Source organism: Ischnura elegans, chromosome X (genome assembly GCF_921293095.1).
Source record: "Ischnura elegans chromosome X, ioIscEleg1.1, whole genome shotgun sequence".
Lineage (NCBI taxonomy): Eukaryota > Metazoa > Arthropoda > Insecta > Odonata > Coenagrionidae > Ischnura > Ischnura elegans.
In genome coordinates, this window is record NC_060259.1 from 107,135,434 (window position 1) to 107,207,522 (window position 72,089).

General features: G+C 38.1%; 1 protein-coding gene across 1 annotated transcript; it reads right to left on the bottom strand.

Annotated features, from left to right (window-relative positions):
- Positions 1–16,563: 16,563 nt before the first annotated feature.
- LOC124171242 lies at positions 16,564–33,906 on the bottom strand. The gene is made up of 11 exons (XM_046550385.1): positions 33,604–33,906; positions 33,073–33,324; positions 32,725–32,916; positions 32,402–32,548; positions 29,668–29,844; positions 29,343–29,519; positions 29,018–29,194; positions 28,693–28,869; positions 28,368–28,544; positions 28,025–28,210; positions 16,564–16,894 (listed from the first exon to the last, which is right to left on the bottom strand). The coding sequence occupies exons 1-11, from the start codon at positions 33,870–33,872 to the stop codon at positions 16,564–16,566; spliced, it is 2,262 nt and encodes a 753-aa protein (XP_046406341.1). The 5' UTR covers positions 33,873–33,906.
- Between the last annotated feature and the right edge of the window lie 38,183 nt (positions 33,907–72,089).

The window sequence follows — 72,089 nt, forward strand, 5'->3', positions numbered from 1 at the left end:
TGTTTTTTAAGAAGTTAACGCTACATTTCTGATTGGTCGTCTTTGCTGAAATATGTGACGTTTTAAAATTCTTTTTTATGAATCATATTTTATGTCCTGAAATCACTCGATATATTCATGTATACAGGAATCGAGCATCTGTCAAATCGGCCAAAGCAATAGATGAGCTATCGCAAAACCGAATTAAAATGCAGATACACCTTTATTAGGCCATTTTTAGGCCAGGAGTTTATTGAAAAATAACCAACTATTTTACCACGTGCCAGCCTAATGTTGAGCCTAAAGAGTGTCATTCATTTCGTGAATGAAGCCTTACGGCAAGAAGGAAGCCTTACCTTAGCCACAAATCGATGGCGGCCTTAGCCGAGCGTGGCGGTCACGGTAGTTCATTTTTTTGGAAACATATTCCATCACATATTGGAAAATATTGTTATTGCTTTGTTTTTTTGTATGTATGGGATAGCTTGGGGAATAAGGCTCTCTCTCTGACTGGACTTGGGACAAAACGGACGTGCTCACTGAGAGCGGCCATCGGGTGATAATAAACGTCTGATTAAGATGTAGGCCTTTTCATTCCACCTTCCGGACCCAACACAAATGATGAAAGAAAAATATGCATTCACAAGGATTCCGTGAGCCTACCGCCTACTGGCACCCTTCAACTTTTGCCCACCTCCAATCGAAATATGTATTCCTGTTGTGTCCTGGGATAGTCTTGATGCTCCTAGAAAACAAAATGAAAACTCTCACTAACTCTTTCATAATTAACTTTTATTCAAATGCATAATTGAATAGCATAATCTTCATTGCATTTTACATAAATGTGGGATAGAGAGACATGTACATACTTAGCTTGGTTTCGTGGTACCTTACGCTCATACATTTCAATTAATTGTCATGCATAATCTTTTTACTGGATTTTTACGATGGAATTGTTTGAATTCATATGTGAAAATGTTTGTTTTTACTCTTAGAGTGTGGGAACGTATAATGTATATGTTTTGCATGCTGACTGCAGAATTTACCCAAATTTTTTATTGCTATTTGGATATTTTGCACTTGGGCACTTTCCCTCACCATAAGGATCGCCAAGGCGCTTAACTCTACCAGACCAACCCACTGTGGCAAGGAGTACCTCCTGCACAGGGGGTCTGGCTGGCAGCTAAAATTGTGAACTTCCGCAGCCTAAGGGTTAAAGCTGATTATGAATGTGAAGGCAATAAGGCCCTCTAATTTTCAAGAAAATATTACTGGAATAAGAAAAGCTGGTATTTCTTGGGTTTTGCCTTTCCAGAGTGATATTACTGATGCATGTACACTATACATATTATCCTGCTTGATTCAAATGCACATTATTTAATTATTCGTTTATTATTAAATGTACAACTTTCGTGGGTACTCGTCATGTTAGATATAAACTTTTGGACAATGTCGCCGCGTCAATTTTTGGGTGGCCCCAACGTTTCCTGACCGATGCTGGTCGCTTTCTCAAGGGATTCTGAAGAGGTGGGAATTTAAATTCATATATATAGGTATCCATGTCAGGGGGGTTGGAGGAGTGGGTTCTTGATAGTTTTTCCAGATTACGGATTGCCAAGTGCGACTTATTGTAAGGCCGGTGTCCCTTTTAAAATTATTCTTCTCCTCTTTAGTTATTTCTATGGCCTCTCTGACTAGTCTCTTTTTGACACCTTTCACTTTGGCAACAATTTTTTCTTCCTTAACCCTGTAAGGTCCATAAGGATTGCAGCCATTAAATTGCATAACAAAATACATTTTTCGGCTAATGTTGATGCTGATCCAAAAACATTTAAATAAAAGTCATATCTCTAATAGTTTCTGGGATATAGTGTGGGACAAATATGTCCCTATGGACGGTAAGGGTAAAATTCATTCAGAATAAGAAAATCATACGTGCTGATTATGATGTGTTTTATTACTATCTATTTGCTCAATGGAAATTGTCTAAAGGTCTTTCTTAAATCTTATAATTCCATGTATTGCATATAATTATATGTAATGTAATGTATGGCATGTCCATAAATTAATAATAATAATGAAACAAATATAATAGAAAAAATTTCAATTTTTTCAGAGCATCCATCAATGTCGATCACAATAAAATTTTACTGTATATTGTTTCAACTACTATTATTAAGAAACATATTTTATCCATTAAAAATAAATGATATAATACTACATCAAAAAATGCAAGATACAGCATGTAATTCTTTTCGTGTGACTTAAGTCCTACGGATGGTAATAGCAAAGGGTAATGTTGTGAAACACAAATAAACCTGGTATATTCCACACATATTAGTTATTCAGTTTTCAATTTCATTTTATTCAGATTCAGCGAATCTCTTTCATCTAGGCATTTTCAGTAACTTCTGTTCAGGCTATAGTGCTGCTCCTATTTACTTATTCTGCTCCTAATACTACGGACAGGACCAGCTAAAACACCTCTCTTCATATTGGGATAGTTTCCGATAAGGAACCTTGCTAAGATTGGAGAGGAAAAATGGCATTATGCTCAGAATCCATGTAGCTTTGTGCATAAATAGCGTTATTTACAGTAATACCCAACGTATAAAAAAATATTCGCAAGTAAAAAATATTCTTAGCCTTTCTGTAAATTTTATGTGATTTTTTTTTGGTCCATTACATTGACCTTACGTATGGACTTGCTACTGGCTATTATTATCTCTAGACAAAGAATTTGTATCTTTTCTGCATTTTTTCCTCCTGGACACAGTGTGCTGCTGAAATCAGAGGCCAAACCTGGAAAGCTTGGTCATAATCGAGCAGATTTCTGGGAAGCATTTTTTTATTATTTTCAACGTGCAAAGCATTCCTGGGGATTTCAAAATGTCTTCCAGTTCTTATATTGTCAATTATTGTCAATATACAACACTTGCTGGTCAGAATCAGAAGACCAATAGACCGTAAAACTGCAAACCAAATGATTTGGTAACTCATCACATAATTCTTCCCCAAATACAGAATGCAAAAAAGCATTCTATCATCGGCATTCTTTTCAGTTGGAATTCAGCCATTGAAACAAAGCAGTTGAGAAGCATTTTAGCACCAACACTCATTCTAACATTTTTGTCAACTCAACACGTTTTGAAAATGATAAATAAATACTTGTAGGGCTAGAGTGCTGCAGAAGGGTTTTACCATGGAGGATAGTTGGGGTCAGCGGCGTCCAGTCAGTTTAGCATGTGTAAATTTTCCCATGGGGCAGTGTCTAGTAAATCTATCTACACCAAGAGATAACACATGGCATACAAAACATAACAGCATTTTTCCTTCTGCCAGGGAACTTGATGCCGAGAGCAGGTTATAATACTGCATGCAAATGTCAGCCAGAATAATGGGAACAATACCTCTAAGTTGGGACACAGCAAGCAATATATTACTTCCAACCTTCCATTTCCAGAACAGTCACAAAGCAAAAATTAAAACCCATCTCCATGTGGGGTAGGTGTTGCATTCAACTTCAGTTACCATTTCTGCGGTGCTAATATCGGTTGCCATTCAATTACGAGTCAATTTACGTGAAAGAATACCAATTATCACTCCTTTGTGGTCCATATTTGTCCCATGGTCATAAAAACACTAATTTTGTCAAAACTAAAGCACATCTACAAAGTTTTTTGCACTTTCTCCATAGGCTAGATACAAATAAAGGATATACCGAAGATTCCATTATAATTGACCTCCTCATTGATTTGTAATAAAATATCAAATTCTCGCTTCGTAAACAGCATTTCAAGTGAAAGTTCTTAACTATGTGGAAAAAGCAATATCAAAAGGATATTGCAAAAAGAATTTAAAACTAGAATCCAAAAGCCTATTCTTCAATAGAACCGATTCTTACAGTCATAGACCCTCTCATTTAATTTTGATAAATTTTCAAAAATTTTGGGCATAGGTATATGTCCCAAATTTTCAAAAATTTTGGACATAGGTATATGGACATTAAGAGGTTAAGACTAAGTCGCTCCTAGTTGCGTCCTGAAATTTTTTCTTTCTTTCCTCTGACATAGGCATTTCCTTTGTGAGTGATTGCACCATGAAGTTAAATTCATGATCTTCTGGCACAAATTCCTCAGTAAATGCCCTAGACAGAGTGTCAGCTACCTGGTACTTAATTCACTACTAAGCCATACTTTAATACTTTTAATAACATACGCTGCATTCTAGATTCTTTAAAAACTTCCTTTTTAATACGTTCCGTGCTGATGACGTAGCGTCTATGTCATGGCAGCCACTACCCAGTGACTGATGACGTAGACGCTACGTCATGATTCCCTTTTGCGTTATATTCCACCCTGAGCGCCAGCCACCGCTGTTAGGGTATGGGAGAGGGTCAGTCACCACTCTTCGCCTGTTTGCCGTGCGGAAAGTTTCGAAAAAAATTTTTTTTCGATTTTTTCTGTGTTTTTCTATTTTACCTGGTTTTGCTCTGCAAGGACGTCTTTGGGGGTGGCTTTTTACGATGTATTTTTTTATTACTTTCATTTTATAATGCAGAAAACAGTTGTATATTCTCACAATTGTTCTTATACCTTAAAAAAAAACTTTTACAAATATTCAAAGCGAAATAATAAAAAGGTACTTTGCATTTGACGAGGATAGGTAATTACTTTATTACAAGGTATTTTATCTTTCTTTATGATTTTTAACGCAATGATTAGATTGTGTTTATTTAATTGGTTTTTACAAGAAGGGATAAAAATATTTTTCCCTTGTTGTTATTTTTATTTTTAACGTCAATTAACGCTATCGTGGTAAATTGCTTAGCTGGTTGCCTAATTTCGGACATACTCCAGGTATGTGTATTTTTATCCTTACGATAATAATAAATGCTTCCGTTCTTATACTTTTAAAGTTTCCGAGTGAATTTTATTTGCTATGATTTCATTATAGCAAAATTTGTTGTTATCCCTATGTTTATTTGCTGCTATGCATGAAATAATAAGTATATTTGCATAAATTTTACAACAACTTCAGTAAAGTCCTGGTTCCACATAGCAATTTATTTTTACTATTTACATTTCATGCACAATAGCTATACTTCCCCATCCTTATGCTCACTAGCATTTGAATTAGAGACTCATTACTTTATTTTTTCCATAATATCCGAAATACTTAAAAGCATTCTATTTGGCATCCTCCCCAACAAAAAAATGCCTAAGAGAACAATTTCCACTAACCCAGTCACATGCCGCCGAACTCGGAGAAACTGATCCAGCCCGAGGATATATACATTCGAGGATATAAAATGGGCAATACGTGTCCAGAAGGAAATTTACTAGATGGAAATATTTAACCATAGAAGAATTTCCCCACTTTTTCAAAGATTCAAATTCAAAGTTAGCCCCTATAGACACATTCAAGGAATCAATGGAAAAAGTAGTGACCCTCTCACGTGACCTAAGTTTGGAACAGTCTATGGGTCCATGGAGAGCTAGGCTGGGATACAGTGAATATATGAGGGGAAAGCGCTACAGAAACGCAATAAAGTTGTATATGTTGACGGAAGCAAAGGGTTTGGCGCTGCAGGTCCTCCAACTCAGAAGTGTCTGGAAAAGGGCATTTGGAGAAGATGGTAAACAAATGATGGAGGATCATTTAGACTGAGGCCAATCCTTTTATATGGATAACTTTTATAACAGTGTAGCCAGTTCTAGATTCCATCCAAATGGGAAACCTAACTTGACGGAGACTGTGAGGAGAGGCAAGAAAGTTATTCCTCTTTTGGTGCTCTGCTATGAATTAAAGAAAGGTGAGGTGGTGGAGGCCTTTCATGAGTATAAAATCGGTATCCTAAGGTGGACGGATAAGAGGGAAGTGCGGATGATCATCGCTGAATTCAGTGCAAAAAATGAACGAATCTACGAAAAAATGAGGTTGCACGCTGAGAAAGCCACATGCCGTGGTTGAACATAGCAATTACAATTGTGGCCTCGATCATTGGGATCAAATGATGTCTGACTTTCCCATTGAAAGAAAATTCCTCAAATGGTACCAAAAGTTGGGAATCCACCTACTGAAATCACTGTTGCTGAAACGTAATTTTTATTCAAAGAAAATTTTTGAAAAATTCCTCTCATCGACTTTCTAATTCCAGTTATAGAATCTCTTATGACAATATCTGTACCTTCGATCCCTTTGAGGAGATAGTCATCATAGCCTGCCTCAACCAAAACCAAGGGCTTATTAGGACATTTCCCCGATTATATGAAAAGCACGATAGACAGAAAAGACGAAAACAGAAGAGATGTAGGCAGTGCTTCAAGAAGAATGTCCTCCAGGATACATCATATTATAGCCCCACCTGCCTATCTGATCCTCGATTGTGTCTTGACTGTTTCCAGAAGTATCACAAGAATTTGTGATGCAGAAAATTATTTACCCAGCGGGAAAAAATTATTTTTTAATGTTTACCTTTTATATTTTCTATTTCAATATTTATTTAAAAAGATATTATTTTATGCGAAGTATTATTCTAAAAATGCTGGTCAATTTTTCATTTGTAAAACAATATTTCATTGCAACAATTCTTCGTTTATACAAATTTTCCCTTTCATTTATAAACCAATGTATATCATTATAAAATCTTATTCAGAGGATATCATATCGTTCATAATAATTTTTCCACCATAGGGAGCAACACTTTTGCTGGAAATATTGGTAATACTCGCAATATTTTCTTTTGAGCAATAAAACATTTAATATCGTATTTGAATGTATGATTTCCAGATTAAAAAAGATAATGTTTGCTGCATTACTATTTCCATTAGTTTTTTCCAGAAAGTGATAAAGTCTGAACGGGTTTTCGCTACAGTACTGACAAAGAGCAAAGAAATGTGGGAAACATGTAGGTGTGTTGCGGGAAGGTATCAAAAGTTTGACAGGATACTTAGAAAATTTAAATTTCAAATTTTTAACAAACGAAGGGTTATTTTAAAAAAAAAAGTGCGAAAACATGTAGCAGGAATCACAAATCATAAGATCACGTCGTTAAAATAATAGTAAAAAAATACAAATTTTTGCCAAAAAGTCAGCCACAGGGCATGTTCTTCAAAAAACGGTCAGCACGGAATGTGTTAACTAAAGCTTCTACGGTCTTATGGTCACTTTCTACAGTTACTTTATTGCCATAAATAAATTATGAAACTTAGTGCATCCATACACAATCACTATGAGCTCTTTTTCTATTAGCACACAAGAGTTCTCACTCTTAGTCAAACTACTAGATGCATATGCAATGGGATGACGATTTTGCATTGAGCAGGATCCCAAACCATCCTTATTCCTATCAACTGGCAGTGTCATTTCTTTTGATGGATCATAAATTGACAGCACAGGGGCACTCATTAGTTTACCTTTTAATTCTTTAAAAGCCCTTTCCTGTTCACTTTCCCAATGCTAAACTGAATCATTTTTCAGCAACTTTCTCAATGGTGGTGACAAATGTGGGTACATAATTTGGAATATATTTAGGGACAAAGTTACACGTTCCCAAAAACCGAAATACCTACATCTTTTTTCTTTTCAGGTACTTTCATTTCTACAATTGCCTTAGCATGACCAGGGTCAGGTCTTATACCACACTTTGAGATAATCTGTCCTGCATACTGGACTTTGCATACCTTGAACTGAACTTCAGCCCTATTAAACTTTACATTATTCTTCCGAGTATTTTGGAAAACTCTTTCTAATATTGCATCATGTTCTTCAACAGTGGGTGCTGCTATAATAAGGTCATCAAAGTACATATAGCACCCCTCTATGTGTGAGATTATCTATGATCCTTTTCTGCAAACCTCAGGTGCTGAACATAGCCCATAAGGAAGATGATTGAAGCAGTATCTGCCAAAAGGTGTATTAAAAGTACACATTTCAGCACTGTGTTGATCCAAATCAATTTACCAAAACCCTTCTTGCAAATCACCACAGTGTGTACAGCCTTGTTACTCAATTTAGTTACGACCTCTTCAATCGTTGGTATCACGTAATGCTCTCTTTTCACGGCTACATTCAAATCTCTTGGGTCTAGATGCAACCTTAAATCTCCATTACTTTTCTCAAAAGTAACCAGATTGTTTACCAATCAGTTGGCTTCTCAATTTTAGAAACAACCCCTTTTTCCTCAAGTTCATCTAAGGTTCTTTTCAGCTTAGGACTCAAACTCTAGGGAACCCTTCTTGGGCCATGCAACTTAGGAATAATGTGTGATGCCCCCTTTAGCGTAATGTGATGCTTACCAGCCAATTTCCCCAGACCACTAAATACATCACCTGTATGATGACATCACATCATCATCATCATAAATGTAGGAAAGAGAGATATGTACATTAGGGTGGTTCTTATTTTTAAAGTTTTCAAGTTTCTTTTGGGACGCTCCTCAGTTTCGTTAAATTTGGTAGTTAAATAAAGTTTATATTGACAGAGTTTAAAGTTTATCTAAAGAATTTTATGCTTTTACAATGAGTAAGAATGATGATGACAAATATTGAGAGTATGCAAACTGCGTGCCACCCAAATTGTCTGACTGGCGTGGCGTGCGCTCACTCTCGCTGCGATATCCCGAGAAACAAAGGGCAGAAAAGAAAGATATTTGAGGTGATACACTGCAAATGCCTAATGAGTCATTGCAGAAGACAAAAAAGTGATAGAATAATCCGAGAATGACATCATCTACAGTTGTCTGAAAAATACCAAAATTTCAAAACATAAAGTGCGATGCGGCACTTTTTGCAGAATCCGGTTGCAAAAATAATTTTCATGATTTATTTTCTCACCAAATTTAACAAAACGGGGGAGTATACTCCTAGTTTTGTTAAATTATTTGTTTTTGTTAAATTTGTATACATCCCAAAAGAAATTCGAAAACTCTAGAAAAAGGACCACCATAATGTACATATGTAGCTTGGTTTTGAGGTACTTTGGGCTCATATATTTTAATTAATCGTCATGGATAACCCTTTTACAGGATTATTATGATGAAATTGATCTATTCATATGCAGAAATGTTAGTTTTAATTGCTGATAGTGAATATAAGATTGTAAGGCCCTCTTAACCCTAATATGTACAGGCAACATATTTTTCTGGCTTAATTGGGCAAGGTCAGTCTATACTCTTACAATTTATTCTTTTCATTTAAACTATTTTGCACTGAAAGATGTTAGTTTTAACATCACCTAGTATTTATTGTACACTAAAGTATTTTGCATTAAAATTATTATTTTTTTATAAACAATAATTTAGATTGCATATTAATTTCCCATATAGTTGAATATTGAGTCTGGTAGGCTGTTTTAACTTATTATTTGTGTTTATGCAACATAAAAGTGCAAAATATTTTTCGTCACGTGGTCTTTGTGTTTTTTAAAGAAATTGAGACTTTTATCCAAGTATTTGTTAATTACACATTACTTTTACATTTCCTGCTAAGACCACTTTTTCTTCTGTCCACAAACAGGCCTACAGCATGTATGAGGGAATTGTAATCACAGTTACCTAAACAGTATAGTGTATCGTATTATATCTTTAGCTGCTGGATACATGAACCATCCCTTCTTTTTCTATGGTTTTTCAGGGGTTGAATTATTTTCTGCCGCAGCATGAAAAATGGCAATTGCCCTTTGCGTTGGTCGCTGAAGACCTTGTACTGAGTGAGATTGTATTTGTGCTTTTATCCAGCCTTCTGCTAGGCTAAGGATGAATATCTGCCTCTTATTCAGCTACTTTTATCCCAATCCAGAATGAGCGAGCATCAGAAAAATAATGATTCTTGAAATGTAGTTCTGCCAGAAGAGGTGAGGGAAAAATAAGCGCAGAGGAAAGTAAGAAGCATCATGAGTTCCATGCACTCACCTGGATTCAAGGCAGTTATGAAAAAAAATATTTCTAGGTTATTTTAGTTCTGAAAGTAGTTTAAATGACTGTATTTTATAGGAAATATATAGTAGGAATAAATGAAAATTTTACACCTCTCTGACATTTCAATTACAAAATATGATGAAAAAAATTGATACAATGAGTGCGAGAGACTCACCTTGCCCGTATTAGGGTTAATGCATAACATTGAATTACAATATTGGAAATTTACAAAATCCTTGGCATCCTCTCTCCATCTTTGGATTGGTTCATTTTCATGGTTAGTATTGTACATCTAGTACCATTCAAAAGCCAAGATATGATTTTTAATTGGTAATGGTTGCATTTTCAGACTGAATATACAATAGAAGCAAGTCTCCATTGGTCCCGGGCAAGATTTAAAATTATAAGGACATTAAAAGAAATTGGAAGCCTAACTGACCCTTTTCATTGATTTTTGAAAATTGCTTCTGTAACAGTTAATTTCAAGAGAGTGGGAGGGTACTCTTAGCATACTCATTACGTTTTTATGTTCATGTACAACTAAAACAAATTTTCATTTACTCTCATTACTATTTGAAAAAAATTACTTTGTCAATTTTTAATGATAAAACAATTGAAACATAATCATATATAAAATAAATAAGTAAAAAATAAACTATGTCTCAATATTTTACAGAAGGAAATGTCATCTGACAATTTATAATTCTCAATACACTTTACCTATTGAGAACAAATTTGCATACATTCGTAATTTAGCTCACTATAACGAATTTCAAAAATTATTAGAGTGCATTTGGACATGGAATATTCTAACTACTCAGGTAAAAACTTTTGACTTATATACTTTTGTTGTATTTTTTTAAAATCATCTTTTTTCACATCTCTCCAGGACTGTGAACTAAGTCATTGAAACGGCTCAATAGCACAAAGGCATATACAACTAAAATAAATTTTCATTTACATTCATTACTAATCGAAAAAAAATTAATTTGTAAATTTTTTATGATACAAAACAATTGAAGCATAACCATACATAAATAAATAAAACAGAAACTGTATCTCAATATTATACAGAAGGAAATGTCATCTGACAATTTATAATTCTCAATACACTTTACCCATTGAGAACAAATTTGCATACATTCGTAATTTAGCTCACTATAACGAATTTCAAAAATTATTAGAGTGCATTTGGACATGGAATATTCTAACTACTCAGGTAAAAACTTTTGACTTATATACTTTTGTTGTATTTTTTTAAAATCATCTTTTTTCACATCTCTCCAGGACTGTGAACTAAGTCATTGAAACGGCTCAATAGCACAAAGGCATATACAACTAAAATAAATTTTCATTTACATTCATTACTAATCGAAAAAAAATTAATTTGTAAATTTTTTATGATACAAAACAATTGAAGCATAACCATACATAAATAAATAAAACAGAAACTGTATCTCAATATTATACAGAAGGAAATGTCATCTGACAATTTATAATTCTCAATACACTTTACCCATTGAGAACAAATTTGCATACATTCGTAATTTAGCTCACTATAACGAATTTCAAAAATTATTAGAGTGCATTTGGACATGGAATATTCTAACTACTCAGGTAAAAACTTTTGACTTATATACTTTTGTTGTATTTTTTTGCTATTACTGCGACCTAAGTCATTGAAACAGCTTAAAAGCACAAAGGTCATATACCTTACCTGCAAATCCCTGAATAACTCTTAAATGTCAAATTATCACCAGACAATTGTGCGTACACGTATTGTCCCAAAATAAATGCTACAATATCAAACATATGTGAGCAACTCTAAAACTGGAAAACTTAGAGCTTTAGGTAAGTGATATCAGATGCATATCACCATTATGATCTCATGAACTAAAGGCCTCCACTTGAGAATATCTACCAGCATAATGTATGAATGCCAATATGATGGCAAATCCACCTCTTGAAAATTTTGATGCTCATAAAAATTGGCCTAAGTGATTCCACTGATTAACCTATGTCAAAATTATCATGATCACCTTGCTGTTACCTCTTGTAATTGGAATCAAGCACAATTTTTTCTGCCAGGTATAATGCTGTCGGCTGCATGTCACTTCACAGTCCTAATTAAAGCAAATTCCTTTTTCTTGTAGAATGTTCCAGGATGTTCTGTTTTCAAAGTTAGGTCCTAAGAATTAGAGAAGCGGATGTGAAAATACATATTACCATTTGACCTTTACAAAAAGATTCCACTGCTATTTTTAATGTTGCCTGGCATTCTATAACCACCCAGACACCTTGAAATCCCCTTTTATTTTAAGTTTTATTGGAGAGTGACCACTGTATATAATGTGTAGATTAGATAATATGCATCTTTACAAGCAATAAAATATTATGGAGTGAAGTACATCATCATCGTCAAGTCAACAATCCTAAGATAAGATTGAAGCAATTCTCCATTCTGCCCCCTTATATGATAGCCTTTTAATAGTAATGTATTTCTTCCCTATTACATCCTTACCCTTTCGCACTGGATATTGGGTGGAGATGACAGGCATTTTCATACGGAGAAGACATGACATCCGGTATAGCTGCCGCAGATTTTTCAACACAAAAGATTGGACGTTGGCTCTGGTCGACACAAGGGAAGGGGAGTGACTGCTTAGGTAGCAATAGTCGGATGGGGCATTTCATCTCAAATCAGGCAGAGGGGTGTCCACCAAAGTTTTCTCTGAAAGCTCTACATATATGTATGTGAAATCATTATCCTTATGATGAATTATGATCTCTTTATCTCAGCTCAGAACTGAACCTTTATAAAGTAACTATCCTTTGAACATTGCTGAGTAAGGCCTCGGAGTAAAAAATGAAAAATCACATAAATGCTTATTACTAAGGAACCATAGCTCATAGAGCAGTGGTTATTGTTTCATTTTGAAGAAAATGCATCTGTGCACGTTGTGACATAACTTTCAAGTAATTTGAAATAATAATAAACAAATAGGATTTGTTTAAACAATAAAAATTAGTCATTCTTTAACAATTTATTACTAAATAAGGCTACCTTATATTTTCTTTAAAATTTCTTAGTCGTTAGTTTAAATGTTCTGCTATCAATTAAAAAAGTAGTATTTTTATACTTTTTTGTTTTAAGGTAGGTATGTCAGAGCTAGGCATATTTTCGACCCACTGCACTCCTCTTGTACATGAAGATTGCATACCTTCGAGGGGGAAAATGAAGACTCATTCTACTTAGCATGTATAATGGATAAAAAGTTCATATTTGAATGATCGTTTACATGCATTAACTGAATTCAAGTTCAATCTTGTGTACTTCCATGGCACCCAATGTGTGCCAACACCCACTGTTACTGAATGGAAACAGAGAATTAGTCCCAATTTGCAGAGTATTTTTCAATGGCACTTCACACTTGTCTTCTACTTTGGGCTATGTGGAACAATTCGATGGACCATGTGGATGCATAAACGAGATACTAATGTCATTGGCACAACACACTGCAGTGATTTTAGGAATCCATCAGGTTTTTCGGAAATACCCAATGAAGCCATTCATGGCGTGATCTTGAATACTGTTTGTAGTCCAGGAAATGAAGCATTTTGGCAAGCAATTTTCTCAAATTGAATGGATTTTCTTTAAATTTTCACAATAAGTACAAAATATACCAATGAATCAAAATCTATATCATGCCAACAGGCGCATTTACCCTGGGGGTGGTTTCCACCCCATCTCAGGGGTGGAAAATTTTAATTTAATTTTGACCAGAGGAATCGATAGAAAAATAAATTCTAAGAATAAAATTTTCCTTCCATATTTTGCGTCAAATTAATATTTTTCGAGTAATTCGCGGTTGAAAGTAAGTTTTTTTGAGGAAAAAATCAATGATTTTAATCGGTTATAGGCAAATAACTTGAAAAGTATTAATTTTATTAGGAAATTGTCAGTTATAAAACTGTACCTTGTAAAAAATTAAATAAAAATCTTATTTAATACTCCCTTTATGACCAATTTGCACCGAGCTACAACTTTTTGATGGTTATCTTTTGTTTATCATACGCTAAATCTGAAATATTCAATACCAAATAGTGGGAAAAATATATTTTTCGAGGAAAACTTATGCAATCTGTTTAAAATTATTTAAAAAACTATCTTAAGATGAGAAAAAAAATTTAAAATGAAATTTGAGCGAGTTATGATTAAAAATAAGATCAGTCCCTACTTTTTTCTACGAAAAAATCAGTGAAAACAACTCCTTATTACCACACTAGTCAAAATTGATCAATGCCCTTCAGAATTTCTCTTTATTTAAGTATTGTTAATTGATCCTAGAAGTTTGTTTAATTTACAATTCTAAATTTTGAAAAAATTTGAGTTAAAATTGAAAACCTATTTTCTACAATTTCGTTAAAAATGCTATTTTTTTCAAAATAACTCCAAAAAAACTGGAGATATGAAAAAAATGCAGAGTAATAAATTGTAGCTTCTTTATTTTCAAATATTTTGGTGTGTTTAAATTTTCTATACAAGAAATATTTGGTGAGATATTGATAATTAAAACCTCTATTTACAAGGGAGCTCCACCTTATTTAAACCCTTAAATCCCTCCCCTTTCAAAATTAAGGACTCAAAAAAAAGATATCGGAAAGTCTATCGGTAACCATGTTAAAATTTTAGCTCTCTTTTCCACAAATTGTTCCAAACAGCATAATATGGCTGCTGTTCCATGTTCCACCGAATATACAATTGACAAATCACGCAGAGCTAAAAAAACAATGAGGAATATGGGCCAATGCTGTTTTATGCTGTGGGTATCCTTTTCCTGTTGAGCAAGTGTGGTTTGATAGCCAGCTCTCATTTAGGTGGGTCTAGACCAAACTGTATGCGATGCCTTAAAGAATCTAGGATTCATATAGAGAATCTGTCAAAAATTTAACAATGTTCATGCTTTAAGGACTATATATATAGCTCTGGTATGCTCAAAATTAGAATACTCTGTTATTAACTGGTCACCTTATTATAATACAGACTCAATCTGGCTTGAGCGTGTCCAAAATAAATTTCTCAAATTTATTATAATTACAAATTAGGAATATCACAGTCTGATTACAATACTTCATATCTTCTATTCCTTTTAAATCTGAAACCCTTATCTGACAGACGTTCTTCCATCGTGCCCTATTCCTCTACGAAATTATTAATTCTTATATTGATTGTTCCTTCCTTCTTTCTTTAGTAAATTTTAATGCACCACCCCCCCCCCATATAGTTCTAGAAAGCCACACCCATTTGTTGTTAATTACCACAGAACTAATTATGCCTTTAACTCCCCACTATCCAGAATGATGAGGATTTTTAATAAACTCGGCCAAAGTTTTGGTTTCTCTGTCTCTATCTAGATTTCAAAGTCACTTGTGGCAAAGATGAACTCTATTTAAAAATTCTACTACGAGAACATGTTTATACCTTAAATTTTATATTATTGTATCTACGTACATATTTTATACATTGATGTGCAATTCTGTATAGATTTATTAATGCATTTATTTATTTTTTAATCGGTTTATTGTATGTGTGCTCATTATTTTCCATGGCCTATGATCTATGAAATTAGTTAAATGAAGTTAATGGGTTATCCCATAAGTAAATGAAATGAGATCAACATGAATCTTCATTTTCCCCCTCAAAGGTATGCAATCTTTGTGTACAAGAGGAGTGCATTGGGTCGAAAAAATGCCTAACTCTGACATAATTTGAAACAAAAAGTATAAAAATACTAACATTCCTATTTTTTTAATTGGTAGCAGAACATTTACACTACCCTAGGAGAAATTTTAATAATAATTTGTTAAAGAATGACAAATTTTTATTGTTTAAACAAGTCCTATTTGTTTATTATTACTTCAAATTACTTGAAAGGTGTGTCAGAATGTGCACAGATGCATTTTCTTCAAAATGAAACAATAACCACTGCTCTATGAGCTCAACAAGCGATGGTTCCTTAGTAATCAGCATTTATGTGATTTTTCATTTATTACTCCGAGGCCTGACTCAGCAATGTTCAAAGGATAATAACTTTATAATGGTCCATTTCTGAGCTGAGATAAAGTGATTATTATTCATCATGAGGATACTGCTTTCACAAATGTAGTTTTCAAAGAAATTGGTGATGGTCACCTGACACCCCTCTGCCTGATTTGTGATGAAATCCCCCAACTGCGATTGCTGGATGAGTATGCAATATTCGTGTGTGTTAATTTTCACTAGTTGCGATAGTGAAAATGACTTCTCAATCATGAGGCCCATTTTTAAATCCATCCGGTCTTGACACATGCATCAGATTCAGGGGTTTATTAATTATTTTGCTGAATTCCCATCCCAAGGGAAGAGCTGAGAGGGCCCATAGTGATCTTAAACTCTAATCTCCAGATGTCACAAAAACCCTCTCACTTCGCCCTCATCTGTTCCTGCAATCAGTCCACATTTATTACAACTAGCATTTTTTTGTCCATCCTTTTCCTTACAATTAGGCAATGATCAGCAGTACTCCTCTTCATCTCCTGTTTTTTCTAAAAATGCAACCAGCCTGTTATTCCAACGGCGAGGTGCCTGTGCTTAGTCCATACATGCTTAAATTCAAACAACAAACTTAGTTTGTTCCATCCTCATACCCCTGAGGTTGCTGCATGTATACTTCTTCATCAAGTTTGCCATAAAGAAAAGCTGTTTTAACATCAAATTGTTGAAGTTTTAATTTTTCCACAGCAGCCACACTAAGAACTGAATGCATAGTCTCCAATCTAGCCACTGGACTAAAAGTTTCTTCATAGTCGATACCTAGCTCTGATAACTCTGCTACCATGACATAGTCCTTCAGATATGCAGGGTGCTTTACTTGTCTTTTGGGACGCAGCTGGAGCATCTCTTCATCTTCAAATGGTGCTTCCTCTACTTCTGGATCCTCCTTGGATTCAAGATCTCTGTCCTCCAGAAGATCGTGGGCTTTAACATTATTCTCATTCACATTTCTACTGAGTGCTCCACATTAATAGGACCTCTTTTCAGCCTTACTTCTAGAGGGGATTTTCCATCTACCTTTGTAGGACCAGTACGATATCATACAAAGCATGCTATATTCACTGCTTCCCCCATAGTCCTTTAGGATGTTTTTGTAATATCTTAACCCTCTCGCTGTGGCCCACCCTTCTGAAACCTACCTGTCACATGCAGTGAGAGAACTGAATGCATGACACGGAGGATGTAAAGGTACGTTCACAGCAGTCCGCCATGCGAATGTACCGAGTACGTTCACAGCAGCGAAAGGGTTAATATTTTTCTTTTGAAGGATTTTTCTAACACGTGCATTGTTAAATTCAAGCCCACCATCATTCATGAAAGTTTTTATCTTGTTACCTTCATTGTCCGCCTCATTCAAAAATATTTCCTGGTAATGACGAACTATATCTTTTTTCTTAAAAAAAAATGCTCGGCCACAACTGGAAAAATCAACCTTCAGCAGTAAAAAGTACCTACAGTAAACTCTTGATTATACGAAGCAAGATATTACGAAATTTTAAATAATACAAAGTGAAATTGTGGTCCCGGCAAAAAGCCTATGGTAAATAAAATTCACTAACTCAATAACTAATTCACTAATTCAGTAACTGTTTATATCCAGGAGAAAACCTATGGTAAATGCTATTCGATAATACAAACTTTTGATAATACGAAATATTTTGAAATTACGAACATCAGGCTTGGTCCCCAGGAGCAAATGGAATTCGCTTATATAAACTAAGCAAAATATTTGTCAACAAAACTAGTTAATCCGGCAACAGCAGCAAAAAAATCAGTGCTTCTGACTGTGGTACATCAAAGTATGAAATCGTAAATGATAGTGCAACTTTGGAAAGAAGCATTTGCCTAAAAATTTATCATAGGAATGGAGAAGTAGGAGTTCAGTAAAAATATTGTGGCTGACACAATTTCCTGTTTACATGCATACTCATAAGCATCTGGTGGAAAATACTTTGTAGTTTAACATGTTTAACTTGGGATTTTTCTTACAATCCCACTTAGACCCTACATAATTGAATCTTAGAAAGAAAATGCTGCTTATCCATAAAACTGCTCAAATTTCAACATTCTTACTGGTAAATATGCAACCTCGTGACACACTTTTCAAATCAACAGTTGGATGAATGGGGAAGGAAAATAATTAATCTACTCATTGATGGAAGAAATATTTTTCATTTTTAAGTTTCATTTTAGAGACAACATTACATTTTGGAGGGGGGGAAAGGTCAGGGAAAATACTGCGGTCGTCAATGACTAGGTGGGGAGGTGTAGTAAGAATATCACAGATAATATAATACTTCACAGACGAGCCCATATTGAGGGTAGAATGGCTCCTCTATTGCCAATTTGAATGGGGATTTGACAATTCTGTGCAATAAGTTTTTGCGTTAATTACCTTGCTATCTATCCACGAGGGACGCGGTATCTGGCTGTCTTTCATCCTGGAAGCACTGAATCATAAGGTATGGGCTTGAAGTAAATTCATGAGAGAATGTGTGAAGGGCTTCAGTCGGTGCCTTGCAAGTGTCTAAGCTGCAAACATTGAAGAAGAAGCAGCGACGAGGACTAGACATGATAGCAGTGATAACGAAGATGAAAGTGGGGAGGAGTATCTTAAATATCGGGCTCTTTTTACCACCAATTTATTTTGCAGGCCACGCATAATAAAGAGGCACTTCCAGCTCTAACCATGAACTTTCTTACAGCACTCCTACGTGTTCCCCCATTCCGAGAGATATATATCTTTCCAAAACCTTTATTTACTCTCTCCTACAGCCTTTTGCTGATCTTCCTGGCACCCAACTTACACAACCCAAATCCCCCACCACAAGCATTTCTCCCCTTCCCTAGCATTTCCCACCCCTCTCCGGTGACTAAGCTTTGTGTGCATCGTAAAAAAACGCAGCCCCCAAACGTAGTCTCAGGCAAGGCTGAAGGCCCACCCCTCTTCCTACCACCTGCTGCTGCACCACCTCCACAGCACCTCTCTCTCTTTATCCTCTCCCCACTTCCTCAACCACCCATCCCATCTCTCATTTACTCCACCCACTTCAAATGTTCTCTGTGAAGAGGTGCATCGTCCATCTCTCCCGGCAACGAGGGGGGTAAGTCTCTAACTGTGGAGAGGCTGGAGAATAAAATTTTTCATTATCGGGAAAATGAAGAGGAAAACTTTGTTATCCACATTCATTTTATTGGATTTGACACGTGTTTCGTCATTTCATGACATAGCTTTAGTCTGTCCTTGCTCCCGTGAGACAAGAGGCAGATTAGCATCCCCTCCCACTCCTTTCACGCAAAGATATGGCTGGGCTACCTGCCTCCCCAATTCCATAACTGACCCAAATCATTTTATCCTCGTTGCGTGTAGGGGAAAAGGAATTAGTTTCCTCCAATATGCGACTTGTGAAATGAAACTCAAAGGAAACCCTAACTTTTTAAAACCAATTATTTTATGTTCAAGGGATTAAAAAATTAGCAATCTGCTTAACACTTGAAAAGATTGAACCAAAACCTATGGCCTACTATAAGCTTATTTTTCCTTTTGTCTTCTACCCACTTTAAACATGAACAACAAACTTAAATGATGCCACAAATACGCCATGTTTTGGGCTGATTCTTTTCTAAATATTGTGTAGATTTAAAATTATGCTTTGTTGGTTTAGTTTCATGAACTCTTGAAAATTATACCTCAATATGTTGCCCTTCTTTAGTTTTCTTCTTAGTATTCTTCAGCATATTTAAAATGACTCTAGAAATAGGCGTGCCATGAGCAGAAATACGTATCAGCATGGAAGGGGGGAAGAAAAATACTAAATAATGATCAAATTAAATTCTTCTCTGGTTTCTGTACAGGTAAGGTGCTCCTCCATCTACCTCTCAGCTGATGATTCAATCAAAGTTTTCTCCTTCATCATAAGGATGCCGTGAGTGAGGTGCCATGTTTATATCACAAATCTCTCTTCTTTTATACTGACAGGAGCAAGATTCCTACTGGAGATAAGCTGGAGAAGCATCTTCCATTATACCGTTGATACCTACCGGGTGTGAGGTACTGCTATTATAAAATTTTCTCTCTTCTTCTCTGCAGACTTTCAAAAGAAATTAGTTATTTGCTTTGTCCTTCCCACGTTACTACTTATTTTACGATAGTGAGGCTACTTATTTTTAGTGCTAACATAAAAAAATCTTTTCTCTATATTAATGATACTATGCATAATTTTCAATACAATGGAGAAAGACACACAGAAACTAAATGAGGTTAAGGCACATGTTTTGGGGTATCATTTATGGGAATTCACGCAAGTGAACCAATACTTCACCTAAATATGTTGAGAAATGATAACACATATGTTTTGGGAAAAAAATGAATGTGGACAATAACGTTTCTCTCTTTACTTTACTGATAATGGAAGATGCTTCTCCAGCTAATCTCCAGTAGGAATCTTGCTCCTGTCAGTACAAAGAAGAGAGACTTATTATATTAACATGGCAACTGAGTACCGGCATCAATGGCCTTGATGACGAATAAAATGTCTCCCATTTTAATGTCCGCAAATATGATGGAGCACGGCAGCTGGACAGAGAGCCCGAAAAGAATTTACTTCAAATATCTGCCAGTAGAAAATCATATCCTACGTAATTTATGATTGTAACTGAATCATAATGAAAATAACTAATTAAAAAATCGCACATTCACCTGACCTTACGGAAGGAACTATTTACAAATATTAACCCACGAAGGTTAATTTGTAAAGGGGCAATGACCTTTGTTTTTCTTTTTTTCTCGTCACTGAGCATTAGAGGGCATGGCTGTTAGGTGGGCTGCTGTTAAAATTTCGTAGGTTTTGGAAACAAAAGTCTCTCTTATGTTTAGACAATACATATATATATGGTTGCTATATTTGCTACCTACCACAAAAAAATCTTAGTTTAAATTCTGGTACAAAAATTTTCAACATGTTATTTGATTACATTTTCTAAAATGGACGGGAATTTCTTCAGCGCAAAGATTGTTGATATTTAACTATACAGAATGGGAAGTTTAGGGTCGTGTGATTTTTAACGATCTTTCACATCATAAAATCATTAAGAAAGAGCATTTTTTAAAATCTTACCTTAAATAGCCACCGAAAAAGATACTGAAAAGAAGGCCACTAAAGATAGAAAAAGGGCAGTGGGAAGGAAAGCAAACATTTTTCACGACTTATTAAAAAGGTTTGAAATTACGAAACTCGATATTACGAAGTGCCTAATTTCCAGTCCTGCTGGCTTCATGTGATCGAGAGTTTACTGTATTTCCTCTGAACAATGTGGTCTCCATTGGCCCACAAAGATCAGCATGGATGATCTCACCAACTGTATCAGGTCTGCAGTGTAGAGTTTTATAACTATCACAGTACTGCTTTCCCATCACACACCCAAAGCAGAAATCTTCATGCATATCCCTACTTTTCAGTACCTTCTTCACTTGCTGTTTACTTTGATGGTGGAACCTTTCATGCCATAATTAAAGAGTAGCATCAACTGCTGTAGCATTGACTTCAGTACAGTCCTTTGGTAGCTGAATAGTCATTTTCAATTCGTACAGCCCAGTCTCTGTCTTGACTTCCACAAGTTTCACTTGGCCATTTCTTTTGAAGTTGCACTTCCTTGCATATGCTCTACACTGAAATCCCTTTTCTACAGTCCTTCCCACAGACAGTAAATTCCTCCCCTATTCTGGAACATACCAAACATCTCTAATACAACATGAAACACACTTTTTATCATTCACACTTACTGTCCCACAGTATGCACCTTAATTACTTCACCATTTCCTACCGTGATATTCACAGGCTGTGAAGGAGTGAAGTCTGTGAAGTAATTCTTATTATTAGACATATACTGAGAGGCACCAGTTTCTGCGAACCATGCTTTACTAGCCTTACTATTACCCTCAACTAAGGAAGATAAAAAACTTTTGCCCTTGCCTGAAAAATGTTTGTTCCTATTTTTACCTTGTTCAGGGTCCTTGTTTGCTAGATGACTACGCTGATGACATTTAAAATATTTCCTTGTCTCTTCTTTACCTTTCTTTGATTCCACTTTCACAGCAAAAGTAGATGAGTCAATTTTCTCTCTGGAAGCCTCATCTCAATTAATTAATGTCTCTCAAACAGAAGATTGATAGAACCATCAGGAATGGACATTCTCTCCCACACACTTTTTAAATCAAAGTATTCCCTGGTCAAAGTTGACATAATTTTGCTCATCAAAAGCAATTCCGGAAGCTCAGTATTGGTCCGTCACTTCAGCTTATCATTCAGGTCCATGACGTCCTTCTGCATATGAGCAACATGGGCTACAATGCCTTCAGATTCCTTTTTCTCCGACGAGAAAAATTTCTCCATCAACTGATCCTCTCTTTGGCCTGAACATTGCTCATATACTTACAGCAGCTTCTTCCAAATTTCTTCAGCTCTGATCTCAGTCAATTCAACTTCAGCATCACTCATGCTACTTACGAGTATAATCTGTGTGAGAGAGTCTGCTCTTGCACAGCAAGTCTATGAGCATAAATTTCACCTTCAGACGCAGTAGCAGCAAACTCCGTGAACAACATTGGCTACTTTGTGCTGCCACGAGAATAATTCTATTTGCCGTTTCCATCTACTCCAATTTACCACGTCCTTCAGCTTTTGAATATTTGCTTGGAAATCCATTTTCTGTTCTTGCAGGAATGCATAACTGAAGAACAAATTGCCAAAACTAAAGTTGTGAATGGAGTTCACAAAAAGTCAGTGGTTTATTAATTATTATAGTTTAGGTGCCCCTTATGGAATTGTTATGTTTCTTAAAACAGATATTTCAGTAGTAACTGTTTTTCTATCATGTTGTGACCTCTGTTTGCTGAAGTTTGATTGGAAACTCAAATGTGGAAGGCTTAACTCCTTGTTGCTTTCACTCACACGTACCTGAGTGGATATTTCTCCTCTCTTGGTGTGGGTGCATTGAAAGTGCTTTGGGTCCATTCTCACAAAAGCCACCACAATTAAGTTATTAAAAACAGTTTCAGCCATGATGCAGGACATCATACAAGCCACATGTAGAAATCTCATCATTAGAGAGAAGGGGGACAAGAAAATAATATCGTATTTAGAACCATAATATACCAACAAATTCTGCAAAAATTGATCTTTGCTGAGATGCATACGAGGCACCATATTACCTTCTATTATCTGCCCTCATCCCTGAAGATTTGACTCTTGACTACAGAGTCGACATTGCAATTACAGTCAACGGTTCTACTCTGTCCAACACTGGATAAAACTACCGATTATTTTTTGTAAATTCCCTCCACTCATCGTGAATAGTATTTCACACTCACTTACCAGTGAAGCCATTTATAGGCATTTGAGAAGCACATATCGTGAAAGTCTTCCTTTGTCACTCAGCTGACGTATTACCAGGGTAGGAAGGGCACAACATGACTAATACATGTGACAAATAATTATAACTATTGTTTTAAACATTGTCTGTGCACTCAATGCAATGCATTATCAAATTACTGTTCGTGATCTCAACAATTTCATGCATTATCCTCTGCATTTACCTACAGTCTTAAAATTCCATTATCTACAGTAATATTTGAAAAAATATTTGCTGAACACAAAGTAAATTTTGATAGCATCCTACCTCCCTTAGCATATTGTCAACGTACATAAATTTTAATCACAGTTCTAGTGTTATTATTATGTAATTGATCATATGCCAATTAATTTTTATATCACTGAAGAAGCTCTTTTTTTCATTTCATGCCTGGTATTATAGTAATCATTAATGGTCACTGGGAAACTAGGTTTGAGAACAAATGTAGCGAAGAACTCAGGCCCAAGAAATAAACATGAACTTTGCACAGAAGCCTCTACAAGACTGTTAATATTTAAGGGTTTTCCAAGTGCTGGAGGGCTTAGTATGTTTATCCAACATTTTGGTGATCAAAACTTGTTGCAATGCATGTGATGAAGCTAATATGTGAAAAAAGCAATGACAAGTGCCATTCATTGCAATAACAAATAGAAGTGTGGTTCAAGACCACTTAATGAAATTATTGTTTACTTATAATTTGAATTTGCATTGTTGTGTTTTTTACCTCAATATTGATGCTACAGGGCTCCCACTCAATCTTGAAAACCTTAAAACTGTGGATTTTGTCATAAAACCTTAAAAATCCCTTGAACTTGATTTTAGACCTACGATTGACAAATCAAAAGAAAAATCGATATGTTGATCATATTTCAGGGTCAGTCATACACAGACACTGTCCATGCATTTATCTGCACACGTACATTCGAAGCACAACTCTTGGTCCATGTGCCATGACAACACATTGACCTTAAGACTGTGCCAAAGCCGGAAGACCGGAACCAAAGTGTCCATTAACCCTGGCGAAAATTCAGACACTTCTTAACGTCCCTGCCACCCTGCTTCCTCCATTTTACCACTCACAGCCTTAAGCCGGCCCTCAATTTTGCTAACAATAAGTGACGTCATAAGAGATATTTTAGGCATCATATTAGATGCTTTTATTGCTGCATATGCATTCATGGCGTTGGTCAAGTTCATTAAGTTTTTAGTTAACGTGCAGCTGGTGATTGCTATGTGATCAATATTTATGCCTAAATTGGCTCAGCAACAGGCTGTGAATTTGATGATATTAAGACCGCGAAAACAAGGAAAAAACCGTGAATGATAATTTTGTTAGAAAGGGAACCCTGTGTTAGGGTTGCATTCAAAATATTTAAATGGTTGATAACTTTAAATGAATGCATTTCTGCTTGTTATATCTCTGGAGCTATTATAAAGTAAAATTTCAAGGTAAACCATTAATTCATTAATGGCTGACTGGGGACGCGGGCCCTCATGGTGGCTCTTCATGAGAAAATTGAAAACTCATTGGCAGTGGAGAGGTTTGGGAACACCACTCTGAGTCAGTTTCCATGGTGGCAGAAAGGTTAACCTTGGTGAAAACTTCCTTGGATGGGGCTATTATTATGGGCTTGTATTGGAGCAAGGGGGATTAGTTGAGGATGAAATGTGTAGTTGAGGTTTACACGGACTTAAATGCCAGCTTATATTAAGAGTTTTATCATTGTCTACTAAATCATTAAATCTATAGCACTGGGATTCTGTTTAGGAATGCTACGGAAATCAATGAACCATTTATTGACCATTGTAAATTTTAACACCATGAGATACATTTTAAAATCACTGTGCACTAAAGAAAGGCATCAATAGCTATGGGATTCTTTTTAGGCTCACTGCAAATCAATGAGCGTCCTCTTCTCCGGAACTGGAAGTAAAATATCTTGGTTGGCATTTTATAATTAAAATCTGAGACATGGATGCCCATGTTTTTGGTGGACTGGCTAGTAACTGGCTTATCACCTATTATACAACATTAGAACTGTTTCTGTGGCATCTTCAGTGTACCAATTCAAGATTTTACCGAGTAAGTGCAACACCCAAAATGAAAAAAACGATTTTTGTATGCATCGTACAGATCTAATGACATAGCACATGGCATTGGGAAGCACTAACTGTGTCAAACAACGTACCTTTGTCATTGAACTGAGATATTTCAAGGGTATGAAGCATTTAGTGATCTCTCACTTGGCTGAAGAAAAGATTTTCTGCGGAAAATTTTAAATCCAGATCAGTTGCTGACACCTAACTGTATCTTTTTCATTGCTGGTCCAGTAATGAGGAAGTACTAAGTCTCGATGCATTAGAGGGTTAAGAAAAAGCAGTTTACCAGTTGAGTATTACGCCAATAGCAACACGTGTGACCTCAAGTCTCTTTGCACAATGGTTGACTAGTTGGGATAAGGCATTATTTTGTACTTAATAACTGTAAGGGACATCCTAATTACTCATGTGAGTTATAAATATTTTGTTGGAATTTCTTCCCCAAAATACAACATCTTTGGTGCAAACACTCTTTATGGGGATTATCAAAAATTTGAAAACACTATACCAGGGGAAATTCGTAGATTATATTCCAAAATCAATGGTAGATAACATTCTGGCATCGTCATTTACTGCCAGCAAAGTAAGTTTATAGGTGAACATTCTGGAGTGCATAATGTGTCCGGCTGAAAGCTGCCAAGAAGTCACCTGCCAAACAATTCATAGTATTTATTTAAATTGTGGTTTCACACATTCCAAAGCAGAAACTCCAGAAGAAACTTAACCCCCAAAGCATCACTATAAATGACCGTGGTCCTTCTCTCCATGTGTGCGATGCAGCTTATGCATCCTCCAAATGCCATCCCTCAAGCATTTGCGACACACCGTAGGTGTAGAAATTTTTCACTAAAAATTCATATCTCTCATCTGTACGCATACTTTTAGCGAGAATATAGGTGAGACATATCTGCCTATGCATGCTCGGTGCCTCTTTGTTGTCTGTGTTTGTGTGCTTGTATTTTTCATAAATGTTCCAATTAGTTGAATTCTACAGTATATTTTTTAGTATGATTGAGATCCACAAAGTGGTGTCTCTAGTTGTCTATCTGAATAGACATATTTCGTGAGGGCGGCACATACAGGTACCTAAGACACCATCAAAACTATCTTATGGACAAAGCTTCATTAAAAAGGCCTTTGCAAATGTCTATAATAGACTAAGGTCCTAAACACAGAGGTATCCAGATGGAACATGATCACTACAATATAAGTAGTCTTTCTCGATAGGCATAATTCCTGAGGAGTGTATGGAGGATTACATAGGATACTATCAAATAAACCATAAGTTGTAGTAGTACTGACCATATGGATACAATTTTGAATGAAATAGAAAAATAAAAGTGATGAACTTCCGTAATTATTAGAGCAGGCTTGGGACTTTGGATAACTAGCTCTAATGATATCGGATTGTGCTCATTAGAATCGTCTATGGGATAATCCTGGGTCAGGTGGCCTCTCCTGCGCTGCTCACAAGTGGATGGAATAAAGGAAGATACAGTTACTATAATTGGATGAAATGAGCTTACCATTCATAAAAGAAATAATAATTGCTCACTCTGCTTAATCTTGTGGTAGTCCACACTTGTTCTTACAATTATAAATTAAATAGAAAAAAAATTGATTCACTTGCCTATCTATTGGAGCAGTATCTAAGGGACTTAGGGTAACTTGCTTTTCTGACAATGGATCACATAAATCATCAATTACCAATGTGCACAATTCGATATGGATATGATGATTAGAGTCAATGGAGAAATCTCGAACATATGTGGGCTCTCCAGGAAGACTCCCTGAGGGGAATTGCATCACAGTATCCATAGAAATATGAGGGGATAATAGTGGACGGAATGAGCTTACTCTTCATAAAGAAATAATAACCGGCCGACCTGCTTCATCTTCATGTAGTGCTCACATTGTTTTTACCATTTTTAATGACATAGAAAAACATAATTCATTAACTTACGTATCCAGTGGAACTGTATAATGGGGATTTTTTGCAACTTGATATATTGACATTGGATTGCATTGATCATCAATCGTCTCGGTATACAATTGGATGGGTATATCACTGCTACTGTCAATCCATTCATCCTGGGCCATCATGTTCACTCCTATATTGCTTGGTAAGATGCCTTGTGCCAAGTTGTTACTAGAAATGATGGGAGAGATAGTAATTAATAGTGGATGATGAACTTACTCTTGCCATAAGAAATAATAATAGTTCTTTTTGCTTTATTTTGTGGCATATGTCACCTTGTTTTTACCATTTTTAAGGAAATGGCAAAAATACAATTCATTGACTTATGTATCCAATGGAACTGTATGTTGGGGATTTGTGCCTACTAGATATGCTAAGATTGGATCGAGTTGACCATCAATCATCTCTGTAAACAAATAAATATCTTTGCTACTGTCAATACATTCATCCTGGGACGTCACTTTCACTCCCTTAATCTTGATGCAGTGTTCACATTGTTTTTACCAGTTTTAATGAAATAGAAAAATAGCATTGATTAACTTACGTATCCAGGGTTACCAAGTGTTGGGGATATGTTGTAACTTCATTCATTGACGTTGGATCTTGTTGTTCTTCAATCGTCTCATTGTTTGAATCAATTGATATATGGTTGGTACGGTCAACGGAGTCATTCTCGAACATCATGTTCACTTCTATACGGCTAGGTAAGATGAATGTCTCCAAGCTCATGCTAGAAATGATGGGAGATATAATAATTAATGGTGGATGGAATGAGCTTACTCATCATAAAAGAAATAATTATTGGCCGCCCTGCATGATCTTTAGGCAATGCTCACATTGTTTTTATCATTATTAATCAAATAGAAAAATATAATTCATTAACTAACATATCCAGTGTAGCCGTATGCTGAGGTTCTGCTGCAGCTTGAACTGATGCCATAGTATCGCATTGATCATCAAGCGTTCCTGAATTCAAATCACTTGCAATGCTTTCAATCAAGTGATATGGTCCCGTAATCGTGTCTCCTGTAAGGTCAGCTGATGTGCATTGCATTGCTTCGTCCCTATAAATATAAGTGGGTTTAGTAATTATAAGTGGATGGAATCTGCTCAGTGTTTGTGAAAGGAATAATAAATCGCTGCATTGTCTAATCTTGTGGCAGTCCTCACAATAGTTTTAATCAAATAGAAAAATATTATTCATTAACTTACGTATCTAGTGTAGCCGTATGCTGAGGTTCTGCTGCAGCTTGAACTGATGCCATAGTATCGCATTGATCATCAAGTGTTCCTGAATTCAAATCACTTGCAATGCTTTCAATCAAGTGATATGGTCCCGTAATCGTGTCTCCTGTAAGGTCAGCTGATGTGCATTGCATTGCTTCGTCCCTATAAATATAAGTGGGTTTAGTAATTATAAGTGGATGGAATCTGCTCAGTGTTTGTGAAAGGAATAATAAATCGCTGCATTGTCTAATCTTGTGGCAGTCCTCACAATAGTTTTAATCAAATAGAAAAATATAATTCATTAACTTACGTATCTAGTGTAGCCGTATGCTGAGGTTCTGCTGCAGCTTGAACTGATGCCATAGTATCGCATTGATCATCAAGCGTTCCTGAATTCAAATCACTTGCAATGCTTTCAATCAAGTGATATGGTACCGTAATCGTGTCTCCTGTAAGGTCAGCTGATGTGCATTGCATTGCTTCGTCCCTATAAATATAAGTGGGTTTAGTAATTATAAGTGGATGGAATCTGCTCAGTGTTTGTGAAAGGAATAATAAATCGCTGCATTGTCTAATCTTGTGGCAGTCCTCACAATAGTTTTAATCAAATAGAAAAATATAATTCATTTACTTACGTATCTAGTGTAGCCGTATGCTGAGGTTCTGCTGCAGCTTGAACTGATGCCATAGTATCGCATTGATCATCAAGCGTTCCTGAATTCAAATCACTTGCAATGCTTTCAATCAAGTGATATAGTCCCGTAATCGTGTCTCCTGTAAGGTCAGCTGATGTGCATTGCATTGCTTCGTCCCTATAAATATAAGTGGGTTTAGTAATTATAAGTGGATGGAATCTGCTCAGTGTTTGTGAAAGGAATAATAAATCGCTGCATTGTCTAATCTTGTGGCAGTCCTCACAATAGCTTTAATCAAATAGAAAAATATAATTCATTTACTTACGTATCTAGTGTAGCCGTATGCTGAGGTTCTGCTGCAGCTTGAACTGATGCCATAGTATCGCATTGATCATCAAGCGTTCCTGAATTCAAATCACTTGCAATGCTTTCAATCAAGTGATATGGTACCGTAATCGTGTCTCCTGTAAGGTCAGCTGATGTGCATTGCATTGCTTCGTCCCTATAAATATAAGTGGGTTTAGTAATTATAAGTGGGTGGAATCTGCTCAGTGTTTGTGAAAGGAATAATAATTCGCTGCCTTGCCTAATCTTGTGGCAGTCCTCACATTATTTTTAACCCATTGGGTTGGGACGATGGGTGAGCATTTTCATATGCAGAACACCTGATATTGGATGTACCTGTGGTGGATTTTTCTAAGCAAATGATTGGAGGTCGCCTCTGGCCGATTTGGCGCATGGCAAGGGAATGCTGAGGTGCAATGGTCTGATGCACTCAGGCTCGCCCTGAGACCCAGCTTACAGAGTCTTAGGGCCATTCCTTGGCAATTAAGCCTATTACCCTCCCACTCATTAACGATTATCCTCTCTGCAGGAAATCGTTGCAAAGTGCTTATAGTGTCAATATTTTTTTTCAATTATATATTATGTCGCGTACTACATTTATTTTATATTTTGAAATGAATTCTTTTCTTCTGTGCGGGTGCAATTTTTTAACAAAATTTCAGCATTAAAAACAACGGAATTCTGGAATAATGGTCTTAGTACCTTATGTTCACAAACTTTGTCATTAATAGCATTAGAATTCTGATTAAAATTCCACAATGCTTTAAATAATTTTTGTTATTCCTTTAGAAGAGTAAATTAATGAAAATTAAATGCAATATTAGGTTGAAAATAACACTGGTAACTCAAAAAGTTGACTGTGTATTTGTGTTATAATAGGTTTAGGATGAAAACCGGCATCCGGGGTAATGGAGGGGCCCCCCATTGAGCTGGGCCCCAAATCTGAGGGACGAAAATACCAGGGCAACTCCAACCCAAAAAAGAGCTACGTTCAGAGAGGTTTAAAATATTCTCATGCTACTCGTACCTCGGAAAACGTTTTCCAGTTGTAGGGGCCACCAGGAAAGGGTTTATAATAACAACATCTTGGAAGTGCTTAAAGCTAATCCACCATTTTGTCATTACTCTGGATGCTGTCAGTCTGGCCATAAGAAACCCATAAGAAAAGGTCATTCTGCTTTCTCATAAGGGCCTTCATTATATATTCCTTTTTACCTTATCTCAATGACTTATAATGTGCTGACTAGAAAATTACATACCTTTTGGAACAGTATCTTTGGGACTTGGGATACCTAGCTCTGTTGGCATTGGATCCTGCTAATCATAACACATCTCTGTGCACAATTTGAAAAGCGTATAATTGCTGCTATCAACCGAGTGATTCCAAACAAGATTCTGTATTATGGTCCCAATTCCAGCTAGCAATCCATCTGAGGCACACCAATCAAGTTTTGTTGTGGGAATGATGTCCTAGTACCAAAAACTGATAACTTTTGATTTCGAAACTTACCAAGGAATCCTAAGGGAGATGATGACCATGAGAATAAAGATGAGTGAATGCTCAATGCCCTTACTATCAATGATGGACAGTCTCCTGGCAGGTGTGAAGAAATTTCTATGCAAGGCGTATTTTGTCAATCTTTCCAAAGTAATGAATCTACTCAAACACTTTGAGATGTGCAGACATAGTGTTTCATGGAGTGAGAGGGATCACAGATCCCAAATGTAGCCCTTTTTCATGCAACAAGGACATGAAAAAGCAAGGATTTTGCAGTCATGATTTCTTCACTGAATATGTAATGGAGGTATGCAAATAGATGAGGGAATGCTGTTGGATCAACTTGTGATGAAAATTCCCCAGTTGACCTGGCTCCAGACTCTTGATGAGCTACTTGCTTGTTTCAAATGCATGTAAAGTACCATTGTCCACAATGGATTTTAGTTGATAGATTTTGCTTTAGTTAGTTGAAGAAGTGGTGAATAACATTAGAATGGATAAGAGGTTTTTCAATGCATTCGCTTTCATTTCCATGGACTGAATATATTTGCATTTATCATAATTTATCTAATCCTATTTAACAAAAATACCTGTTAATGCACTCATCATGAAATATTGTGCATCGATATGTTAGTTACACAGCTACTCAAAGAAGCTCAAAAAATTATCATGAATACTTCACTAGTGTTGCATATATGCAATGGGCCCTTCTGTGACTCAGGTGAAGCATGCTCTAAAATCACTTCCATAAATTTGGAAAATAAGTTAAAATGACAAAATCATAGTTTACTACAAAATATGGGATTAAAACATTGGATGCTGTGGTGTTATTTAAAGAATATCTGATGTAACACCCTGCTGAATGTGTGGAAGTCCTCGTGTTAAACATAACATGTCTAATAAGTAAAAAAATTACATGACGTGACTTCATAGCTTCTGGAGCACTCTTGTGAGGACGTGGTGTTAAAGGCAGTGCTGTGATAAGAGGTTTTTGAAGATCTAAATCCACTCCTGAGGGTGTTTTGAAAGCCATCTGACCATAGTCATTCATGATTTCCATTTATACATGAGAGGGGAGATAAAGTAATTACAAGTGGATGGTGAGATATCTTCATAAAAGATATAATGATCGGTTATAGTCTGCTAAATCTTGTGGTGTTCCTCACTTTCTTCAAATACCATTAATTAAAATGAAAAGAATCATTGCATAACTTACCTACAGTCTGGTTTGGGTTCTTCAGGTCTCAGGGCCAATGTCTCAAGGGGAATGAAAATTTTCTCTTCGCAGCGATGGCCTCTCGTCCCCGTTATATTGTAGAGTTTCAGTATTGACGAGTATGTTTTCTGCAAATGTAGCAAGGGACTGCTCCACCAAAATAATAGTCAGAGAATTACATGGAAAACAAAATAAATACAATGAGTATCGGTTGATGTTACTCACAGCAAATGAAATTAATTATGTCAACTGAATTGTACAGTGCTCAAAATTGCTTAACTTATCTATTACATTTCAATGAACTACATCATTTTAAAACTTACATAGGGTTTGGATCAGCCTTTTTAGACCTTGAGGTCGAACCTCCTATTGGTATAAACTTCCCTTTGTACTTGCGTTTAAAATGATCCCCTTTACTATCAATCCTCATCAATATTTTTCCTATGCCGGGTCGTGCTGGAGCCTGGCTCATTTCACTTAGAGGCATTAACGGTTTATTCTGCCAGACCACTGTCCTAAATGTTTCAGGGTAAATAAAATACGGGGGAAGAGTTAGATTTTACCCACAATAAAAGACGTAAAATCTAGTAACTAATGAAGATACTCAAGAAATGGTTTATGCTTTCATTACACAGTTATTAGAAAAGAAAGAAAAGCACTGTAAAACTCACGTGTATGTGGCATTCTTTGGATGATCACCAGAGGCCTGAATGTGTAAGTTGCATAATGGGGGACATTGTCTTTCATAGTCGCTGCCAAGCTTCTTACTGCTACGGTCTTCATTGCATAAATTACTCCCTGCTGTACTCTTTGTGTGCTGTATTCTTTTTTTCTTTTCACATGGAGTGTTGCTTTTCCCTTCGGTGCTCTGTAAGCTACCTTCATCTTCAGTGTCATGGGAGTTGCCTTGCCAAAATGCTACCCTTAAAAGGAAACAAATGCAGTGTTGACTACTTGATGCTAATAATAGTAAAGGAAATAATATTTAGCAACAAGAGTGTGGTGAGTGGAGAGGTTGAGGGGCTAAAGTACCCCCTAGCAAAATTTAATGAAGCTTACCCCCTCGGAAATGTTCCCCCATCCGAGGAGGGCCCCTGAAATTTTTTTCGACAATAGTGTGGCTTGGCAAATGGGTTATACAGTTATAATAATATGTATCACATCGTTAAAGTTAGAAGGGTAAAAAGAATAGTAAAACTTACTTGATCCTGGAGGAGGCGAGTAGGTCTCTGGGTTTGATTATTCCATGAGTGAAACTCGAATTCACAGAGTTTTCTTTTCGGGATCTTCGCCGCACCGAAGTTTCCCCTGATGACTTTTTTCCAGGGTCCACAATGATTTCCATGTGGATTTCATTCTGTATACGCTCCATATTCGCCTGACTAGCATACACCACCACGTCTGATTTAAAACTGCCAGCGCACCCTGTCTTCCCTTCCGAGCTGCTCTGGTAACTTGTAAACTGCAACATTTTAGCTGGTGGAGGAGAGTTGTCTCGCAACGGAGAGTCGCTCTCCCCCGCCCCTCTTTCCCTTTAAACCTCTCCGCGCTGCTCTGGTATACTTGTAAACTGCAACATTGTAGCTAGTGGTGGGGGGCGAGTTGTCTCGCGACGGACGGGCGCTCTTCCCCGCCCCTCTTTCCCCTTAACCCCCTCCTCGCCTGTCGCCACCGTGATCGACTGTTGCAGACTGCAACATTGTCGCCGCTACGGGTGCGTGGTGAGACCACACGATACTTTGTAGGAGGAATTGGTTTCGCGGTAGAAATAAGAGAGCGGTCGTTCGGAAAGCGCGTGCTAAGTGCAGGCAAACGTTTTCAACTTTGAATATGATTTATTAGCCTCGCGTCGTCATGTCGACAAACGCTTTCTGGGATGCCAAAGTTGCGTTTCCACTCGGAAATATTACATGGAAATTTTTCGTATGGTGGAAGTGTACTTGGTCCCTTTATGTTTTCCAGTAGTCTACAAAACCCCTTCGTCAATGTAGCCCCGAGATATTTCCCGAGAACTCGTAATCCCGCCGCCTTTGGCCTTGCAGTCTTTATCATGTTCCATTCTTACTTTTCGATTTGTTTCCATCCTCAGCTTTGCCCTAGGTACACTGATGATCCATGAATTGGGTTTGTCTTCGAGGGAGTGTATCAGCTTTCTTCATGGATACTATTGCCTCCTCTTAATGATGCTGTCTTAAATCCATATAATTTCTTATTGCCTCGCGACGGACGACCACTCTCCCCCACCCCACTTTCTCCTCATCCCCCTCGGCCCCTTTCGTCGCCGTGGTCGACCGTTGCGGAAATGTTATGGGGCGACTCCATGGCGATTGTTCGTCGTTCGCACTATGTCCGTCGCCAGAAAACTTTTCCTAAGGGAGGAGGGATTTATTTGAAGAGGTATAACTTTTTAGATGGTTCATTTGGAGGAGGTATTCTTCCGAGTTTCCCCCGAAAAATTTGGGGTGTTTGATTCCTCTGAGCCCGCTCACAGGTTACGGCATTTGTTCGCGTTTCCAATTCTGATGAAAAAATTTGCTGCCGCATATGTCGGTAAGAGTGGTTTATTGTTGCAAAGAAACTCATTTCCGCAGTATACGGAGGGGCCGCGACAAATGCGTAGGACTTATCAGATTGAAAGGAAAAGATCGATGTCTAAGCGATCGCAACACGAGAAGATCAAGGCCGTAATAAGCGAGGGGCAGGGGCGGGGGGGTGCAAAATCCCCCCGAAATGTTTGGGAGAGAATGTCATGAGTGTATTCCTTCCAAATGTTATACCCCCTTAAAACAGATTTCCTCTCCAAAAATCCACTCCGAAAAGTTTATTCTTTCTGCGGCCCTGTAGAAGATAAAAAGCGTTCAACGTAAGATTCATTTTTCATGCCACTCGTTGCGATGAAGTGGGCTCACTTGTATTCTAGGCCGGATCGGAAAAATGGATTTTTTCAAATCCATCTAGTCCACTGGAAAAAAGTTGTGGGACTGTTCAAAAATGAAGGCCTGAAAAATTTGAAACTTCGAGGTGGACCCCTGACCCTCACTCAAATGCTATTTAGGGGGGGAACGTCAACAATTAAAATATTTAATATTTTATGGTCATTTCCTATAGATTTTGCCGAGTTACTGCCCATAGAATAAATATTTCGTTCATTTTGACGTATCTGCCACCGCTAAGCTACAAAATGCCAAATTTGAGTGCGCATCCACGAAGAAAATATTCCAATGCCCACGCAGCGTTGCGGGTAGAGGAGCAACAGTCTGATTCTATCCCCTCCCCGCCCGCCTCTCCTCCCTCTCAGCAAAATTCATCCTGTGTGTGCTGCTAGGGCGGTGCTCATCTTTGATAATATAAATTGGCAGGTGGTAGAAGGTTAAAAAAATGTGTAGTGAGATGCCTTGTCCCTTTTTTGGTGCATCGTTGGTGTTAAGCAAATGACGTCTCCAACTTTTAGAGAAGTGATGAAATATTCTCGCAATTATTGCGATATTTTTTGATCCGAGAGTGTAGGCAAGGAGCCAACGGGCGTGTCTCCAAAGTGCACACCTTTCTTACCACTCGAGAAGCCTCTTCATCGACGGTAGGCTCCTTGCATGCGCTCTATGAACAGGCCTCTCAAGTGGCTAGAAAGGTGTGCTAACTATGGAGAAAAGCTTTTCTTCCATAATGTCCTAGAGCTGTGACTGAATGGATTTTGGATGGAGGCTGATCGCGTCCCCTCCCCGCTCACCTCTTCCCCCTCCCATGCCCTAAATGCACCAAAATTCATACCGAGCTCGTATTTCTTCATTAGTCTAACTAATATTTTGTGTTTCAGCATCGTCTGTGAATTAAATCATGAAAGAATTACTCAATTATCTGCTTTCCAGTCTTTTATGCATTTCTTATGTTAGTGTCATTCCTCGTCTTTCGCTGCTGTCAACAAAGTTTGGGTGACCTTTTTCAGGAATCTTTCCACTGCATGGGTAATACAACGAATATTTAGCTTCAAAGATTAATGCTGCTCATACGAATTTTGAAAATCCACAACGGTAAGGTCAGATATAACTGGAGGTATGGTGGTCTCTCCCCAATTTATCATTTGCGGATATTCCGTCGAAATTAAAATGTAGCAATGAAAAAATTCTCTCTGAAAGTGGGAAACCCTACCAACTATCTCTTCCCAGATAACATAGAGTTTGATCGAACTAGCCCCGGATGGAATCACTGGACCCAGCACTTAAGGGTGGGTGTTGTAGCAGCGAGGTTGGCAAGGTCCTCAGGGTCCGTTTCATGTGAAATCCTTGCAGAGACATACCACCATCATCTTTTTCAGCATTAGCAGCAGCATCCAAGGAGATGGACAAGAAAACCAAGAAGATGGAGAAGAAGAAGGCATCAATGAATCTAGGGAGGTGGAATGTGAGGAAAATGATGAGGGCAGGTAAACTAGAAAATATAAAAAGGGAAATGCAGAAAGGGAGGATAGATATCTTGGGTCTATCCGAAGTTAGGTGGAAAGACAGTTGGGACTGCTGGAGTGACGGGTACAGGGTTATATATAGTGGTGGAGAGGAAAATCAACGAGGGGTAGCTTTAGTATTAAACGGGAAGATGGGTAAGAATTTGGTTGGTATACATCAGGTAAGCAATAGAATTCTTGTGGTAGAAATTGAGGCATGACCCACCAACCTAGTGGTGGTTCAAGTTTATATACCCACTAACAATCATAGGGAAGAAGAAGTAGATGAGGAGTATGAACAGCTCAAGTAAATAATTAGAGAAACTCTGGATAAGAAAAATCTGGTGGTGATGGGGGGGACTAGAACGCTTCTGTCGGGGAAGGAAGGGATGGAAACGAACTAGGAAAATTTGGCATAGGAATTCGGACTGACAGGGAAGAGAAAGTAGCAGAATTTTGCAGGAGAAATAAGCTTTTCATAACAAATACATGGTTTAATCATCACAAAGGTTGGAGGTACACATGGAAAAGTCCAGGGGATATTGGAAGATATCTGATAGACTGCATCATGGTAATGCGGAGGTTTAGAAATAGTGTGACTCGCACAGCTTCTCTGCAGCAGATGCTGATTCAGACCACAGCCTAGTACTGATGAAATGCAACGTAATATTCAAAAGGCTCATGAAAATTAGGAAGACAAAGAAATGGAATGTAGACGCTCTGAAAGGGAGTATGAGGAGAGAATATCAGGAACTTGTTGAAAATGGCACCCGGGAGATTGAAAGTACAAAGACTGTTGAGGGAAGATGGGATAATATTAAAACTGGAACAGTCAATGCGGCTGAGAAATCCATTGGCTACATTGACAATAGAAGGAAAAACGAGACATGGATCACGGAGGCAATGGTAAAGTATAGAGGAGAGAAAGAAGTGGAGAAACGTGGACAGAGAGCAGGGTAAAAGGCAGTGGCGGTTTGCCCATAAGGACCCTCGGACGCCGCCCCTCCCAAATATTTGAAAAAGTAAAAAAAAAAAATATCCATTAATTTATAATTATACATCTGATTAATCAAAGCGTTTTTTCAGTCCCATACATCGAAAGTGTTGGAAAAACACGAAAAGAAATAGCGCGAGAAGTTCGTATTTGTAGCCATGGGGCGCTGGCCAGAACGTCCCAATCCATCCCCATGCATATGGAGAGTTGTAGTGGTGGGGGCCGCTGGTGCTATGACGCGTCTAACGTTGTGTCTTAAGGAAGTCTTGGGACGTCGTCCGAAAATGCGCAGAGCGACGAGTGAGTTGACATCGCTGCGCAGGCCGGCGGGCGTATAATCTGGCGTCTACTTGGTGCTGCCACAGAAAAGGGACTTACGGACTCAGAATGGTCACTGTACTGGGTGTAGTTATACGATTTTAATTTTTAATTACTGGTAGGTATTGCTACAGTAAATAAATTATCCGATTATGCTTGCGTTTTTTGGTATTTGAATTCCGGAACACATAAAATCCAACCAGTTAAAGGCCGTATAGACGAAGGAAAACTATTCTCGAGTATTTGACACAGTTCTGTTATGATTACGAATTTCAAGAACCTTGGGGAAACTAATATTATAATATTTAGGCCTTAACAATGTATTCATATCTTCCCGATGATTAGAAATGCGGTACCTATTTTTCAGATAAATTTATCAAAAGACCTGCAGTATTAGGAAAAATCAGTTAACATTCCCCACTGATTTATAATTTAAGAAATAGTTGCGTGCGTGATAGGGTGAAGGATTAAATATGATTTAAATCGTTAAGCGCGACTTTAAATAGAGTCATTCAATTAATGTCATGAAGTGCCGCGTACAATGCACCTTTTGTGCGTAGGTTCATCATTTTTCTAGCCGTCCTTGTTGTATTAGTTCATGTTCACCTAATTCCTCAGCGGCAGAGTGGTAGCTGTCTGACGGAAAATGCCCACTTGGGTCTGATTTAAGTGGCCTCGAAGAGTTCATATCAGTGCGGAAATCCTTACAGCTCCCATCTGTGGCTCAGTCGAGTCGTCTTCTTTTACGATCTAGAACTTATTTTCTATTATATCATGGCAATGATTTCGAAGACGCGGTTATTCCAAATGCGACCCGTTGGCGTCTTGTGTTTTTACCACATATGAATCTTAGACTCAAGGAGATGGTCCGTGACGTCCTTTGTTTGCTTGAATGCCTTTGCTGACCTTAAATTCGTCCCTCAGCTGAATCATCAGCATTAGTGGACCACGACTTCTATCTCCCTCGAGTCGTCCTTATAGTAACGGCAAGACTCTCGGAAAGAACGGAGTGAAATGAGTTCAGACATCATTTTCGAGGAGTTAATTGTGCGTAATTGCCGATTAAGAAGTTTCTTAGTGCTGTGTGTACATTCAAGAAGACAATTTTGAATTAATCAACAGTGCTCGTTTTTTTAAGGGAAATATAGGGAAAAATTGTCCCAATTCTGTGTCCAGGCACCTTGTTCTTTTTGGTCGTATTTTTCGTCGGCCTATTTTGTGTCGTCCCTTGTTTATTTATAGACTAGTGCCCTTGCCATGTGTTCAATCAGAAAGAAATTGTTGTCCAGCGCTGATTTCAACGAACGTGTAATTGATCACTTTGCTGGACAAAATGAAAGAAGGATGGACTTTTGCAATATAACTAAAGGCCTGTGAGTATTTCATATTTTGTTAAAAATGTGTGAGAAATGTTTGATTGTTGATTTTAAATCATACTGTATTCAAGAAGCAACGCGAACACCGCCATCAAAGTTTACATCTGAAATAGCAAAGCGCGCGCATTCTAGTAGTGTTTGTTGCCTAGTGGAAGTCAGTGACACTCTCCTCCCTCCTCAGGTGTTACAAGTGTCATTGCTACCTAAATCATTGCAAATGTTGTATAGATTTGACAAATAACGCATTATGATTGCAAAACGAACAACAGAAGTGTATTGCGGGCATATCCGCACGAAGAATGTAGACACTAAAACCTAAAGTTACGTATTTTCGTTTGTATTTGCAAAATATCGCAGCAAATATATTTTTATTCTTCAAGATCATTGATCAGTATCATCGAGAGTCCGGACTAAGCCGATCCGTATGACCGAGAGTCTACTGCATTTAGTATTTATTAATCAAGCTTTATTATGAAAACTAGGTATTTTTGTTGAAAAAAAGGAACGTATGGCATCACAGAATTTAATTCCTAGATTGCCGTAAAAACTTAATAAAATACACGAAATATTAAAAAATTATGACCCCCCGGTGGAGTGCGCCCCCCCTAGCATTTGACTCACGAGCCGCCACTGGTAAAAGGAATAAAGGCAAATAAATAATCGATAATGGCGTGAAACTAAGAGGACAAGGGAGGCTTGGTGGAAAAGACAGTGTGAGGAAATTGAAAAGTTTCAGAAGGAAAGAGAGGTAGGCACGTTATATGCTGAAGTTAAGTCACTATCGGGCGGCAAAAGAGGGCAAACCATGTCTAAAATTAAGGCTAAAGATGGGATGCTAACCGAGAGAGAAGAGGTACAGAGTAGATGGAAGGAATACATGGAGGATCTGTATGATGGAAAGAACAGGCCAGAGAGATTGACTTTAGAGGAAAGTGCAATGGAGGAGGATAATCTTGGGCCGGGGATATTAGATTCGGAAATCGAGAGAGCCCTTTGTGATATGAAGGCTAGGAAAGCAGTGGGCGTGGACAATATCCCATGCGAGCTTCTGAAGAATCTAGGGAAGGATAGTAAGAAAAGGTTTTTCGAGCTAGTTCGGAGGATCTATGAAGAAGGATGTTGGCCGGAGGATTTTGTGAAGACAGTTCTAATTCCGCTACCGAAAAAGAAGAAAGCTATTGAATGCGGAGATTATAGGACTATTATCTTAATATCGCATGCAGCAAAAGGTATTACTAAGGATATTGAACAGACGAATGGAGGTGAAGGTAAATGAATACTTCGGCAAAGATCAATTTGGTTTGAAGAAAAGGGGAGTCAACTCGAGATGCAATAGTGATAATGAGGTCACTGATGGAGAGGAACTTAGAATATGACCAGGACGTGTATGACTGTTTGGACCTTAGGGCAGGGGTGAGTGGAGGTCGCGATGTATGAGTGGAAGCCTGGGGTGGGGCCTTTGATGGGGTCGGGGGCGGAGGCCATAGGGTGACTTGACATGGTGCGAGGGCCACGCGCTCGGAGACATATAGACAAGGGGGGCAGTGTTCGGTGTGGCATCAGCTGAGAAGCATCTATTCTATGATGTGAACCATTTCTATATGTTAATACAGTCCACTTAGTATCTTTGCACATTTTTCATTTCATTGAAGTTACCACCCTTGGACAAGTCGGTTTGAAGACGCGTATTTAGTATCGAACAATGACTGCTTCGTGTATTTCGAAAAACCATTTGACAGAGTGAACTGAGTAAAGTTAATGGATATTCTCAAGAGAATAGGTGTAGATTGGAGGGATAGGCGACTGATTCGTAATCTGTACATGGCCCAGACTGCGCAAGTGAGGGTAGCAAACGGAGAATCTGGTTGGGCAAGAATGGGCCGAGGGGTGAGGCAAGGCTGTCCTCTATCACCACTGCTCTTTATTGAGTATGCTGAGGAGATGGTAAGGGAAGCATGGGATGAGTCATAAGCCGGAGTAAAAGTGGGAAGAATGATGTTCAAATCAGTGAGATTCACAGATGACCAGGTGTTGATTAGCCAGTCAGCGAGGGGGCTTCGGACTCCGGTGGATGCGTTATACGAGCATTGCAAGGAATATGGGATGAGGATTAATCACAAGAAGACCAAAGTTATGCAGATTTGTAAAGCTTCACGAGCGAGAAATGTGAAACTTTAGGTAAAGGTGTGTGGTGAAAAACTTGAGCAGGTTGAGCAGTTCAATTAGTTCAATTATTAGGCAGTACAGCAGAGGAAAATGGATACAGCGGTAAGGACATCAGGAAGAGAATTGCATAAGCAAAGGAGGCGTTCATGAACAGGAAGGAGCTTCTGAGAGGTTCACTATGTAAGAATTTAAAGAAAAGATTGGTGAAGAGTCTGATCTGGCGTGGAGTGCTTTACGGTGCGGAAATGTGGACACTTAGGAAGGAGGACGAGAAAAGATTGGAGGCATTTGAGATGTGGGTATAGAGAAGAATGGAGAGGGTGAAGTGGATGGAGAGGAGGAGGAACGACGAAGTGCTGGACGTGGTTGGCGAGGAGAGGCAGCTTCTAGATGAGATACGGGGGAGACAGAAGGTATGGGTGGAGTGAGTACTTAGCAGGAAGGGGATGTTGAAAACAGTGTTAGAGGGTAGAGTGTTAGGTAAAGGAGGGAGAGAAAGGAAAAGAATAGGATATTTAGATAAAATGAAAGGGAGTAGGCCTTATTGTGAATTCAAGAGGGAAGTGGTTGATGGGGAGGGAGGATTCCACAATTCTTCTCAAGTACCTACTCCATGGAAACCTACCTTAATCGGTAGAATACTGTAATAATAATAATTCATGTGGAGGGGTAGATGCTGAGGTCCTGACAACATTACCACAGGTGGCATGGAGTGATGTTGAGCCTTGCGTAAGCACTGACTTCTCAGGTGGTTGTGCATCACACATTCATCATTCAAATTTTTTTTTTAAAGGTGAAATTCAGAAATGGGAACATTAATCTACATTATGAATGATGAATTTTAATGTGATACTTTCATTTGCTTTCATGAAAAAATCGTGTATAATTTTTGAAATGTTAATCAAGTTTCAGTATTCCAATTTTTGAAAATTTTCAGAGCATCTGAACATATTTCATTGAATTAAAATGTCTCAATATAAGTTAAACTTGAAATTTCGTTAACCTTTTTGATGAGCTAGAGGATTTTCAAATATTTTGTCTATGTTGGTTTGGGGCACTGGCTTCTTTATTCTGAATATGTGATAAGAATTGAGTCTAAGGTGAGCTGGGAAAGAAAACATGTACTCTCCCTGTGAGGGGCATGATCCCTTCATGAAAGTTAGCTTGTATCCGTTATATTTTTCATGCTCAACTATGGTATGTAGTGAAGGGGAGACATGGGCAACAAATTTTTGAAGTGAAACACTTCTAGCAAGCCAAGGAATATTTTGAGTGAGTTTCCTTAATGAATGATGCAAAAATGCTGAAACTCCTCACAGTTAGATTCTTGGTGTTTACCCTAAGGTCTGAATTTTGGTCATGGTCTACCATAATTGACTATCTTCTTCTGATCCACATGCCTTTGAACCCCAAATGAAGTTTCCTGAATCTCTTATTTAGCACAGCTGTCCCTTGATGTCATGATGGTTTGATATCCAGTCACACAAGCTATCTTAGGTAGCACTCACAAAATATTAACTGCCTCAAGAGCACTTCGTAAAACTGTTTCCTTACAAAGAATATGAAGTACCATACACCATATGACCAAACTAATAGTGAATAGGCCCAGAACAAGAGAAAATGTCGACAAGCAAATCAACCTTTTGTGCCACAGTTATTTCTCCTATTTCTACTTCTTCCCTTACTATTTTTTAGCTCCTCCTGCCAGTTATGAAGTAGGTAACTTCTACTGGATGGCCATACTAACTATGAGTGGGACCAGTCCAATGATGGAAAAATACAGAGTTAAACCAACAAAGACATGGCTATGTGGAAGGTAATCAATTCTGAAGTGAGCAATTCTAAAATTAGCTCAACTTTCCAGCTCACTTTGGATGAGGCAAAGGTTTACTTTATTGAATCAGTGGGAAAAATAATATCTACTGTAGCCATAGGTTAGAATAGAATTGATACTTTCACAAACAATCGTCCCCTTCATAACTTAAATTTTAAATGGAAATCAATCACTCCATGTAATATAAATATAGTTAAGTATATGAAAAAATATCATAGTGGGGACACATATGAGCTCTCTTATCCTCTTTTGATAGACATAACTGAATTCACTGCTTAGCCTTTGACTGCACTCTTTAACTGTGGCCTTCAAAGAGGGTGAGTTCCCCAATCACTTAAAATACTCTGAAATGGTTCCTATGTTTAAAAAAGATGACAAAGACAACCTCACTAATTACAGACCAATATCTATTGCTCCAATACTAAGATAGGTATTTGAAGCTTTGATTAAGAACCAAATAAATGAATTTTTTGACATTAATAACTTGTTTTCAAGTTTGCAATTTGGTTTTCGTACAGGAAAATGTATGATTGTGGCTGTTGAAATTTAATAAAATATGTTGTCAATGCATTTGAGGATTACAATAGTCTCACAATCAGTAACATTATTTTGGAGGCTTTCGGGGTGATTAAATTGATGATTGGTTTCTGGGTTAATTCCGCATCAACTTATTTTTGGCAAATGACAGTTTCGGGTGCATTTCAGCTCTCTTCCCTAATAATAATAGGTATCAGCAAGTTCAGTTTTCTTTAAATGTGAATTTCCATACCTAACTATTTTACAGACACAACTAATGTGCATATCTCATGATATGATTATGTTCCTTAAACCATTATGTTTCTTAAAGTATTGTCGTCCAGGACCCGAAGATGAGAGCTGGAACACACCCGAAACTGTCATCTGCCAAAAATGAGTCGGCGTGGAATTAATCCAGAAACCAATCATTGGTCTCAGTAGCACTTTGTGATAGAAGCAAAGCTTTTGACTGAGTGGAACATCCCGCCCTACTGTGGAGCTCGAATTTCATGGCTTTTAATGTATTGAATTAAAATTTATGTGGTCTTATTTAACTGATAAGAAGCAATTGGTTGAAGTAAATGGTAACAGATCTGCATCTCATACAATAAAATATGGAGTGCCACAAGGCTCAGTCGAGGAGAGGAGGACCGGGCCCATGTTATCGGAGCATATGCTTTTTTGACGTAGTTCTGGAACTGTGGCTCAGATGGCTCTAGGGCTCACAGCTCCCATCGCACGGGCCATTTGACTCTTGTCGTAGGGGCAACCACTCTCCGCTCTGCAGAATTATAGGTGGTGAGAAAATAGAGGAGACTATATAATGAGGTGGCTTTTAATTATGGGGCCTTCTTACCCGGCATGAAGTTTCTTTGCATCCGTTTGGGGAGTGATGCTGACCGAAGACAATGTTTTCAGAGAATGAGTATTGGGTTTCTCAACAGGATGGTTAAGGCTTATTTTTCATTTTGAGAAAGTTTACCAAGTTTGGCTGTAGGAAGACAGAAATCCCTGGTCTGCTGTAGAAGGGCTTGTCGGCTCCTATATACACTCTGAAAACTGTGGCATTTTTTAGTGTACCCCCCCATCATCATCACATTATGAGATATTGATTATTAATTTTATTTCTTGCTATATAATACTAAATAATTTACTCATCATCAGTCAACAATATTTCTTGTCTCACTTTTGTAATTATGCCATGTTCACATTCGAATTCTGTTGAATTCTTACAACTGACTCATGGCTCTTTGTGACATTCATGGGGGTTAACCAGTGGGGGTTCATCAAGAGGAAACCAGTGGACCTGTGATGCCTCGATAAGTTTTCTGGGCATTGATAATTTCTTGGTGGATGTATTTTTGTCCACAAGTTCCAGCAATTTTTGTGGTCATTTTCCCACAGAGGATGTGGCATTTTTTAGTGTACCCCCCCAAAAATTTCTGGTACCCCCCCCCCCCAGAAATTCCTCCGAACTTATCCGCAGAACTTCTCCCTCTAAGGACTTTTCACGCTAAGGTTTTTCGCGCAAAGGATTTTCACGTAAAGGCCCTTCGACTCAAAGGCTCGTAGACTCTAAGTCTCGGAAACTCTTGTCTCCAAAACTCTGCCTCCGAAACTCTGCTTCCGAAACAGCCTCCGAAACAGCCTCCAAAATAGCCTCCGAACCAGCCCCGAACCAGCCATACCTGAAGAGCAACACTTATATAGCTAACACGGCGGAGGAATACCTACTCCTTGGTAATCAAGGGGAAATGGGTGCTGAGGCACCAGTTTGCAGCTTGAAGTGAGAAGTACTACCTTAGTCCTATCACAATTCTCTCTCCCTCCAACACCTCATCCCACTATGTCTCTCCCCTCCATGAATTCCAATGAATCTCCCAGTGATGTCTCCAGCCCAGAAGATTGAGGGGAAATTTCCGGCCTGCACACTGTTCCCCCCTCCTACCCCGGCCAGGATGATGCTTGGCGGAGCTGCGAGTCAACAGAGGCGATTTTTGGGGCAGATTCGCAGCTGATTGAACATCGCCCTTTTTACCCCTCCACTCCTTGGAAAAATCCCTCCCCTCCACCCTGTCACCTCGTGGAGTACACAAGCCCTCTTTTTGCTCAGGCGCTCAGGGTAGACGGATGCCGTGATTGACATGGGTGATTTTAGCAAAATTATACAGCTTGTACTTAGTTTGGTAATGTTTCCTATGGGATCATTTAGTTATCATCGTTGTTTTCTGTAATAATTCTGATTTTGAATACTTCTGCTTCAAATAGATATTGATTGAAAATATGTAACTCGTAAATTTTTTTCACAATTGTTTCTTGTGTGCTGATTTCTTGTTGGTGGAGTCTTTCCCTGAACCAGCTTGTGACCGATGATTGGAGTTCCCTATGTCTGGAGCTTACGTGCACAATCTTCAAGAATTAACGACGTAATGCCACAAAACATCGGTTACTGTATCATAATTTACGACACAATTTTCAGTGTTCAAGAATCTTGGCTCCATTAACCATCATTGTACTTCTGCATTTACCGCGTCTTTGAATTTCTGTCTTTGTATAGAGAACAGATTTTGGTATCCATCTTGTGGTAATTAAATCCCATTAACGCATTGCTTACCGGAGTATGGATTTAAATGCAAAGGAACAACTGGGTAGTGTTGAGATTGAAAATATGTGTCAATTTGGGCGAACTCCCTTTGGTTTAAACATGGTTAAAAAGCCAATGTTTAAAATGAAACATTACCTAATCAAACATTACGATAAGTCCATTCATAATAAGTAACAAATAACCACTGGCAACATACTATCAAATACCAATAGCATGCTTCAAAATTGTTTAAGTTGACACACCTAAATGATGAGAATCTTCGTTATCCACCCAGAACGCTTGGGAAAAAAGATGAGGATTCTCGCCATCCGTAAGCAACCGTAGCACCAGTGTAAATTTTCCCAACTTAGCCATTGGCAAGCTCTTTGACCATTAACTGATGCCTTTTCGTAATGCAATTTCATTGAACACAGGCATTTCATAGCGTTTAAAGCGAGGAATAAATATGTAGTATTCCAGAATCATCCTTCGGGAACTTTGAAAGTCTTTGCAAAATATATAATGACTGACAAAAATAGAGACAAGCATATACAAAGTTATTAATCTTTAAGAAACAATAATAAATGGTAATTTTTTGGCCACAACTTCTTAAATGCAATCTAAGAATATTTCACTTCGACTAATATCCAAAAATTATTATTTCATAAATGAGAAAATCATTTTTGGGACAAGGTTTCTATTTTTATAGTTTCTACATTCTTTCAAAACAAAATTAAAATTACTTGATCGCATTGGATTCTGTCAATTGTAAGTTGCTCATTTAAGACATTTTTATGGAATTACCTCGTGCTATGTGGGCATTAGATATTTTAAGACAGTCCATAGATATTTTGATAGTATGTAACATTTTCAGAAGGCTGTAGCCACCATTCATCTGAGTTACCATTTGATGCTTTTTCTCTGCCACGGCAGTGTTTTGCATTTTACAATACAGCTACATCAAGTCACAACCTGAATCTATCCTCTAGTACATAATCAGCCACACTCGATTCTAACTTCTTGAATTTTTTCCTGCATAAAAAATGTTTAAGCTTGGAATTATTGGAAATTACTTTCCATTTTGGTGGAAATAAGTCCGATGACCTCCCACATTGTTTTTATAAGCATTCAAGACATTTGTTCAGAGAATATAAAGAGAGTAATTTTACAAAGTATGAGTTTTTGACGGAGAGAATAAAATAGCATGATTAGTGTAAAGGATAGTTTACTTACTTCAGTGTTTTACTTGCACATATTTATTTTTTTTATTTATGAGACAATATTCTTATCTTATCTCTACTGAACTGCTTACTGATTGACATCCATTTACATTTATTTTAGATAAGGCAATTAAAAAGTATATCAAATACATAGAATAGATGTGATTTGGATGGACACGTTGGTGTGGTCCTCTAGTTTCCCTTTCAAATTTCTGTTTAACTGAGTAATTAAAGAATTTTTTTATATTTTGCTTGTGTAAGATCTTTTGGAAATGGCTTTTGAAAACTTTCAAGGCAGCTTTAGTAAAGACAAAAAAGTCACTTTGTAAATGGGTAATGGAGACCGGAAGATGTATTCTTCAGGCCAGGAAAGGTCTTATATAAGATTAGAAGTTGAGAGTCATCGCTCAGGTCCTCCTTGCCTAAAAATATTTCCTCACACTTGGGGTGGGAAAATCCTTCTATCAGTCTCATAACCAAGTTCCCTGAGAAATATACATGGGAGCAATCCTGGAGAGTGACCACATCCGTTCTGACATTAGAGTTGGCGTTAACCTGCTTCTCAGAGGAGTTTGTGGAAGTCTCTTCTTCACCTTCTTCGATACCCATGGGCAAAGTTGAAGGGCATGGCTCCATGGATCTAATCCATTCTTCATCTTAAGTGTCTAGCATGTAGCCATCATCCATGTCCTAGCCTCAGGATCTATGAGGTTTCAGCAAACTTAGAACTGAAACATGCGTGAAGCTCGTTCTGAATCCCTATACTGTGGGATTGCAATTAAATCCTCCCTTCTGTCTCATCACAGAGAAAAAGTTTACCAGGGCGTCTTGATTTAGTTTTTCTGTTGCAACTCCCTCTTCTCTGGAATCTAAAAGTGACATCATGGACCTAATTGACTATAGACAGCCGTCAAAACATGGAGGTCAACTTCCGTCTACTTTTGTTATGCCACTCATTATCTGAAACCATTCATGCAGCAGCTCATTGGTTTTAATATTACTATCACTAAGGTGGACTTTAATGTACAGGCAAGCAAATCAAAAATATTGTTTATCAGCTCAATGAAGTCCGCGGTAGAGATAGCGGATGATATTGTCAGCTCTCCTACGGAGCAACTCGCATGGATTGCGGGGGCGACGGACAAACTGAATACTTTAGTAGCCAGCTTTACTGACATCTTCTTAAAGGCATTTGGCCATAAATTAGCCAGTTTTAATTTCCATATCGCTCTTGTGGTTGAGCTCAAAGTGTCGCACCTATAAACACCACATATATTTTTGAAGGAAATTATTTTTCCATCGGCTACAATGTCACTAGTATGTATATTATTTCTTAAAGATTTGACAAGATGAGGCACATCACATGTGCAATAAATTTTTCTATTTTTACCTTGAAATAAGGTTTTTCAAATGAGACGCCCATGTCTTCAAGTGCTTTTCTGTTTGAGCTTCCCTGATCACAAATAAAACTTTGTGGACTTAATCCAACTTCCAAAACCTTTTCGATTAGATCATACAAGGTGTCTCTTAGTCCCTTTTTGGGTATGAAATATGCAGCAGGTATTTTCCAGTTTTGCTGCATGCCCCTGACAATAAAGGCTGATGCTTACTTCCCAAATTTTTTTCAGTTTGTTAATTCAAAAATTTTTATGCTAATTTTGTAAACCCACAGTGCCTATTGTTAAAATATTAAACACGACTTTTGTATTCAGTGCATCTATTTTCATGATTGTAAATGACTATGTACTAAATATTGTTTAATTCATGATTTACAAAAACATTTGTAATTAACCCTCTTAGTGCTATCCTTCCTCATGAGGTACTGGTGAGAAATGCTGAGGGTATTTTCATAAAATGTAGCTACTAGGAAAAAAACATTACAAAGCTATTTTATTACATATTTTTTTTAATTATTGAGGTTTAACTGGTTAATATCGACAAAATATTTTTACGTTTTCTAAAATAAAATATATCAATGTAATAAGTTATAGCAAATTTAATAATGTGCTATGTAAGAGCCGATATATTGGCCCGCCGCACTAAAAGGGTTAATTTTTGACACTGGATATAATACTTAATAATATTAAAAAAGGTTTTTAATAAACCCATTTCTCAATTTATACGATAAAACTGAATATTGGATAAAATGAGGCGTTTTATTCCAAAAAACATTTTAGGGTTCGATTACCCCTAGCTGTGCTTCTAGGTCGTGCGAAACTCCCGTCCTCCACGTGTTAATGTGCTTGGCAGCCTGGGTGAGTGCTAGGCAATCCCAGCTTACTTAGATTACAACCAAATCGAACTGCTGAATACATGTACTGTTGATTGAGTTTCTGAAACTTAGACAATTTTCCTGGACATATTTTGTCCTTCATTAGTAGCGAAATAAGAAATGCTATTCATTTAAATAATTTCTGTTAACCCCTCAAGCGTGACTTTAAATGCCCGTGGTCCTTCTCTCAGCATGTACGACACAGCATTTGCGTTGCCCGATTGCCATGCCTCAAGCGTGCGCGACACACCATAGGTATCTGAATGTTTCATTAGGTATTCCAATCTCTTAAACTTCCATGTATGTACTTTTAGTGAGTATATATGTGAGACACATCTGCCTGCTATCGTTCTGTGCCCCTGTGTGGTCTGTGTTTGCGTTCTCGTATTTTTTAGAATATTTTTTTCTAGCTGATGTCAGGAAAGAAATGCTTCCTCAGCGGGTCAGTGTCTGGTGGATGCTAATGAAAGATATCCTTCCACTCAAGCTCTGGTTTATATACTTTCTTAGCGATTGTGTGTGGCGTATGGGGATGCTGAATGCTTTCCTCTCTGTTTCAGTATCATCTGCTTCTCCACCTCATAATTTCCTTTCTCTTTCATCGAGGCAATGATAGTGAAGGCATGGACTGTCCAGGCATTGTCACTCAACGCTTCTCGGAGCCTCAAAGACTGGCCAGCATCCCCACATCTTGGTATCTTATGTACGACGTTTGAGGTTAAGGGTTGGGATGTTTTCACCCCTACGCTTGCTTAGGTAATTTTTTTATTTTTTTTTCGGCCTTGAGTCCACTCCATATCTGTACCCCTCTTTAGTTGACCATGGCTTCTAGCTCGCGTGAGTTGTGCAATGAGCAACTGCTTGACGCTTTGGAAGAAGAGAGTGCAGAATGCTCTGATACTACTTCGGAAATTTCAATTGGATACTCTCTGGATTCCAGTTCCGAAGAGAGCGAAGGACCTTCTCATTTTTCTGTGAATCTTCAAGAAAATAATTGGCTAGAGATCGACAGTGCTGACCCTCCTCAACCTTTTGCGTGTGAATTAGTGGGAAAACAAATATTGCCTGTTCCATGCATAGATGATCCCTTGGCATATTTTGATTTATTTTTTGATGATGAAATAATTTCAATTATAGTGACTGAGACAAACCGCTACGCAGCACAGATTCTTGCTTGTGAGATAGAAAAAATTACGAAGCAAAAAAAATCGCGCTTCCAAAAGTGGGTCCCCACAACTCTGGGGGAAATAAGGGTGTATTTAGGTTTACTGATGTTGATTGGAATAATTCAGAAACAAGCCTCAGAATGTATTTTAGCAGAAAGAATTTATTAGAGATGCCATTTTTTCCCAATGTGAGCAAAGATTTTCATTGCTCACCCAATTTCTCTATTTTGTAGATAATACCGATGAGGAAGTTGTAAAAAAGGATCCAAAACTGCATAAAATATTACCAATTACTGAATATTTGAAAAATAAGTTCCAAAAAGTGTGTATACCCGGTAAGGAAATCAGTGTAGATGAGTCTTTGTTGTTGTGGAAAGGTAGACTGTCGTTGAAATGGTATATTCCCATGAAAGCTTCCCGGTTTGGGATAAAATTGTTTGAACTTTGCGACTCCTTTAGAAAATGCCTTCAATGTTGTGGATATTATAAAAATCCTCTAGATGTCTAGCATATGTCTTTTAGAGTGGAGACTCTTGTTGTATATGTCCAGTGAAATCAAAATTGACAGGTAACTATGAACAGTCCCAGCTTAGTTACCATCAATAAACAAATCCAATTCAATGGAATAAAAGGTATGTCAAAATTCTTGTCTCTGTTTATTATAATTAATTTACAACTATTTTTTTCTATCGTTACAAATAAATTGCCATAACCTTTTATGTATCACAGTTATGTACTCATTCACATAAATATGATTCATTCGTAGCCCTGATGATGTTTAAATACGTTGGCAAAAACTTGCATTAAAAATTCTTCAAGACCTATATTGCAAGACTCTGAATCAACATTCATTGATAATGTTGCAGACTCCTTTGAGAGATCTAAAAGGAAATTGTAAGCTGCTTTGGTAACTTCAAATTTGGAATCGGAGGAGGAAGCCCCCATTCGAAAGAAGTGAATGCCAGAGAGGTTCCAATATTCAGGAAGAATCCCCATAAGGCACCCTACCATCACCTCCTGCTCCACCAGTAGGCTGTCAGTTGAAAATAAACTCTTATTATACTGAAAAATATTATAATTTAGTCATTTATCCTGCATTTTCCCAATGGATCCAATTTGAATATGAATCTCTAGAAAATATCTTCTCAAAGATATCTTGTAGATATCAGAAAAGCGGACATTCAGATATCTACAAAATATCTAGAAGATGTCAGGAAGATATTACAAGATATTTTCTAGACATTTGCTCAAGATGTTCTAGATATTTTGTAGACATCTAGAAGATATTTTGTGCTATGTGGTACCATGTGTGCTAGTCAGCTAGCCACATTTCCTTCCATCTACTTCCATTTCATTCACACCAAATAAAACACCTCATATAATGTATCGATGCATCAAGAAAGTGTGACCATTTTTTTGTGTCTCAATGAAAAATATATATGATAAAATATTGCATTGCTTTCCACTCTGAAACACCTTGGCCCTGCTGATTTTTTTTAAAGGGGATTTTTGGGTGAAGTTTGAGCCAGTAAAAATATAGCAAATACAAAAAATTTTGAAATGTTTAAATTACTTCAGGTTGATTATAGCAGTAATAAAGAGATATTTTGAGCATAAAATAAATGTAATCTAGCCATAAAAAGAGTACATTGAGGAAATAAGATACAATTATGAGCTGCAGAAACATGAACATGTGCAAGCAATGCTCTGCTCACAGAGCCCATCTGAGTGACACACAAGCATTCTAAAGAATTGAGTAAATTTAATTATTAAAGATTTGACCTATTCCTATTTTTAGTAAGGATGGGTCAGGGACTTAATGGCTTTGTTGAATCCTATCAAAACCAATTAATAAATATTTGACCCATTGCTACTCAGCATTCCTCAGTTTAAGTGCACTCTATGACAATTGTGATCATACTTGTGTCTACAGAAAACACTGCATACACTGCAAGTCCATGGAAATTGTGATGCGGTCATTCACCTCTGGTTCTTCTCTGCCCAAGTTTGCAGGCCAAGTTTTATTCTTTTAAACTGTGGCACTGTAGAGAGTTGTATAGTTGGTGCTTTACTCAAGTTCTTCAAGTACTATTACAAATGTCAAGTTGAGCAGTTTTGGCTACCGAGCTATCGAGGCTTGTTTTTAATAACATATTAACCAGTAGGTTCAGAAATCTGCCAACAGGTAAGCACTAACTAACTAAGCAACAGTACATAATTTAATGAAACTGTCGACAAAGTACTAGATGTTCATATATTTTAATAGTACGACTGCAACTGGTCAAGACACATAAATTTGTATCAATTCCCTATTTTTGAAACAATTACCATCAATGTTCATCTTTTCCCTTTTACATCAGGCCAAGTTTTCAGAATAGAAATTGCGGTAATTTGGGGGTTTTAAAAATGAGAATATGCTGGTACATGCATTATGTACCTGCATATTCTCATTTCTCCCATCCAATAATTACCATAGTTCATACAATATGACTTGACTCAATAACTCATGAGTAGTCACAACTTGACGCGATACTTGACTCAAGATAAAAAAGTACTACTCGTACATCACTAGAAAATAGGAATGACATAGTGTCACAGCTATGGTAGGAATAAAACTAGTTAATCACTGACCATTGATAAAAAGAGAATGTAGACCAGAATGGTGGCCCATGTATTACAGAAACTCATTTGCCGGAGAGAGTAATCAACTTACAAGTGATTTTATTTCTTGTGTACAATTACAACAGTCAGTGGGGGTGAGGCTCTTCAGAGGCAGTATTTGAGGTAGTTGGAGGCATCAGTGCATCATTTGTGAGAACTTCTGATCCAGTGAATGAGTGCAAATGGCCACTGTAAAACAATGAGTGAGAAACGGTTTTCAAAAATTTATCATTTTTTCAGTCAGTTCAGTCAAGATGCATTTTTAAGTTTGCTATTAAAAAAATGGTGGCACCCAAAGAAGCACACAACAAACATACATAGATTTATTTTAATTAGAGATCATGCAATTTAGACAGTTCATTAAAATGAAGTTTGGCTGAGGTTCATATGGAATATAATTTAATAAACTGCTATTACCGTATAAGCTTGTGTAAGAGGCGCACACGTGTAAGAGGCGCACCCCTATTTTGAGGATCGAAGCTATAAAGAAAAAAAAATTTGCGACATTTTTTTTATCCTATCGTGCGGTGTTGCAGACGTATGCCTGGAATTTCGACAGTTATCAAAATGTCCTCTTCCAGTACTATTTGAAAGAGGAAATTTTGATAACTGCGGCGGCATAAGAGGGAGTAGAAAGAGTTCCGATCCTCTCTTTGCATACGCCATCGCTCTACGTTGCTTGTCCTACTCACGAACAATTTTGTTTAAAAGCTCTCGCAGGAGTATTGCAATAGAATTGCAGCCGTGGAAAATTTTAAGGCAAAACACGACAGGCAAATGGCATGAGCTTTCCCAAGAGATTGAACAACAATCGGGGCAATCTCAGCGCCGTAGGATAATAACCACGTCGTAGATTTAAGGCCCCTTGCACACACACCGATTTTGGACGGCCGGTAAAATATCGGCCGTCCACATTCCAATGGTGAACAATGGGAGAGCATTGGAGCTTGCACACGTACCGACCACACGCCGGCACCGGTAAAATGCCGTTTAGCTGCCGGCTATTGTCACTGTGGATCGCCGGCGCCGGCTCAAAAACTTAGCAACGTATCGTTTGACCGGTAAAAATCCGGCGTGTGTGCAAGCATCGCTTCGCCGGTAAAATATCGGCCAATATTTTACCGGCCGTCCAAAATCGGTGTGTGTGCAAGGGGCCTAACGGAACTACACTCGGCTCTCCATCAGCTAATGCCTCTGCCGTTTTTTTCCTTTCCGAGACTCCACAGGAAAATATCAAGTTACAGGGGAACAATGGAAACGTGTTTCATCCCTACCCCATTCCACCAACTGACCTTTTTCGGTCTACCAGGTTCAATTCTCCTAGTTTCTGGAGGTCAAATGCTACGTGAGTCACCTTCTGAGCTCGAAGATATCTCGATATCTTTCAGCAATTGTATGACACGCGCGAGGTTCTAAAAAGAATTAGACCTAACGCGACGTATATCTTACAGCATTTAAGTTTTTTGAGCTCTAATTGATTGACACAAAGATTTATAGCTAAAATAAGGCTATTAATATTCAACATAGTCCAAACAGCACAATTTCGGAAGAAACAAGCGTAGCATTAGCGCATTCAAACAAGACGAGACGGACTGGAAACTCAGGCAACGCAAACTGCGTATATCACATTGCTGCGCCTTCGCCCCTTCGCTTTAAAGGCAACGACGTCACATGCAAGATCGGACGTGTTCTTCCCTTTCTCCTTCGCTCGTAGCTTTAAATACGGAGGGGAGGGAGCCCTCTTCCCCTCGACCTCTCCTTCAGCGCTCTTCACTTATAAGCATTTCCGATTTCTTCTATCCACTATTAAGTCCAACAATGAGCACACTCGTTCGAATTTTTTCAACCGCAGGTTTTGACACCAATACATATTACTATATGCAGTATAAATGCCGCGGGATGCCCACTCGCGGCAATAAATTTAGCGCGCGCTCCGGAGCGAATCACCCCGCGCGATCTTTTCAATGTTCACCTCTGAGGTACCGACGTGACGGCGCGATGCTTGCAAAAAATTCAAACAGGAGCATTTTAAAAATACGTCACTAAGGGAGAAACTCCCCTGCCTGCCGCTTGATTTTGACCCAGGGTTTCAGATGAATGACTCACGCTGAAAACCAAGGCCACTCAGTTCCCCTTGAACTTGCAACCGGTGAAGGGGAGGGGGGGAAGATAAGAAGTTTGTGTAAGAGGCGCACCCCCATTTTCGGCTGCAATATCTGGGAAAAAAGGTGCGCCTCTTACACGAGCTTATACGGTATTACCATTCAAATAAGTTACGGAAAATCACTTGTCTTTAATCTCTTGGTCAAATTTTTCAAGCCCTCTTCAATAGCATGACACATTTATAATATTTTTGCTGCCTTGTAGTTTGCAAAATTGGTTAACAAATGTGTTAAACCTAACTTACAACTCTTGATAAGTAACACCAAAAATATCAACCATTATTTCATTATGGGCTTAATATTCACCAATACGGGTATTCTTTAGCCTACTTTCATAAATTAATTAGATTTTTTAATATTGCCGATTTTCTGCGTGTAAAAGTGATAAATTCAAATTCTGAAGGCGTGTTTCATGGGCGGTGAGCGTTGTTGAAAAATATTTAGCCACCAGCATGTCCATGCAGGTACATGGCCAAGAGTGTGTTTGGGGCTTCAGCACAATAAAGTTTTCCTCCACTACCCACATCTGCTGACGAGACCACTAGCTCAGTGGCACCTATCCTCTGGCATTCCATTTTTTGATCTAGTTGCATTTCATAATGCTTGCCACCAAATCATGTTGGAGAAAAATACATAATTCAATATCCTTTGCAACAAGGCAACATTTACATAAATAATTGGAAAGATTCAGAGTATGAAATTGGAGAATGGAAATCTTGGAGAGTAATATTGCTATTATCTATGTCATGAAGCCACTGTCATGAAGTCACTGGTACATTATTAGACTGAACGCTGATATCGAGGCAGGTAGAATGACTGCAGACTGTCCCTTTGGTAAGAACCAAATGTGGCTATTAACTTCAGCACCATTCAAACGAAATTAATGGTATGTTTAATGAAATTTATAGTGATTAAAGAGAGACATACGGGTGTATGCTGTGTCATGTATCGGAATTGCCCCTATGTTTTGTGACCAACTGCTGGCCACTTCTTCAAGGGAATAGTGCTGGAGTTTTGGTTGTGCTGCCTTTTTATTTCAAGTTGAGGAGTGAGGACTGGAGTGGTAAGATGAAGAAGTGTTGTGAATGACTGGGTTCCATGCATTACTCATTCTCAATCCGGCATCTCTGTTATAATTATTTTTGTTTTTCTACACCTCTATGGGCAATTCCGATACATCATGCGGCATACACCCATGTGTCTCTCTTTAATCACTATGAGCCACGACAGCTTTAATCAAGAAATCTATAGTTTTCCAATTTGTAAGAACTAATATAAAAATAATAAGGTATGTAACCAGCACACCACCCATGCACCCCCAAGCAAGTTCTGGCTATGTGTGTGACTATATATAACAGTATGTGATTGTATTTGAATCCATTCCATGAATGCGAGTAAACTACTGGTGTTTTTAATTAAATTAATATTTTGTTTGTGTCACGTAGTGTGAAATCAATGGGACTTTAGCCCTCATTCCCTCTGATCCTAGTTAAACTAGCTGTAGTTTATGCTTACCTTTTGGCAGGAATAGTGAATTTTTAGTCTCTTTTATTGAGTCAGTAGTTTCTGTATGATTGCATTGAATTAAGACATTATTGAATTTTTGGATTTATCTCTTCGGTGCTGCAGTTTGAATCTGTGTAGCATTTATTTCTTAATTTACGATTCAACTTGCATGCCATATTAGCTGCTGAGTGTTTTTTTATCTATTTGTATTAGCAACCCATCCTATAGTTGTGTTTAAAAGATTGTCATCGAAGCTTAATTTTCAGTAAAAAATAATGATTGTGGAAAAGTCCAATTTGGTTAAATTTCAAATGGCCATGTGCATTGAGGAAGGCACCAGACTCTTAGTTCCCTCCAAATCATCCATAATGTATCAGTGTAAGAACTGTTAAGTCCCCGCTTGCCATCTTCTGCTATTAGTCAAACACCTATGGAGAATAAAACACTGCAACTAGGCCTGTTTTGGCAATAAACAATGATGAATGTAGCATTTAAGTTTTTATTGAGGAAGTTTAAAGTTTATTTAAAGAATTTTATGGCTTTAATATGGGTGAGAATGGTCAACAATTGTGGAGTGTATGCACCTGCGTACCACCCAACAGTGGCGCAGCAAGGGGGGGGGGGTTTTTGAGGGATAAACCCCCCCCCCCCAGAGCTGAGAGAAATTTTTAAGTTTAATCCATTTTACTTAATTGGATTGATATTACTGATAGAATAGTGTAAGGATTAATGAAATACCCCTCAGAAAGCCGTAAAACTCACCATTTTGAACCGTTTATCTTAAAATTCCGCAATTTATTAATCTCGCACCTACCGCTTATCCTGGTGGGTATTCCATACCCCCACACACCCCGGTATTAGTTGCCCCTAACCTCCCCCCCCCCCCCCCCCCGCCTTAATTCCTAGCTGCGCCCCAAGACACCCAAAGCACCTGGCTGCTTAATGCATCACTTCACATTTTGTCTCTTGGAAGCCGAATTTGCGGTAAATGAACTACTTTTACACTTTCTGCTCCTTTCAAATGTCTAAACAATTCTTTAGATGGAAAGAGTTACCACAATGAAGTGCTAAATAGTTAACTACGAAATAAAAGTAAATTTTGGCGTATAAATGCATATTTATTACGATAGGGCTCGAACGGCAGTGGTTAAAAATATCCTATTTTGAAAAAATTCAGATCTGAGACCCTGATACCCCGCACAGGGAAAATTTGATTTGAAAATTGAAAAACTCCATTTTCTATAATTTTTACATCTCAGTTTGAGCGTAACACACAAAAATTTAGAGTCATTTCTTGTTGTTATACAAATATACAGAATTTCGAACTTTACTTTTCTCCATTCACTTTGATGACTACTTTCAAAACACTTTTCTACTTTTGTATGAAATAACCTAAGTTTCGACGGTGATCTTCGGCAGTGTTTGATATAGAAAGGTGAGTAAAATTATTAATGAATTAATGAATTTGTTTGCTAATTGCCTGCAAGTTCGCTCTTAAGGCCTTCTTACATAGGGTACGTAATTGCGGAGGTCAGAACTACATTAGTTACTCATTAAGGCATGTAATTGCGTGAATGAAATTGAGGCAGACGCTATTTTAACATCTCACGTTCTTGCATTCTAACAATTCACCGCTACACGCTACTTTGGCTGCGCCTTCGTACACACGTCCGATGGTTCAATTACGTCACCCGCGTAAAATACATTCACCAAAAATAAACCAAATAAAAAACAATCGAAATTTGTGTATGAAATATTTACTCCTGCTCAGGAACAAGGTGTTTGCTCTGCTGCACTAAAATTCTATCACAATGCCTTCACACATGTTTGTACTCAATTGAAATGCATAAATGATCAGTAATGCTTTAAATACTTTCCCATTACTTACACAGAGGCAACTTCCTCTGGACATCGGTGGACATGATTGTTTTCATTTAGTCAATGTGCGGATCGCATAATACAAGCAACGGCGAGCATTCACGGAGTCGAAAATGAAATGATTGCCCATTATCAATTTGATTGCATTGAAAATTACGTCGGCCGTCCTTTGGTAAAGTATTTCTTTTCCCAGGGGAGGAAAATCGCCTTAGTAGAGAAAGATTGACTGAATTAACGATGAAAATTAGATTTAGTTTGAGTCAAATTCACTAATGTACATAATTGAGAAGCTGTAATTTCCAGCACAATAATTCGATCGGCAAAATTATTTGCTATAATTATAGCAATTATTGAAGCGAATTAAAAGAGGCGATCTGAATCACACTGATACCCTGATACCCCGCACAGGGAAAATTTGATGCTGAAAAAGTGTCACTTTCCGATCCACCACACTGCTCACTCCTATCTCCACTACGATATACGTATTTCCTCATGGCAGGGATTATTTTCCTTTCAGGTGAACATTTATTCAGATAATGGAGCCAAACTTAAGAAGCTCTGGTGAAAAGTCCATGTACTCCAATATCTTTCATACTAGCGGGGTGGGCAAATGTTTTGCCATAAATGCGTGGGACACTCTATTATAGCCTCTCTTTAAGGAACATGAAATACAAAAACCATGGAAAAAGGTGATTTCGCATTGAATATGTACTATATATTTATGTGCTTTCAGAATGGGGTTGAGTTTTCCGCGGGTTGGTTATCCCAACATTTCCGATTCCGTGGGGATACAAATTGGTTGGTATTCATTGCGTACCTTGATGGCGAGTCCTGCTGCGGTTGACTTTCTTCAGCCACTGTGGGGTAGTCCAACAGGTCCGTCATCTTCTCCGTCCACTCCAAGAACACGGGTGCGGGCAAATATTGCTGGTGCTCTTCGGGTGAAGCGCATTGCGCGAGGCACACGTCCCTGATCACCGAGCTCTCCCCCTCGTCTTCTTCCCTCTGCTCTACGCCCGAGGGCCCGCACCCACTTCTCGTCTTCTTGGCCTTGGGCTTGCCATCTGCTTGCACATCGACACCTTCATCTTCCCTTAAAAAAATTTCAACTTGCTCCGTCCACTGCGTCCATATCTGCTCGCAGGATAAAGGTTCTTTGCGGAAGGTCTCATCGGTGGAGACGCAGGGTCCGCACACGAGCGAGGAGCCCTGGATCGTGGAACCACACACGCAACACAATTCAGCAGGCAGAGTCTCCAGCAAGTCTGATGTCTCCGATCCCCTCACGGGTGTTCTCACCGTTCTGCGGACCGATTTCTTGGTCTCCGGTAGCTTCTCCAGCAATATGCTTCTCGTTATTTCTTGAACCTCGAGTGGGTCCAATTGCAAAATCATGCGCCTTCTTTTCTTGATTCGAGGATGCCTTTTCAGGACATTTACGATGCCACTAGAATGAGTCAATAGTTCCACGTCTTTTCTATCTTCCTCCATTTTAACTCTTTCTCAGAGCTTCGTCCGTTATTTTGAAATCAGGCCGGGAAACACCACGTGTAACTTCACTCCCTGCTCCTCTTCGTCTCCTTCCCCTCATTGTATGACGTCTCTGAGAATCATTGTATTACATTACAAAGCTGCCGCGCAAAGCCATGCGGACCCGCTCCGCCTTCAGACTCTTAGGCGCCTCCAGACTCTGTTAAACCGGCGCAAGAAAGCCTTTAATGAGGCCCTTCTCTATGCTAGGAGAGGAAACAGTGTATGGAACGAGAACATGAAGTTTTCGTTAAACTGATGTGGTAAAGTACAATACCTACTCTGACCAAAGAAAAGAACATGTCAATATTTGTCACCTTAATTGTTGCTTTACTCAGAAATGCGCGTATTGTAATTCCAACCCCTATCCTCAATAATTATCTTTCCGTATCGAAGTCTCCAATCACATGTGGTGATGCATACTGTTATATAAAGGATTCATTATTTTATGTATTATGAATGATTTCTGTCTCAGAACTGATATGAAAACTAATTCCCAATCACCCGTCTGAAGTCGGAAAATCAATTGATAGGCAAAAAATGTAAAATATTTCCCTTGAGCGTTTTCATTGAAGAAATCGTAGTACCTATATTCTATAACCACGAGAAAAGGCGAAAGAACCTCCCTATTGCCAAATTGCCCAATAATTAAAATTCACAATTGCAATAGAATCAAACTACTTAAATTAGATAAACTTGGTGACTAGCAGTGGTGGTCTCTGGTAGCCATATTCTGTTCTGCAATGAATGAATGTCTTATGGCTGTCATCGTCTCTTTGTGTTCTGTTTAGTGACCCTTAATGATCTCCGCCACAAAGTGGTTTTTCTTTTTTGCGTCAGTTGCGAAGTTGCCACGGAGTTATCTTGTCCGACAAAGCTTCCTAGGTATTTCGAGGGACAAGATACTTCGCGGGATAAACAGGCAATATTTAAAAGTAGTCGATGAATATCTTAAAGTCGCTTTTCTGTGCAAATGAGAGGTCAGGCCATGGATTTTCGCCAAGACGCATTGCATGCTAATGGGGCTCCGTGGAAAGTAATGTACGTCCCTAAAAAGAGCGGCCTTAATCCGTCACAAGGCTGAACGTTGCAGACGTGCTGCATAATCTTAATCATTGGTTTCGTCTTGAGTTCTGGTTCCCACGCGTTGGTGTACGGGGCCAGAGTTGGTCCACGTAAGTCTTGGGAATGATCCGCTAGACATTTGAGAAGATTATTGAGACGCCTGGTAGCGATATGCGTTGAAAGAAGTCGGGTGAATGGGATTCTTGAATGGGAATTTCTAAGGTGATGTTAAAACTGTTTTACTCCAACACTGAATTTCGGAGAGGCATGGAGGAAAAGCGGGTGCAGGGAGTATTGGGCGGATGCATTGCCTTGAATCCTTGGTACTTGGTTTAATTTCAGGACGAGTAATCCGCAGACGTCTACTCAATTCTCACGAGAAACGGAATAAGTGTAATAAAACTTAAATAAGTGTCATAAGGGGCGGATTAAAGTCGTTGTTTTGGGATCATTGCATTTCGCTGCGCTTTGGTGGCATGCAATGTAAGTGGTATGCAATGATAGGACAAGTGGCTTCCATCAATTATTTTTAAACATTGTTTGTGAAGATGGCGATAAAAAAATTTACAGTAGGAAGTCACTATAAAGACTACCATCTGTTTTTTTTCAGAATTACGGGGAGAGGGAGTGATAATCACCCCGGAAACTGGGAGTTTTGTGAGGGGGCCAATATGCCCCCTCTACCGCCCCCTCCCCTCATCCCCCTTCCCTGACACCCTCCCCAACACCACATTATGATACATTCGTAATTTTTTCAGATGTTGTAGTTGAAATTACGTACTGCATAATTGCTATGGATAAGTTTATAAATAATATTGTTTAATAAGTTATAAATTCATAATCATTGCTAACTAATTCAATTAGGAGCATTAAATAACTTTTGAGAGTAAAATTTTCAAATTTCGCCGCCCCCTGAAGTGTGCCGCCGCGGCGGCAGGACGCGCCGGGGGCACGGGCCCCTCTGTCCCGCCTGGATCAACGCCTTGGCCTGGTCCACCCCCGTGGAGCTTCGGAAATACGTACGCCACTGACTGTGAGCATCATTCATAGAGCACGGGAAAAGTTTCACCTTTCATGTAAAAGAGAGACTTTTTTGCTTTTAAGTACATATCTTCACCAATTTCAGCAATTAAAACAAGAATAAATTTAGCAAGAGACTTTTTGTGCCTTTTTTTCGGACTTTTGCCTTCAGTGCTGAACGTGCATCTGAGTAGCATGTATTTCTTCATTCACGATTCAGCTTGCATTCAATGTAAGCTGCCGAGCAATTTTAACATGTGTGCATTCGCAGCCTATCCTAGAGTTGTGTTAAAAAATGCCATATAAACTTAATTTTCATTAAAAAAAATATAATTGTGCCGCGACTTTGTATGACATAAAAAGAATTTACGGGTCTTACTTTTAATCGTCTTGCATAAGTGAATATTTGATATAGTGTGATCACTTTCGTTGAGGACCCTCAGAGCCGAACGCTCCGTGCTGAATGACGTGGTCGTGAGGGCGAAATGCCGAGGAGATGTACGGAAGGTGACATCTCGATGGATTCACACACTCATGAGTAGAGCAGTATGCACGGCGTGGCGTTTGGCCGCTTTCCCTATCATCTCAGGCAAATGATAGGCCACGAGCCATCCCGGAGGAAAAGATTTTCAGCGTACTAAGCGGAAATTCTGACAAAATATGGAGAGGAAATTATTCTAGTAGCAGAGAATTCGGCGTGTACCTGTTCAAATGTTTGGCCTGACATTGTAAATATCCCAGGACACCGTCAACATAGGAATTAAAAACTCCTTCGAAAAAATTCAACTGAATTTTCAGCACGCCGAGAACACTTCGACTGAAGTTTCTTTTTTGACTTGTCAGACTTCCGCCATTCAAATTTCTCAGAGTGGTGCGAAAGATCCACAGAGAAAAAATCATCCGCCTTGATCGGGATTCGAACCCGGATCCCCCGATTTCCGGTCGAGTGCTTTAGCCAGTTAAGCTACCGAGCTCTTTCGCACGAGTGTGCATTGCGGGTGACTCCCGTAAAAAAGTTATCACCGCGGCTAGTCCCGGTATACTTTAAATTAGTCTAGAGCGAACACCCCTTGTGTTCTATGTCCGGACCTGCTCTCCGGCTGTGGCGCTGTGCGCACGATTTGGACTGCTTGTGGCATCATATGCTCTGCAGTCCAGCAACATCTTGTCCGGTAGTGTCCGAAAATATCCACAGGAAAGAATGACGTTTCGGTAGCTTAACTGGCTAAAGCACTCGACCGGAAATCGGAGGATCCGGGTTCGAATCCCGGTCAAGGCGAATGATTTTTTTTTCTGTGGATCTTTCGCACGATTGTGCATTTCGGGTGACTCCCGTAAAAAAGTTATCACCGCAGCTAGTCCCGGTATACTTAAAATTTCTCAGAGTGGTTCTATCTTGGGAAGGCTCACGGCCACGTCATTCCGCATGGAGCGTTTAGCTCGGAGGGTGTGCAGTGTCCTCAACGAAAGTGATCACACCATATCAAATATTCACTTATGCTAGACGATTAATAGTAAGTGCTTGAAAATACTATTCTTTTATAGCCTTATTAATATTTAAAGCCTTTTCCCCGAAAACTCGATCGTTTTGTGTTTGCCTCAACAATAGGTACTATCTTGTCCAAAGTAAGACGCAAGGAAATCTTAACGCCAAAGATATGCCCACAATTTCAGCTCATTTGCTCAATGTGGTTTTTTATTTTGCCAATTTCTAATTGCAAGCTGGTCCAATTATTTGATTGATTCAGCGATTTGTGAAACAAAAATTCATGCCAGAGGTAAATTCTTTCATGTAATTAGCCTGGTAACTTTTTTACCAAAATTAGAATTCAAATAATACGAATTATGGTTTTCCTTTCCAGGGGCGCACCTAGGAATTAAGGCTAGGGAGGGTTACAGGAGCAACTAATACTGGGGTGCTTGGGGTATTGCATACCCGCCAGGGTAAGCGGGAGGTGCGGAGGCCTTCCACCGGAAAAAATTAATATAAATGGTTCAAAATGGTGATTTTTACGGCCTTCTGAGGGATATTTTATTAATGCTAACAATATTCCATAAGTAATATTAATCAAATTAAGTAAATTAGATTTTTAACTCAAAAATTTCTGTGAGCTCTGGGGGGGTTTTATCCCCCAAAACCCCCCCTCGTTGCGCCACTGTTCCATTCATCAATTTCATAAAAGCCTCAAAAACCGAATTACCCACGTCTTCGGACTTTTTTTCGTGAAATAAGTTAAAGTTGACAGCTTTATGACGAAATACTGATTGGCTTTTTATAGACTTTCATGAGAATTTTTTTTGAAAAATACTTCGACTTTTTAGGTGACTTCTTTTTGCAAAATTTCGGACTTCTCTCTCGGAGCTCTCACTAGACGTGCTGCGTTTGGTGTCTCGGGGCCATCGGGGCTAACGGAGCGCCGGCCATTTGCGCCGACCATTCGGAGTTTGGAGGCGGGCTTCTGTCTCTTTTTTCCGCTAACTTCCTCGCTATGCACGTTCAGTGAGACTTTGGTATTGATATTCTTACATTTATGATACCATATTTATTCTTCCTCCTATTTCTGGGAGCGGAAGTACCTACATGTCAACTGCCTCAAGTACAATGTGGTTTCTACGAATGGATGACGTTAGCGTTTTCTCCGAGAATTCCAGGACGGATGGAGTGGTAAGTACTTATTAACTTAACTTTTTTGAAGCATTTTCTTCATTTCGACTTTCATTTTCATGGATATAGCATTTGGTGATGTTTAACTTATTTGCATCGATTAATTTTAATTTCGTAATTGCCTTTTCTTAACTTACTCCTGCCGAGAGATTTTTTTACCGTTCTAAATCACTCTTATGGTAGGCCGAAGTATATGCGTATCACCGTCGGAACATTGGTGAGAGATTTGGCGGATTTTGTTCCATGCCATGCCTGGAGCCCGTTTCTTCTTGTTTGCTGGTGACAACGGTATTTTCGATAAAAATCAGTGCTCAGATTAGGTGCCAATTTTAAAAAAAAATCTTTCCTAATATTTCTTCTTGGCTACATTCCTGTTTCATAATCCTATCACTCGTTTTTTTATCGCTCGCTCGCGCTATCACTCATTTTTTTATCTCTCTTGTTTCTCATGGGTGGAAATTTACTCAGAAAGTGGTATTATGAATAAAGTTATTAACATCCATTGAAAATATCTAATTTTATTGCGTGGTCAGATAATGCACCTAGTGTAGCTTACTAACCTATGTAAACTTAACTTAACTTAACTTACTAACCTATGTAACGTAGCTAGTGTAGCTTACTGACCTATGTAAAACTTAATGCAAGTTTCTAAATTTCTATTCTATATTCTATTTCTAACAGCATATAGTAGTATAGTTTGTTATTATACGGGACGTTTTTTGGACGGTGTGGTGTGCATGTGGGAGTCCAAATGCTTGCTGCATGCTGGTGATTGATCACCCCCTGCCAAACACCCTAGAGGTGGCTCGCAGGGTATTATGTAGATGTAGATGCACCTGATTTTGTGGATCACTACGCGAAAAATTTACTGTTTTTGGTTATTTTCTTCAAATTTTCCATGAGCTTATTTCATTCCAGTAATTGTGATTTTTTATCCAAACGTATTTAATAAACAATAAAAAAAATCGACCGAAGCAACGAGGCGGCAACTATATCAATACCTAATCAAAAATATCATTGAAGTTCCACTAAAAACATTTCATCCGAAATTGCAAGATCTCCTTTATCCACAGCGGATCGGTTTAACCACATCTCCCCTGAAACTATCAACTTCAGCCGTAAACATATTATACATTGCATTCAAATCATACACAAAAGTGAAAAGGAAAGGAAAATTACCCTAAAGGAAAAAATCGCCATTCATCGTTTCGGGTCGAAGACGCAAGCGGACCTTTTGATTCGCGCGTCATGACATAAATTTACCCGGACGCCACGGAGGATATTCCATGACTCTTTCCTGATATATCCCAGACCTTAAGTAACCCTGATATGCGTCAGCAAGAAGAAAACTTGAATAATGTACATCTACGGGCAGATTTTTGTTCTTCCGACTTTTGGCAGAAGATCTCCTGAGAGCGAACACCCTGACCCTTAGGCTGAATCCATACACTCCACCCTGGAATGGTACAGGGTTGTCGCGCAAACACTTTTTTCCAAGGGGGAGAGTAGTTTAGGGTAAGCTTCGTCACATCAGCCTTCCCATTTTGCCGCTGGGGCGTATCGACTCTCAGACTCATCTATGAAACTGCTTGTCCTTACCTTTTCTTCTCGACGGTGAGTGATTCCAAATACTTCCCAGACAATAAAATTGTCGTTTAACAAAAGTTTTCCAAACAGAGTATGATGTATTACAGTTGTAATACAGTGTCAAATGTCCTCTAAAACAATTGTATTACGATTATAATATAAAGCTGAATTACAAATGTATTACATATTATATTCCTTTTGTAATACAACTGTATTTATACTGCAAATACAGGACTCATCAGTGTTAGCTCCAGCGAACAATAGTTAACAGTCACCCTTTAATCGACAACTATTCTTACTATATATGCACCTAGAATATGGTGGTTTCCTATTATATTTTTATTGCCTACATCGAAAGATTACTACTCTTGGAGTACGCATTTCACGCTTTTAGATTTTTCAATAACGATATCTATTCTTCGCGATTAAATGAAAAATGAAAATTTTCAAGCGCGCGAAAACGAGACGGCAAAGTATGAATGTTTTGGAAAAGCTCGTGTGACGTCATTCTGGTTCCGGCTTCCGCTGTGTGAGGCCACCTTGATGCGAGGCTGTGAGGGCTGCTACGATGTACGCTGCTAGCAGGTAGCAGAGTACCTACCCTGCTATCAGGTAGCGCTTGGTTTTTAAAAAAGGATTATTAATACTCTATCAAACGAAGGAAACTTGGCAATTTGATCCGACCATTGGCAATTTTAATAGGTGATTATTAAGAGATGTTTCCCTGAGCTATGTGCATCATGCATGCATTGTCAATATCAGACGATGTAAAACCCCTATCCTCTCGTGTAGAAACTAGGTCTCTGTGACGTCACGCGGAGTGGCATCGCATGGGTGCCAATCTGCCCTTTTTCAAATGAGGATAAAATTGACCCTTGCCATTCGTCTAAACCGGTATTTCTACAACCAAATAATTTTTATATTATGAATACACTAATGGTGGGTAACGAATCGCTATCAATGCCTTTCGTTTTCTTTGATGAAGGAAACTACCCTATTAGCATCGTTGCTATTAATTTTTCCATTTCAAATCACAGCTAATTGCCTCTCGATGCGTATCTCGGCTTGGCATAAAACAAGTTCACGTATTGGAATCAATGAAACTTTCATGAGCACGGTCTTAGAAAAAGAGAGGTGACTCGTGAGGTTACTTCCCGATTTCATTTTGGTGAAGAGAGACCGCATAGCCGCCGACCGCACTTCATATTCGTCTCGAATCCGATCTCCAAGGAACTCAAAATCTTTGAACTAAAGGAAGCCCTTACTTTTATTTCCGCGTGCACAAGAACTTATTTAACTCACGGCAAAATTGGCGTAGTGCTCCGTTAAAAACAAAAGTACGATCGTCTTTCTCTTGTTTTACAAAGGAAATACATGGGAAATACAATGGTTTTAAAAATTGGATTTCGCTCGTATTTTTGTTCTGTATTACAATCGTATTACAATTGATGTGCTTGAACGTTTTGGAATACAACGATAATAAAATGGTTTCACAAATATTAATAAAATTTTTAACTGTACAAGACTTGTACAATTTGTATACGAGTGATTGTGCTCTCTGGGTTGTATTGTAACGCATTCACATTGGATGGGATTACATGAAGCGTCCTTGGACTCTCTGGCAGAAGACAGTGGATAAAACACTGCAACTAGGCCTGTTTTGGCAATAAACAATGATGAATGTAGCATTTAAGTTTTTATTGAGGAAGTTTAAAGTTTATTTAAAGAATTTTATGGCTTTAATATGGGTGAGAATGGTCAACAATTGTGGAGTGTATGCACCTGCGTACCACCCAACAGTGGCGCAGCAAGGGGGGGGGGGTTTTTTGAGGGAAAACCCCCCCCCCCCCCCCCCAGAGCTGAGAGAAATTTTTAAGTTTAATCCATTTTACTTAATTGGATTGATATTACTGATAGAATAGTGTAAGGATTAATGAAATACCCCTCAGAAAGCCGTAAAACTCACCATTTTGAACCGTTTATCTTAAAATTCCGCAATTTATTAATCTCGCACCTACCGCTTATCCTGGTGGGTATTCCATACCCCCACACACCCCGGTATTAGTTGCCCCTAACCTCCCCCCCCCCCCCCCCCGCCTTAATTCCTAGCTGCGCCCCAAGACACCCAAAGCACCTGGCTGCTTAATGCATCACTTCACATTTTGTCTCTTGGAAGCCGAATTTGCGGTAAATGAACTACTTTTACACTTTCTGCTCCTTTCAAATGTCTAAACAATTCTTTAGATGGAAAGAGTTACCACAATGAAGTGCTAAATAGTTAACTACGAAATAAAAGTAAATTTTGGCGTATAAATGCATATTTATTACGATAGGGCTCGAACGGCAGTGGTTAAAAATATCCTATTTTGAAAAAATTCAGATCTGAGACCCTGATACCCCGCACAGGGAAAATTTGATTTGAAAATTGAAAAACTCCATTTTCTATAATTTTTACATCTCAGTTTGAGCGTAACACACAAAAATTTAGAGTCATTTCTTGTTGTTATACAAATATACAGAATTTCGAACTTTACTTTTCTCCATTCACTTTGATGACTACTTTCAAAACACTTTTCTACTTTTGTATGAAATAACCTAAGTTTCGACGGTGATCTTCGGCAGTGTTTGATATAGAAAGGTGAGTAAAATTATTAATGAATTAATGAATTTGTTTGCTAATTGCCTGCAAGTTCGCTCTTAAGGCCTTCTTACATAGGGTACGTAATTGCGGAGGTCAGAACTACATTAGTTACTCATTAAGGCATGTAATTGCGTGAATGAAATTGAGGCAGACGCTATTTTAACATCTCACGTTCTTGCATTCTAACAATTCACCGCTACACGCTACTTTGGCTGCGCCTTCGTACACACGTCCGATGGTTCAATTACGTCACCCGCGTAAAATACATTCACCAAAAATAAACCAAATAAAAAACAATCGAAATTTGTGTATGAAATATTTACTCCTGCTCAGGAACAAGGTGTTTGCTCTGCTGCACTAAAATTCTATCACAATGCCTTCACACATGTTTGTACTCAATTGAAATGCATAAATGATCAGTAATGCTTTAAATACTTTCCCATTACTTACACAGAGGCAACTTCCTCTGGACATCGGTGGACATGATTGTTTTCATTTAGTCAATGTGCGGATCGCATAATACAAGCAACGGCGAGCATTCACGGAGTCGAAAATGAAATGATTGCCCATTATCAATTTGATTGCATTGAAAATTACGTCGGCCGTCCTTTGGTAAAGTATTTCTTTTCCCAGGGGAGGAAAATCGCCTTAGTAGAGAAAGATTGACTGAATTAACGATGAAAATTAGATTTAGTTTGAGTCAAATTCACTAATGTACATAATTGAGAAGCTGTAATTTCCAGCACAATAATTCGATCGGCAAAATTATTTGCTATAATTATAGCAATTATTGAAGCGAATTAAAAGAGGCGATCTGAATCACACTTGCGCAAATTACTGCAGGGCATAAGATTTCCGTTATCTGGAAAAAAATTATACATATTTACAGATGAACTTTTTTTTCGCTATCAAGAAAATTTATTACACAAAATATCTGATGAGATACCATTACCTTAAGCTTGCAATATTTTTAATAGAGATTGCAGGCTTAATGCAGGATAATTCTGTTGGCATTTGATTGGTGAATATGATATCATAGACAATTTCTTATTGTTAGGCAAATTGTGGTATCAATATTTTAGCAATTTCTCTCTTAATATGACAAAATACATTTTCTTGAGCAACAAATGAAGAATCGCACCCAAAAGCTAATGATACTTATGACTCTTTACATGTTTCTTTGTTAAAATATACTATATATCGCCAATCAAAAAAACATATTATATGATTTACTCATTGGTGACAATACTTTACATTTAATATTTATCTTGATAATTTTAAACGAATTACAATTTCAACATGTATCTCAACTATAATATAAAATAGATCACCAATTTCAAAAATATAATATAATTTACTCTTAGAAAATGGTGAAAATACTTTCCATTTAACATTTAGATTAACATTTTACAATCAAAGTTCTTTATCTGTCACATTTTGACAATCTTGGAAAAGATTGTTTAAAAATCTAGGTAATAAAAACGTTTTCCCTTCCGTCTTCCTTTTATGGTTTCCTGTAACAGAAAAAACAAGGCTAAATTAATATAATATACTTTTCATATAATATTTTATAGGATGATTCCCAATTTCTCTATGATCAGTTTAAGACCATACCTCTAAACGTAACTAACTTATAAGGTATGCTCACAAATTGGGCTGAGGCAACTATTGAATTTTTCGAGCAGTGTGTTTCGTAAGGTGAACCTTCATTGCTGTGATTCAGTATCAGAACTAATGTGATTTTCCATTGTTGGTGCATGAGAACTGGCAATTTTCCACCACTATTTTTGTGTAATTTTCTCTTGTGTAAACATTTCCGCGGCTCCTTCGTCCAGTGAAACATTCTCCTATTGTGCTATTAGGCAACTGCATAAACGAGATAATGGAGCTTCCGTGTACAATGTACATGTGCGAATAATAATTTATATCTATCGTACCCTCGCAAGTCTTATTCCTCAGTATTTACGGTCAGAAAATGTCTAAGTGGGACGGAGAACCTCGTCTCGGAGTAACACTGTATGTATATCCATGGCTGCATGGCATGTAAAGTGACGGAATGATCTCGCCGAATTCTGCGTCATCCGCGTTA

What these genes read in the sequence shown, in the direction of transcription:
- LOC124171242 (XM_046550385.1), bottom strand. Translation starts at nt 33,872, where the DNA reads ATGTTGCAGTTTACAAGTTACCAGAGCAGCTCGGAAGGGAAGACAGGG. An exon ending in CTCGCCTCCTCCAGGATCAA is followed by an intron (nt 33,325 to 33,603) that starts GTAAGTTTTACT and finishes TTTCCTTTTAAG; the next exon opens with GGTAGCATTTTGGCAAGGCA. An exon ending in CATACGGCTACACTAGATAC is followed by an intron (nt 28,870 to 29,017) that starts GTAAGTTAATGA and finishes TTATATTTATAG; the next exon opens with GGACGAAGCAATGCAATGCA.